We start from the raw sequence: 55,000 nt of genomic DNA, 5'->3' as shown, positions 1-55,000 counted from the left end.
CACACACACACACTCACACGTACGCGCTCTTACACACACACACACACACACACACACACACACTCAAAAACACACACACACACACAATGACACACACACACTCACACACACACACACTCACAAACACACACACACACACACACAGAAATACATTTTCTCTCACCCACTTTCTCTGTCTGTCTCACACACACCCACACACACACACACACACACACACACACTGTGACACACACACACACACACTATATATAATTCTCTCTCTCTCTCTCTCTCTCTCTCTCTCTCTCTTTCTCTCTCTCTTTAACGCCACTCACACACACATACCTCTTTGTATTTATAAAATTTAATGTTTTGTTGTTCAATATCGGAGTCATCCTTTAAAAAAACCCGGACGCTTCTGAAAGATTGAACGAAGGCTTGACAAACATCACCTGACTGCTAAAGTACATGGACAATAATGAAGGGATGAATGCAGATGATAATGACTGATTAGTCATTACAGCTGCTGAGTGACACTTATCATTGGGGAAGAAAAGCAAACATGGACAAATAATGACAGGCCGTGAAGAAAAACATGAAAACTAGCTAAGTATAAAGTTAGTTCAGCGTAGATTGACACGACGAGTGGTTATTATTAGAAAACATCCGCCTTAAGTAGCCTCAACACTGTCGGTGTGTGTGTGTGTGTGTGTGTGTGTGTGTGTGTGTGTGTGTTCGCTGAAGAAAAAAACCCCATACCTATCGTTCGAAATACAAGAAATAAGCAAACAAATCATCTATGACGGGCGGGGGACCGGCACGGTTGGCCTAGTGGTAAGGCGTCCGCCCCGTGATCGGGAGGTCGTGGGTTCGAACCCCGGCCGGGTCATACCTAAGATTTTAAAATTGGCAATCTAGTGGCTGCTCCGCCTGGCGTCTGGCATTATGGGGTTAGTGCTAGGACTGGTTGGTCCGGTGTCAGAATAATGTGACTGGGTGAGACATGAAGCCTGTCCTGCGACTTCTCTCTTGTGTGTGGCGCACGTTATATGTCAACTAGAGGAATACCCGGCTTAGCCGGGTGGATCGCGAGACAGAGTAGCGGTTCGCCGGCTTAGAGCACGTGTTGAAAATTTTCATCCACCAGTTTGTGCCCGGGGTCCACCTGAATATGCCCACCAAATTTGATGCAGAATATTTACGATATCACAAACAGAACTCTACAATCCACAGGTGTTGCCTTGCGAGCTATAAATAGCTCACAACTTCTAAGGCGAACAACTCTGCAGAGTCTGCTGTGAAGGGCGACGGTAGTCTCCCTGTCACACCCGCCCCCGTTTGAATGAACTTTGTCCCCAAAGTTCCGAACCATGGACCCGCCAAGCTTAGGTCCCTCCCAGATTCGTGGAATGGGAACAGCACGTAAATGATTCAGTGGCCATAATGCCATTTCTGAACATATCATGAGTCCCATCCCTGTCGACGACGCCGAATGTAACCGAGTGCCGAAACACCACAATCACCTTTGGAGGCGAAGTCCACTCAAACAGGATTGAGAAATTTAGAGCTTATCTCTAAGCCCTTTAAAAACTGTTATGGCTTCTCAAAGGAAGGCCAGAACATACAGACACACCAAAGCCGCCAGACCACATCACAAACAGAACTGTACAATCCACAGGTGTTGCCGACACACACACACACACACACACACACACACACATACACACACACACACACACACACACACACACACACACACAGAAGCCGTACATATATATATATATATATCTATATCTATAAATATATAGAGATAGATGACAGTGTATTTTTCGCGTGGCTATAAATTGATTCGACCTTTGCACTTTTACAGTGAGGACAACTTGGGTGCAAGGAAAGCGTTCTGGACAGTGCAGTGACCTTCTAAAAATAGTAACGGGAATATCTGAAGCTGCTTGTCATACCGTAGCGCGCCACACGAAGGAAGGGAGATAAACGCAAAACATTGGAGAAGATAAGGAAGAGTTACTGGGAATGGATGTACAGAAAAACCAAAATCGGTTCAGCGCTGCGCGCTGAGAGCACGTGTTGAAAATTCTCATCGACCAGGTTGTGTCCGGGGTCTACCTGAATATGCCCACCAAATTTGAAGCAGATCCATCGAGAACTTTGGCCGTGCATCGCGAACAGACAGACAGACAGACACAAGCCGTATATATATATAGATAGAAGCAGCACCGCCCTGATATGGCCCTTCGTGGTCGGCTGGGCGTTAAGCAAACAAACAAACACAAAATCTATGAAGGCTCCAATTAGATTTACTGTAAAGGTCATTTTGAAAATAAGCCGATAAAAACCTAGTATTGTATATATATTTTTAGAATTTAGCTAATGTTAATTTTATAAATCTGGCGACGTACCAACAGAAATGCCTACAACAAAATTAATAAACGTGAAAATAAATAGCTCAGTGCAACAGGACTAAGATCGCGACGAAGAAAAACAAATACGCCCACAACAGCACATGATGTCCAGAATATAGTTCTGGCGCACTGTGTTCACCTTTTGCTGTAGAAAGACACTGAACATTGAAAAACACGAGGCAGCGGTGAGGTGGGACTGTGCTCCCCCCCCTCCCTTACCTGCCATTCCCCCAGCCTCTTCTCCCTAAACGCTGTGTCAGTCTCTGTGTGTGTGTGTGTGTGTGTGTGTGTTTATTGTGCTTGTGCGTGTGCGTGGATGCGTGCGAGCGTGCGTGCGTGCGTTCGAACGCTCGTACACGTGCGCGCTAGTATGCCTGAATGTGTGTCATTGTTCGAATGTACGTATTGATTATGAAGCTGTCGAATGTCAACAATGAGAGTTGTTCGGTGTCAGATATCTGTGTCCCGGCCTTCAAGTTAATTCGAACACGTAAATAAGTTTTTGTACCCTTCAGAACTACAAAGATGCGTGCGCATATGTCGCCCCAGTGAAAGATAAACTGCTTGTTGCAACAACACATATACGTATTACGCACTTGGATAGATAATCACCTGCTCCTACACCCACGAAGTTAAAGAATGTGTGTGTGTGTGTGTGTGTGTGGTGTGAGTGTGTGTGTGTGTGTGTGTGTGTGTGTGTGGTATGAGTGTGTGTGTGTTTTATCCGGCTCGTGAGACAGAATAGTTCATAGACATACAAGTTAAAAAAAAAAAAAAAAAAAAAGGTGTCACAATCAGCTACAGATTCGAACCTCTGGCCTTCAAGAAGAAACGCGATAACAGCAGTCGGAATGTTGTCTACCAATAGCTAGGACATTATATCATCCGAAACTCGGACGAACAAAATGACCATTCAGATGTAAGTGTTCGTGCACCGAGGGGAGAGAGAGAGTGAGAGAAAGAGAGAGGGGAAGAGAGAGGGAGAGAGAGTGAGAGAAAGAGAGAGGGGAAGAGAGAGGGAGAGAGAGTGAGAGAAAGAGAGAGAGAGAGGGCAAGAGAGAGGGAGAGAGAGAGAGAGAGAGGGAGAGTCTCAGAGAGAAAGAGTGAGAGAGAGAGGGAGAGAGAGAGAGAGAGAAAGAGTGAGAGAGGGGAAGAGAGAGGGAGAGAGGAGAGAGAGAGGGAGAGAGAGGAGGAGAGAGAGAGAGAGAGAGAGAGAGAGAGAGAGAAAGAGAGAGGGGAAGAGAGAGGAGAGGGAGAGAGAGAGAGAGATGGGAGAGCGAGAGAGAGCGAGAGAGAGCGAGCGAGAGAGATATAGAGAGAGAGTTTTAAATCAAATCAAATCAAATTACATTTTATTTTTTGAGGGTTGTGGCATGAGCAATACAAATAAGCTTTCTTTCAACCAGCCCTCGCCCAGAGAGGTACTACTATACATATATACACGTAAATTCATTAAAAACAAGTCGCGTAAGGCGAAATTACTACATTTAGTCAAGCTGTGGAACTCACAGAATGAAACTGAACGTAGTCCGCCGCTAGTGCAAAAGGCAGTGAAAGTGACGAGCCTGTTTGGCACGGTAGCGATTGAGCTGTGCTTCATAGCACGCTTTACTGTACCTCTCTTTGTTTTAACTTTCTGAGCGTGTTTTTAATCCAAACATATCATATCTATATGTTTTTGGAATCAGGAACCGACAAGGAATAAGATGAAATTGTTTTTAAAACGATTTCGGAAATTTAATTTTGATCATAATTTTTATATTTTTAATTTTCAGAGCTTGTTTTTAATCCAAATATAACATATGTACATGTTTTTGGAATCAGAAAATGACGAAGAATAAGATGAAATTGTTTTTGGATCGTTTAATAAAAAAATAATTTTAATTACAAGTTTCCGATTTTTAATGACCAAACTCACTCATTAGTTTTTAAGCCACCAAGCTGAAATGCAATACCAAACCCCGGGCTTCGTCGAAGATTGCTTTGCCAAAATTTCAATCAATTTGATTGAAAAATGAGGGTGTGACAGTGCCGCCTCAACTTTTACAAAAAGCCGGATATGACGTCATCAAAGGTATTTATCGAAAAAATGAAAAAAACGTCCGGGGATATCATACCCAGGAACTCTCATGTCAAATTTCATAAAGATCGGCCCAGTAGTTTAGTCTGAATCGCTCTACACACACACACACACACACACACACACAGACAGACAGACAGACAGACAGACACACATACACCACGACCCTCGTCTCGATTCCCCCCTCTATGTTAAAACATTTAGTCAAAACTTGACTAAATGTAAAAATATAAAGAGAGAGAGAGAGAGAGAGAGAGAGAGAGAGAGAGAGAGAGAGAGAGAGAGAGAGAGAGAGAGAGAGAGAGAGAGAGAGAGAGAGAGAGAGAGAGGCAAACTGACGGACACAGACAGAGAAAGCAAGACAGATAGTCAGAGAGAGACATACAGAAAGAAAACAGTCAAGCAGCCAGCCAGCCAGTCAACACAGACAGGCAAACAGACAGACAGCCAACAGATGCTTGCGACCAATACCACACTGTTCCGACGCATTCTGATAATCATCGGTCCACGCTATCGCTCATGTCTCTCTGACAGGATGGATAATGACTACGCGGAGTAAAGGCCGAAATCTATAAAAATACAAAAAAATACAGTTATCTCCCATATGTTTTTCGCTAATGTTTCTGAGAATAGACGAAAGATGAAAGTGATAGCAGATTGGCCGACTTCGACAGTGATCTCCGTTATGTTCTTCACAGTTATGATAAAGACAGAGTTCTAAGGTGTACACTACATTGGGGTGTGCACGTTAAAGATCCCACGATTGGCAAAAGGGTCTTTCCTGGCAAAATTGTATAGGCATAGATAAAAAATGTCCACCAAAATACCCGTGTGACTTGGAATAATAGGCCGTGAAAAGTAGGATATGCGCCGAAATGGCTGCGATCTGCTGGTCGATGTGAATGCGTGATGTATTGTGTCACAAAATTCCATCTCACACAGCATAAATACACCCCTGCGCCTTCAGTCCGAGTCTGGAGATACGCGCGCGATATAAGACTTCATATAATAATATAATAAAACAAGTCGAAATTTTGAGACTGCTGTGGGAAGGAGACCGTGATAGTGTTGCATCACTCCCAACTGGTTACGGAAAAAGTATCGTCTGCTCCGTAGCCATTTTGGTATGATTACGTGACAAAGTTGATCATCACGTGACACTTTTGCCATATTTAGAGTTGTTTGCACAGTAAATACATCCGCGAAAGATAGCTCGCTTGAAACTGTCTTACAGAACAATTCCTTTGTAATTTAAAAACAAGTCGCGTAAGGCGAAAATACAACATTTAGTCAAGTAGCTGTCGAACTCACAGAATGAAACTGAACGCAATGCTATTTTTCAGCAAGACCGTATACTCGTAGCATCGTCAGTCCACCTCTCGTGGCAAAGGCAGTGAAATTGACAATCCAGAATAGTGCGGTAGTGGTTGCTCTGGGCAGGATAGCACACTTTTCTGTATCTCTATTCTTTTTAACTTTCTGAGCGTGTTTTTAATCCAAACATATCATATCTATATGTTTTTGGAATCAGGAAAGGACAAGAAATAAGATGAAATTGTTTTTAAATCGATTTCGGAAATTTAATTTTAATCATAATTTTTATATCTTTAATTTTAAGGACTTGGTTTTAATCCAAATATAACATATTTATATGTTTTTCAAATTTGGAATCAGACAATGATGACAAATAAGATGAAATAGTTTTTGGATCGTTTTATAAAAAAATAATTTTAAATACAATTTTCAGATTTTTAATGACCAAAGTCATTAATTAATTTTTAAGCCTCGAAGCTGAAATGCAATACCAAAGTCCGGCCTTCGTCAAAGATTGCTTGGCCAAAATTTCAATCAATTTGATTGAAAAATGAGGGTGTGACAGTGCCGCCTCAACTTTTACAAAAAGCCGGATATGACGTCATCAAAGACATTTATCGAAAAAATGAAAAAACCATCTGGGGATATCATACCCAGGAACTCTCATGTAAAATTTCATAAAGATCGGTCCAGTAGTTTACTCTGAATCGCTCTACACACACACACACACACACACACACACACACACACACACACACACACACATACACCACGACCCTCGTCTCGATTCCCCCTCTATGTTAAAACATTTAGTCATAACTTGACTAAATGTAATTACACAACACCATGAAAAATCATTATCGACGATCGCGAATCTGCTTATATCAATAACACACTACGAAAAGCTCTAAATATGTAAAAAAATCGATTTCCTCTCCAGAGAAGGAAAACAAAGGGATAAATGAGACCCGAAGGAAAGTAACTCATTTTGACCTGAGTTCAGGATGACACTGTTCCGTGCAGACGCACCAACGGTCTGAACCCACACACGATGTCCCAGTCACACCTCTGACATTCAAGGAACGCGAAAACATCAGTCAGCATGTTGGTTTTGTGTTATTTTGTTCTTATTTTTGTGTGTGTGTGTGTGTGTGTGTGTGTGGGTGTGTGTGTATGAACCCGTTTTTCTTCCTGTCTGTTCTGTCAAAAGCTAGGCCGAGGGCATGGCACCTCAAACACGGACACACAGAGTGAAATTGTTAAAATGTAAGTGTGCGTGCACCGAACAAAAATAGAACTTGACTCGACAAAAGTGACAAATATAGAGTGGTATTATTTTCTTCACGGTGAGATTGATAGTTGGTATTTTTCTAGTGAATAATTATTAACTGAGATTTGTTCTTATTGTCAAGGGTGTGTGTATGTGTGTTAGTGTGTTAGTGTGTGTGTGTGTGAGGTGTGTGTGTGTGTGTGTTTGTGTGCGTCCGTCTGCCTGTCTGTGTCTGTGCGTTTGAGTGTGTGGGGTGTGTATGTGCGTGCGTATGTGCGTGTGTACATGTGTGTGCGCGCAAGTATGTTTGTGTGTGTATGTTTGTGTGTATGTATGCGCGCATATGTGTGTGTGTTTCGGTCTTTCGGTATTTTTCCTGCGAGTCTGTAGGCTGTTCAAATACAGTTGATCGATGCAGAATCCTGGCTGTGCACGTGTCGACCTAGAAAAAGGACAGCTGAAAAGAGTCGTGCAGAGCCGGAGTGACGAAAAGCCGGAGTTCGTTGAACGGCTTTGTTAGGCCAAGTCTTCTTCTTCTTCTTCTTCTCCTTCTTCGTCCCGCCTGGGCTGAAATTATCGCGTACACTCGTGGGTTTTTTCCACGCGTGAGTTTTACGTGTATGACCGCTTTTACCCCGCCATTTAGGCAGCCATACGCCGCTTTCGGGGGAGGCACGCTGTGTATTTTCGACCAAGTCGACCTTGCACCTAATGTGTCCCTCGTTCAGCGCCTACCCTATTAACCGCTATTCCGACTGCCAGCGACAACACACACAGATTTTACACTGACACACACACACACACACAACCGCATGCACTCTCTCTCTCTCTCTCTCTCTCTCTCTCTCTTCAATATAAAAGTGTTCCTTGCTGATTTTTCACTAGAAAAGACCTACCAACAAACTGACCTGGAAGAAATACTAATCTTTATATTCCCCCCTCTGCTTCTTTACCTCTGTAAACTTGTAGAGCTAGTTATTTTTCGATAAACACCCAGCAACCAAACAAATAACGACCCAGCAACAGCCTGAATCCTCGATAGCGCAATGGGTTGAGAAGCTGTTCTGCGTCGGTACTACTTTTGCGACTGAAAAGTTCCGAACGCTCTAATGTACGAAGTATACATCTCTGGAGCAAACAATACAAACATACCGCATTTAAATTAACAACTACAGGCTTGAACACATGAATCTCCATATAAAATCCATGAGTTTGGTTGTTTTCTGAATCTAGATCTGCTGTGCACAAACGTTCATCACAAGCAAATTCCCAAGGCAAGTAACTCTCATACTTTGTCTAGCGACAAGAGTAGTTCCCCTTTCAAATTTCTTTTCACTCAGTTTCTTCGACAACAGACTGCAATCCGACGGTCAGTTTCCAACAATATTTCATTTAATAAACAGATCACACGCAACCAAATGCACACATCTCATCAATTTAAACAACATAAAGCGGTTTCATACACTATTTTCCCCAGAAAACTGAACTTCATACAGTTTTTAACGTTGGAACACGGGTGCAAAAGTTCGTCTGCTAGTCGCATTTGACGAAAGAACATTATCCTAAGCGATACCAAAACATATACAGAACACACAATATCTGCCTTTGCCGCCACAGCAGAATAACAGCATATTCTGTGTACTTGATTTTAGTCCAAAATAGGAAAACTGACAAGAAGTGTTAACAGAATGGAATGATTTGCACGGAACTATACAACCGCGCATTAATCGATCGCCTGCGCAGGTTGACTGGTTGAGTGAATAGGATTCGATCAAACTTTCGCAAAAAACCTCCTCTTTTCTTTGAATAACTGAAGAAAGGAGGAATAAAGAGGTTACACACCTCGTCTCAGTGATTATAAAAAAATAATGGTCTCAGTTCGCGGTCATGAAAAAGCTCGCTAAAGCTCGCATTTTTCATGATCCGCTAACTTCGACCATTATTTTTGATAATCACTGAGACTCGGCATGTAACCTCTACTTAAACACCCAGCAACCAAACAAATAACGACCCAGCAACAGCCTGAATCCTCGATAGCGCAATGGGTTGAGAAGCTGTTCTGCGTCGGTACTACTTTTGCGACTGAAAAGTTCCGAACGCTCTAATGTACGAAGTATACATCTCTGGAGCAAACAATACAAACATACCGCATTTAAATTAACAACTACAGGCTTGAACACATGAATCTCCATATAAAATCCATGAGTTTGGTTGTTTTCTGAATCTAGATCTGCTGTGCACAAACGTTCATCACAAGCAAATTCCCAAGGCAAGTAACTCTCATACTTTGTCTAGCGACAAGAGTAGTTCCCCTTTCAAATTTCTTTTCACTCAGTTTCTTCGACAACAGACTGCAATCCGACGGTCAGTTTTCAACAATATTTCATTTAATAAACAGATCACACGCAACCAAATGCACACATCTCATCAATTTAAACAACATAAAGCGGTTTCATACATTATTTTCCCCAGAAAACTGAACTTCAGTTTTTAACGTTGGAACACGGGTGCAAAAGTTCGTCTGCTTGTCCCATTTGACGAAAGAACATTATCCTAAGCGATACCAAAACATATACAGAACACACAATATCTGCCTTTGCTGCCACGGCAGAATAACAGCATATCTGTGTACTTGATTTTAGTCCAAAATAGGAAAACTGACAAGAAGTGTTAACAGAATGGAATGATTTGCACGGAACTATACAACCGCGCATTAATCGATCGCCTGCGCAGTGAATAGAATTCGATCAAACTTTCGCAAAAAAACTCCTCTTTTCTTTGAATAACTGAAGAAAGGAGGAATAAAGAGGTTACACACCTCGTCTCAGTGATTATTAAAAATAATGGTCGAAGTTAGCGGATCATGAAAAATGCGAGCTTTAGCGAGCTTTTTCATGACCGCGAACTGAGACCATTATTTTTAATAATCACTGAGACTCGGCATGTAACCTCTATATATTTGTCACTTTTTCACAAGTTCTATTTTCGTTCGGTGCACACTCACTTACATTTTAGAATGTCCCTCCATTTGTTCATGTTTGGGGTGACATGCCCTAGCAATTGAAACACACACAAAATAAGAACAAAACAACACAAAGCTAGACAGACACACAGACAGACAGGCCAGGGACTAAAACGAGATTGATGAACTGCTTCAAATCATAATTTTTTTCTAGGCCAAGTTGACCTTGCACCCAATATGCTGGTCTTCAGCGCCTACCCTATTAACTGCGATTCCGACTGACACACAAATCCATCCTAAACTCAGGTAAAAATGAGTTACTTCCCTTCGGGTCTCATTTATATGAGCGATAGCGTGAACCGATGATTATCAGAATGACACAAATCCTGTTATTGCTGTGACCTTCCATCCACATCTGTGCCAAGGCCGTCTGACTTTGTTGGGCTCTTGCGATGCACCTGAATGTGTGTCTCAGTTCATTGACTCCATTCCGTTGCCTCAAGGCAAAAGTAGGAGAACCCTTACAAAATGTGGTATGAGTTTAATTTGAAAGGTTGCAATAATGCAAGGTTTTCGCAAGGTTGATCTTCCTATGGGACAAATTTAGTATTGGGTGTGCATGTCAGTAATCACGCATATGAGATGGGTTGCGGAAAGACCGGGAATTGGGTCAGCATTTTTCTTTAAAGTGCAGGCTGACAACTTACCTGAATCATATGCACATATTCTTACATTTACGGCAACCCACTAAGACGAAGCAATTATGTGAAACTTTAAATCAAGATGCGAAGCTAAACCTTCAACTGTTGACAATAATGGGAGGTTCGCAAAACTATTCATGTTTAAGGGCTAGTACTCGGGTAAGAGGCTGTTTGAGACAGTGCGCAACTTTTCTTATTTTCGTCGACCGTTTTTTTTCTTCTTCTCCAATTAATTAGACATTCAGCCGTCTGTGTATACGCTGATTGCGCTGATAACAGGGACATCATTGGAGGTTTAGTATGTGGACGCACGTGGTTTTAATTTCCTTATTTTCTTATTATTGAATGGATATATCAGTCTCACCACAAGTGCATCATCTTACAAGTACCCACCACTCATCATTGTCTCTGTCGACGCCCGTTTTCAACCGGTTGCCCTTCCGCTTCTATATTAATAAAACGATAGGGCGTCATCGCACACAAAAACATTCAAAATCTCCGAACCAAAGGGAATTCTGGGAAGGGAAATCCTTTTTGTAAAATGACGTCAGTGCCTTTCGACGATTGGTCAATGCATTTTGGTGCTAGGAGTGTCAGCACTATGTCGATCACGCTTGATGTCAATGCTATTTGATTTTGCTTCTCGAACTGATACAAAGTGAACGGAAGAATAGGGACAGCTATCAAGTGAACGCACAGTGAACAGTGAGATCGATACAGCGTACAGCACACAAACACAAACGGAGCGACTCGGGTACCGACGAACTCAAGAGTAACTCTCAAATTACAATTTTACTTGTTTTACTGCAAAAGACAGTTAGCTCCGTTAGCGCTGTCGGTCTCGCTCCGGACCGTTAGTCCGGTTCGAATCCGTCGGCAATCCAAGAATTTGTGTGTGTTTTTTAATCTTTTATTTCTTCTTTTCTTTTTCTAAACGCTTACATTTATCACCCTACTGCTGTGACTAAAGGATTCATCTTAGATCTTAGAAGTTTTGCAATATGCAACAATATTTGAATGATTGTAGTAAGTTACTCCCCTTGAACAGTTTCCCATAATTCTCTATTCTATTTTAGGTAACATTGGCTCGTGGGAAAAGCCCATAGGGTGCATGTATCAGCGCGCATCAACTGCAGCCAATGATCAATATCTACTTGTAGATGATCAACTTGTGGTCTCACCGACTGCAGCCAATGATCAATATTTACTTGTAGATGATCAACTTGTGGTCTCACCGACTGCAGCCAATGATCAATATTTACTTTAGATGATGAACTTGTGGTCTCACCGACTGCAGCCAAAGATCAATATTTACTTGTAGATGATGAACTTGTGGTCTCACCGACTGCAGCCAATGATCAATATTTACTTGTAGATGATGAACTTGTTGTCTCATCGACTGCAGCCAATGATCAATATTTACTTGTAGATGATGAACTTGTGGTCTCATCGACTGCAGCCAATGATCAATAGTTACTTGCAGATGATCAACTTGTAGTCTCATCGACTGCAGCCAATGATCAATATTTACTTGTAGATGATGAACTTGTGGTCTCATCGACTGCAGCCAATGATCAATATTTACTTGTAGATGATGGACTTGTGGTCTCACCGACTGCAGCCAATGATCAATATTTACTTGTAGATGATGGACTTGTGGTCTCACCGACTGCAGCCAATGATCAATATTTACTTGTAGATGATGGACTTGTGGTCTCATCGACTGCAGCCAATGATCAATATTTACTTGTAGATGATGGACTTGTGGTCTCACCGACTGCAGCCAATGATCAATATTTACTTGTAGATGATGGACTTGTGGTCTCACCGACTGCAGCCAATGATCAATATTTACTTGTAGATGATGAACTTGTTGTCTCATCGACTGCAGCCAATGATCAATATTTACTTGTAGATGATGAACTTGTGGTCTCATCGACTGCAGCCAATGATCAATATTTACTTGTAGATGATGAACTTGTGGTCTCACCGACTGCAGCCAATGATCAATATTTACTTGTAGATGATGAACTTGTGGTCTCATCGACTGCAGCCAATGATCAATATTTACTTGTAGATGATGAACTTGTGGTCTCATTGACTGCAGCCAATGATCAATATTTACTTGTAGATGATGGACTTGTGGTCTCATCGACTGCAGCCAATGATCAATATTTACTTGTAGATGATGGACTTGTGGTCTCACCGACTGCAGCCAATGATCAATAGTTACTTGTAGATGATGGACTTGTGGTCTCATCGACTGCAACCAATGATCAATATTTACTTGTAGATGATGGACTTGTGGTCTCACCGACTGCAGCCAATGATCAATATTTACTTGTAGATGATGGACTTGTGGTCTCATCGACTGCAACCAATGATCAATATTTACTTGTAGATGATGGACTTGTGGTCTCATCGACTGCAACCAATGATCAATATTTACTTGTAGATGATGGACTTGTGGTCTCACCGACTGCAGCCAATGATCAATATTTACTTGTAGATGATGAACTTGTGGTCTCACCGACTGCAGCCAATGATCAATATTTACTTGTAGATGATGGACTTGTGGTCTCATCGACTGCAACCAATGATCAATATTTACTTGTAGATGATGGACTTGTGGTCTCACCGACTGCAGCCAATGATCAATATTTACTTGTAGATGATGAACTTGTGGTCTCATCGACTGCAGCCAATGATCAATATTTACTTGTAGATGATGAACTTGTGGTCTCATCGACTGCAACCAATGATCAATATTTACTTGTAGATGATGAACTTGTGGTCTCACCGACTGCAGCCAATGATCAATATTTACTTGTAGATGATGAACTTGTGGTCTCATTGACTGCAGCCAATGATCAATAGTTACTTGCAGATGATCAACTTGTAGTCTCATCGACTGCAGCCAATGATCAATATTTACTTGGTTTTTTTTTTTTTTTTTTTTTTTTTTTCTTTTTCTCATCTTTTTTTTTTTTCTTTTTTCTTTTTTTTTTCTTTTTTTTTTTGACCTCAGTTGCATGCAGGCTGCTTCAACCCTTCCTTGTTTTCTTTTCTCTTTTTTCTTTCCTTTTTTTTTTTTTCCTTTTTTTTTCTCTTTTTTTTCTGTCTTTTTTTCTTGTAAATAGGCGGTGAGCATCCTTCTTCATTGGTCTTTTTTCTTCTTTTTTTAACTCCAACATAGAGGTATATTACACTCACGAGACATGGAAATTTTTTCTCTACAATGGAAATATTCCTTATATTTACAAATCAAATTTTCTACTTAATATTTGAAACTCGAAAATTACGAACACTGATCCCTGACAAGTTGTCTTTCTAAAAATACTAATACACATTTTCCCAATTAATATTACGTGATTTACAAAATTTCTCATCTTTTTACAACAACTTGTGTCTTGATAGCCAAATATTATATCCTGCATCTTAAAATTAACCCTCAATCCAGCCTTTTCCTCTATCCAGTTTTCTATCTTCGTCCAAAACAACTTTACCGGTATGCACTCATAAAAGAAATGTTCAACAAAATCAACTTCCGTCCAACAAATACAACATCTGTTATTCTCCCTGACTTGCATTTTACATAATAAAATATTTGTTGGATATATGTTATGTAAGATTTTCCATTGCAATTCTCTTAACCTCACTTCTTTGGAAACATGGGCAAGTGTCCAAATTTCCTTATCTACTTGTACACCAAACTTCCTCAACCAAAAATTATATACACAAGGTTTTTCTACAGCAGTATCTACACTTTTCTTTTCTATCATTTTTCGTATTTGGCTTATTTTTATCATATACAGGCTACCATCAAACAATTGCTTATCAATCTGGACAATAATATGTTTATTTTCAATGCAATTAATCCATACTTTGGGTAATGCGTTTATTAATGCCCAATAATCCAATACAATATTTGCATTATTCTTTCCAATTTGTATATATACCTCTGCTGCTGACTTCAATCTCTTTTCTTCCACTATAAACAAATCACTTACTCGTTCAATCCCAGCATTTTTCCAATACAAATAAAACAACATTTTCCCTTTATACCGAATCAAATCATTGCTCCACAAAATCTGTTTATAAAAATTGTTTACATCAATCTTATCATGTTCCATCCTACGCTTGTAACTCAAGTGTGTCCACACTACCCTCTGCCAAAATGGGCTTCCAATCATTGTCAAATTCAATTCCTTACTCGGTTTAACATTCAAATCAAAACAACCATACCCTGAAACAACATGTCCCAGAAACCATAGTGGTATAAACGTCCAATTTGCTCCCTTCTCTTCATACAAACGTCCGACCCATTGTAAATAAAAAGACTCTTGCATCCTGTGCACATTTAGCATTTTCAACCCACCTTCACTTATTTCTTTCTCCATTACTTTTCTTTTCACTTTTTCAAATGCTTTTTTATTCGAACACTTTCTCTGCCAAATAAACTTATAAAACAATCTATTTAACTCTGTCAAAACCCGCTCTGGCAATCCAATCGTCTGCATCACAAATACTAGCTGTGAAATAAAAAAACATTTGATTATTACAATTTTACCGTGAATCCTTAAATCTCGTCTACTCCATATCTTAATCAACTTCTTAATCTTCTGAACTCTTAATACCCAATTCTGTTCAACAGTTATTGCTCTATCATTATTTACGAAATATATACCTAAAATCTTAATCTTCTCTGTGCACTCAAAGGGCAACTTTTGCTGACCACAATGCTGTCCAATTTTCATTATTTTGGTTTTATTAACATTCAGGGTCAGTCCTGAAAACTTTGCAAACTGTATTATTATATCTTTAACTTTAAAGACATCACCACTGTTCTGTAAAAATATTGTTGTATCGTCTGCTAACTGTTTAATTTTTAGGGCACTCTCCTCGCCCACCTTTGAGGGTAATTCAACACCCGTTATATCACTTTTCCTAATTTTAATGGCAAGTATTTCCACCGCCAATATAAAGGCCAGGGGTGAAAATGGACAACCTTGTCTTATACCACACTTCAAGGGAAACGGTTCTGAAATCCACCCTCCGTGATTAATACTACTAAAAGTGTCTGTCATTAAAAGCTTAACCCATTTTTGAAAATCTTCACCAAAACCATATGATCTAAATGCTTCTATCATAAATTCCTTATAAATGGAATCAAACGCTTTACGATAGTCAAGGGCCAATATAAACCCAGACTTATTCGTTCGATTTAAATACTCTATTACGTCATCTATTGTACGAATCACGGTTCCAATATTCCTTCCTTTTATGTAACCAACTTGATCTTCATTTACTAACTTACAAATAACCGAACTCAATCTCTGATTTAAAACCTTTGCCAAGATCTTATAATCTGTATTAAGTAGGGTAATTGGACGCCAATTATTAAGGTCTTCCCTGGGTAATTCTGTACTTTTTTGTAATAACTTAATTATTCCTTGTTTTTGCGTAAAAGACAAATTATTTTTACGAAAGGCTTCATTAAACGAGTCTGTAATCATGCTCTTTAATCTATTCCAAAACATTTTAATAAACTCTGTAGTGAGTCCGTCACTTCCAGGTGATGAACCATTTTTCATCATCTTTAATGCTGCTGCCACCTCTGCTTCCGTCAACATCCCTTCACATACATTACTATCTTCGTTCGTTAATTTAACCAATTCTTCTTCATCACAAAATTCCTTTGCTTCTGCCCTGATGCGTTCCTGACTTTCTGGACTTTTACCGTACAAACATTTATAATACTGCACTTGTTCATTCAACACAAGAAATTGATCATCAACAATATCACCATTACTTGCCCTCACATGTGTCATCACATTATTTTGGGCTTGTACTTTTTCCAAATTCAAAAAATATTTCGTATTTCTTTCTCCTTCTTCTACCCACTTAGCTCTTGATCGTACATGAGCTCCTCTTGCTTTATCCATGGTCATTATTTCCAATTTCGATTTAACATTAAAAATTTCTGCCTGCAATTTCTCATTATTAGGTTGTTCTGCACAATGTTTTTCCAACTGTTGCAACTTTGCTTGTAAATCTACAAATTCATTCTTCTGGCTTCTTGACCTTGATTTACCAAATTCTATACAAACCGATTTAATGTTTGATTTACATGTTTCCCATTGATCCTGAGCATTAGCACCCCTAGGCACATTATTACACATCTCCTCTATTAACGCATTCATTTTTTCAACAAATGCTTGATCTTTCAAATAGGAATTATTAAAGCGCCAGTAGCCTGGGCCCCGTACAAATTGGGAATCACACATTTCCACCAAAACCCCTCTGTGATCGGTATTTGCAACCGACACAATTTCACAACTTACACAGTTTGGAATAATGTCCTCTGTTACAAAGCAATAATCCAGTCGCCGTGCGATAAAAGGGTTACGTCTGCACCATGTATACTCTTTTTCCTCGCCATGCAACATTCTCCAAACATCACTCATATTCAGTCTAAATATTATATCTTTCAACAACTCAACTTCATTTTGTTTATGATTTTCACCAGCAATGATATCCAACTCATTTGACATAACTAAATTAAAGTCTCCCATTAACAACACCTTTTCTTCCGTATACTTTAGCAACACTGAGTTCAACTTATTATAAAATCTTACTTTTTCTTGGCTTACATTTGGAGCATACATATTAACTACAATATACTCTTTATCTTCTTTTATAACAGAAATTACTAATATTCTATCATAACTCTTCAATAAACTCACTTCCCCTACAAAATGCTTTGAAACAAGGATAAGTTCTCCCCTGCTATTATGCGTTCCTTCACTATAAAACATCTTTCCATCCCATTGTTTTTCCCAAATAGACACGTCTTGTTCTGTTATGTGTGTTTCCTGCAGGCAGGCTATATCAACCTTCTGCTGCTTTAAAAAGGTAAACATTGCGTTTCTTTTTAATTTATTTTTTAAACCTCTGGTATTTAACGAGATCATACGTAAACGCTCCATCCCGACAAAAGAGATTTACCAACTCAGTCTTCGACCAAATTCACAAATCCTAACTCAAAATCGTAGAAACAAAGCCAAGGCCGAACACCAAAAAGGATCTACTCAAGTTGACGCTCTGTCATCCCAAGACGTCACTGAACTCCTCGTTTTCGTCTTCGGATGCCGGTCCTCTTCCGTCCTCTTCCTGGTCCGGCTGACGTACTTGCTTTTCTGGCTGTGTTGGGGGTGTCGCTCCAACAGAGCGCCGTCGTTTCCTGGATCCCGAGCGTGCGGCTCCATCTGGTCTGAAGTTCAACCTCGACTGGCTCATTCCTCTACCTTTCGAGCGGCTCTGGGCTCTTTGAGGCTGGCGGCCTCTGCTTTCAGATCTGTTCCTGGGCTTCCTGGAATCTTCTCCCGATGCTTCTACTTGTTTGTTGTCTGTTCTGCTTGTTTCGTCCACTGTTTGCACCTCTGGTGTCAAGTTGCATGTGGGGTCTCCTGCTTTGTGTCCATCGCTGTAGCACTGACGACACTTGACCTCATTTGTGACCCTCCACCACGGAATGAGTCGCATGTCACCTTTGCATGATTTTCATATTTTTACATTTTCCTAAAGAGTTTTTTATGCTCTATCCAGTGGTGAAACCCGTTTTAGAAAAGCGCAGGAACTGTTTGAGTTATAAGCCTGTGACTAAGGTGACCCTCACACTGTTACCAGACACTCCCCGGACTTATATTAAGCCTAGCGCAGAACCGCACGAGGTGACATGCGACTCATTTCGTGGTGGAGGGTCACAATTGTGCACTCTTCAGATCTGTGACCTTTCTGAAGGCACTGTCCACAGTCCACAAATTGTTTTTGTACTTTTTGTTCCCGGTGGAATAGGGTTGCCTTGAAAGGACCTATCTGCAAGACTTTCTCCAAAGGAGTGGTAGGGACGTCGATGTAAAGAAAACGTCTACCGGTTTTCCACCTTGTGAGCTTGCCATTTGCCATTTGCGTCTCTGTCTCTCTCTGCAATGAGCTTTGATCTTATGTTGATCTTCAGAGATCTCATGCATTGTATGATCTCCTTGTCCGAAAAGGACAGAGGTACATTTCCAATAACCACCTTTGTTGCTGGTACCTCTCTATCCGATCCGTCGGGGGAGGAGATAAGGAACGGATTTTTGTCTTTCACCTCTACTCTGACTCCTCTCACCACGAACCTCTGTATCATAAGCGTCTGCCTAGCTCCTGCACTTCGCGGATAAATCCGCCACACTAGAGCCCCCAGGGATCCGTTGAGCCCCCTCTAAGCTTTCATACCCAGCCGTTTTTTCCGCAGCTGAGCATAGTTCGGCTGTGGTATAGAACTTTTTTTCAAAAGCTGGCAGCTGTGTGTTCAAAACAAACACGGGTGGAACACCCGGCAAACTCTCCGCCTCCGCCATGCCAAACACGAGCGAGCAGCACGAGAATTACGGCCAACACACAGCTTGAACTGGCCAGGCGGACAAAAGCCTAACGGAAGCCTTACGCAAGCGTGACTCGACACAGCACAACTGCAGCGTGGCACAAGCCGCACGGGGAGTACAAGTTCGGAATGGACACAATCGTAGCGAGAGCGGGACAAAAACGTGACTCTAGTGTGTCACAATGCTTTAGTTAGCCACTGACATGAAGAAGTCAAACGAATGCTTACCAGGAGAAGGGTTTAACAAATGTTTTTAGAAGAGAAAAAAAGAAGAGAAAAAAAAAACTTTTCAAAAGCACACCCACACAAAAAATGATGGACTTGTGGTCTCACCGACTGCAGCCAATGATCAATATTTACTTGTAGATGATGGACTTGTGGTCTCACCGACTGCAGCCAATGATCAATATTTACTTGTAGATGATGAACTTGTGGTCTCATCGACTGCAGCCAATGATCAATATTTACTTGTAGATGATGGACTTGTGGTCTCACCGACTGCAGCCAATGATCAATATTTACTTGTAGATGATGGACTTGTGGTCTCACCGACTGCAGCCAAAGATCAATATTTACTTGTAGATGATGGACTTGTGGTCTCACCGACTGCAGCCAATGATCAATATTTACTTGTAGATGATGAACTTGTGGTCTCATCGACTGCAGCCAATGATCAATATTTACTTGTAGATGATGAACTTGTGGTCTCACCGACTGCAGCCAATGATCAATATTTACTTGTAGATGATGAACTTGTTGTCTCATCGACTGCAACCAATGATCAATATTTACTTGTAGATGATGAACTTGTGGTCTCATTGACTGCAGCCAATGATCAATAGTTACTTGCAGATGATGGACTTGTGGTCTCACCGACTGCAGCCAATGATCAATAGTTACTTGTAGATGATGGACTTGTGGTCTCACCGACTGCAGCCAATGATCAATATTTACTTGTAGATGATGGACTTGTGGTCTCATCGACTGCAACCAATGATCAATATTTACTTGTAGATGATGGACTTGTGGTCTCACCGACTGCAGCCAATGATCAATATTTACTTGTAGATGATGAACTTGTGGTCTCATCGACTGCAACCAATGATCAATATTTACTTGTAGATGATGGACTTGTGGTCTCATCGACTGCAACCAATGATCAATATTTACTTGTAGATGATGGACTTGTGGTCTCACCGACTGCAGCCAATGATCAATATTTACTTGTAGATGATGAACTTGTGGTCTCATCGACTGCAGCCAATGATCAATATTTACTTGTAGATGATGGACTTGTGGTCTCATCGACTGCAGCCAATGATCAATATTTACTTGTAGATGATGGACTTGTGGTCTCATCGACTGCAACCAATGATCAATATTTACTTGTAGATGATGGACTTGTGGTCTCATCGACTGCAGCCAATGATCAATATTTACTTGTAGATGATGAACTTGTGGTCTCATCGACTGCAGCCAATGATCAATATTTACTTGTAGATGATGGACTTGTGGTCTCACCGACTGCAGCCAATGATCAATATTTACTTGTAGATGATGGACTTGTGGTCTCACCGACTGCAGCCAATGATCAATATTTACTTGTAGATGATGAACTTGTGGTCTCACCGACTGCAGCCAATGATCAATATTTACTTGTAGATGATGGACTTGTGGTCTCATCGACTGCAGCCAATGATCAATATTTACTTGTAGATGATGGACTTGTGGTCTCACCGAGTTCGACGTGTGTCTTATCATTTGTGTGACCTCCGTTGGTTGTTGTCGTCTCCAGCACTTTTACCCCTCTCCTCCCCTCTTCACGGCCCCCTCCCCTTCACCTCCCCCTCTCTACTTCTCGCACCACCCGTGCACTAATACTGTAATATTATTGTCTCCTTTTGTGCAGCTGTCATTGACTGCAACAAAATCTATTTCTGTCCCTAAAGCGCGTTTCACACGGCTTATTTTCAACGCCTACTATCCGGTATCTAAACCACCTTTCAGCTGCATTCATAGAAAACCTAGTTTTAAACCGCCTTTGAGTTTCGCGAGGAGGGGGTGAGTGTGAGACTAGGGGAGGGTGGGTGTAGCAGCATTTTCAAACTTGGGACTGCGTTGCTGTCAGGTTGATGTTTGTCACGCCTGTTTTGTTCTTTAATATCCACCTAGGCCTGTGTCATCGACCGCGTCCTCGTCAGCGTTAACAACGCCATCGTTACTGTTGTTGTCGTTGTCGTCAACGTAAAAACGTTTAATGAGTGTTCTTAATTATGCTGCCTAGACTTACGTGACCGTCTATGTCGTCTATGTCAAAAGGGTGCTACTGTCGTGTATGTTAACGCGTGCAAAAAGGAAATGCAAAAAAAACCAACCCCAGATATTCAGACAAGGACACACATCAATGAGAGAGAGAGAGAGAGAGAGAGAGAGAGAGAGAGAGAGAGAGAGAGAGAGAGAGAGAGAGAGAGAGAGAGAGAGAGAGAGAGAGAATTGAATTGAATTGAACTTTATTTTACAAGGATTAAGATTTAAGGCTATGCCTTTTCTTATAATCTGTCCTTGGGACGAACAGACAGACAATGATTAAATTAAAAAATTACAAATTAAAAAGTTGACAACAAAAAGAGGTGGGAAAAATTAAACACGTGATGATAATGATGACGATGATGATGATAATGAGAGAGAGAGAGAGAGAGAGAGAGAGAGAGAGAGAGAGAGAGAGAGAGAGAGAGAGAGAGAGAGAGAGAGAGAGAGAGAGAGAGAGAGAGAGAGAGAGAGAGAGAATTGAATTGAATTGAATTGAATTGAACTTTATTTAACAAGGATTAAGATTTAAGGCTACGCCTTTTCTTACAATCTGTCCTTGGGACGCACAGACACACAATGATAAAATTGAAAAATTAAAAAGTTAAAAAGTCAGAACACTTCAGCACGTGATGATAAAGATGACGATGATGATGATGATGATGATGATGATGATGATGATGATGATGATGATGATGATGATGATGATGATGATGATGCATGAAGAGCATACATATGTGGTTATTCATAAAATCAAATGCATACTATGCAAGTAATTATAAGTACAAGCTGGTAGCAATCGAACATGTAGCAATCTTTCTTTCTTTATTTGGTGTTTAACGTCGTTTTCAACCACGAAGGTTATATCACGACGGGGGAAGGGGGGAGATGGGATAGAGCCACTTGTCAATTGTTTCTTGTTCACAAAAGCACTAATCAAAAATTTGCTCCAGGGGCTTGCAACGTAGTACAATATATTACCTTACTGGGAGAATGCAAGTTTCCAGTACAAAGGACTTAACATTTCTTACATATAGTATACTGCATGACTAAAATCTTTACAAAAATTGACTATATTCTATACAAGAAACACTTAACAAGGGTAAAAGGAGAAACAGAATCCGTTAGTCGCCTCTTACGACATGCTGGGGAGCATCGGGTAAATTCTTTCTCGTCCCAACCAATATGGGACTCCCCCTAACCCAGGTATGCACACACAAACACACAAAACAACTCCAAAAAGTTCAGATCACTCAAGCCTGTGATGTATATACCCGAAGGTAGAAATCGAGACTGGATTTTTACCTTCATTCGTCGAGCGAAAGTTCCAGGTATGCATACACAAACGCACTAAGCAACTGTCAAAAGTTGAGATCACTCAAGCCTGTGATTGATATACCCCAAGGTAGAAATCGAGACTGTTCTTTTGCCTTCATTCGTCGAGCAAAATATAGGGCGGGGACGTAGCTCAGTTGGTAGCGCGCTGGCTTTGTAGCCAGTTGGTCGCTATCAGCGTGGGTTCGATCCCCACGTTCGGCGAGAGATTTATTTCTCGGAGTCAACTTTGTGCAGACTCTCTTCGGTGTCCGAACACCCCCGTGTGCACACATGCGCACGAAAAAGATCCCACGTTCACAGCGAAAGTCTCAGGGCTTGGAAAACACGAAGACACGCATGCATCATCTCTCGTCTCCGATTATCATGATCGTATTTCGATACTTTGACGAGACAAACCCAATGCTGGTGTGTCGAAGAAGACAGCCACAGCGGGGCTTGCTCGAATCAAAGTATCACATATCTTCAACGTATTACCAATACCTGTCCCAATATAGACCAGTTCAGAATATACAATGCACAGCATATCTTTGGCGTAATACTAAGTGTGGTAACTACTCAGACATTAAGTGTTTTTTGACACATTTTTACAAACTTTTTAATGACTTTAAGTGCTTAAGGGATGATGGAAGTGAATTCCAAACTGATGTACCCGAAAAAGCAAGACTGGTCTTATAAAGGTCAATTCGTGGAAGAGAGAGAGAGAGAGAGAGAGAGAGAGAGAGAGAGAGAGAGAGAGAGAGAGACACACACACCCACACACACATACACACACACACGCACGTTCGTACGCACACACACACACCGTCAGACAGGCGGACAGACTAACACCGACACAAACATGCACAGGCGTGTGTGTGTGTGTGTGTGTGTGTGTGTGTGTGTGTGTGTGTGTGTGCGTGTGTGTTGCGTGTGTGTGTGTGCGCGTGTGTGTGCGTGTGTGTGTGTGTATGTGTGTGTGTGCGTGTGTGTGTGTGTGCGCGTGTGTGTGCGTGTGTGTGTGTGTGCGTGTGTGTGCGTGTGTGTGTGCGCGTGTGTGTGTGTGTGTGCGTGTGTGTGCGTGTGCATGGGCTTGCACATACGTGCCTACGCTTTGTGTGTGCGTGTATCTGTCTATATGTCTGTTTGTGATTCTGCCTGTGAAGTAAATTCTAGCTCCACATTGCAATTTAACAAAGCTACTCTAAGAGCTAGCTGCTAGCGTTCGATATGCCCCAGTTTATTCCCAACACGCATATATATATAATTATATATTCATTGTGTGATGTGGTGCAGAGGAAAGGGAGTTCCTTGAATTTTGCATATATATACATATATATATTTATATATGTACAAACAAATATGGAAAAAATAACCAAAACAAGCCTTCACGTTTTCACCAATATTTCAGCCTCGTGGCCTTCGTCAGGGTGTTCTATAATTAACTCGCACGATGTTTACAAATATCCTTTGACGCAATGTCTGTCTATGTATATATATGTATATAAAACATCAGAAATATATATATATATATGTACAACCGCACACGTACACCCAACGGTCATTAGGTCAAAAGTACATGCGTGTACCTATTACTGTTGCTTACCTGTCACACTTACGCTCGACCCCTGCGACCCCGCCGGGGTAGTGCGGCTGTACGCCGAACGCTGTTTACCACAGCTCATGCATATGCATGATCTCGCGCTGTCGCGTGCAAGTCCGCGTGCTCGAGGGGTCAGTCAAGATATGTATTGCCGCAGCGTACTCGCTCAATGGGCACAGGTGGAAGAGGAAGATAGACCGAGGTGGAAGTACACTTGCACGGGAGGGAAGTAAATTGGTGACAGCACTGTGAGAGCGAGGAAGGTAAAAGAAAAGTCTCGATGTCTACCTTGGGGTGAAAATCACAGGCTTGACTGAGTGATCTCAACTTTTGACAGTTGTTTTGTGTGTTTGTACGTGCATACCTGGAACTTTCGAGTATTTTATTTTGCTCGACGAATGAAGGTAAAAGAACAGTCTCGATTTCTACCTTGGGGTATATCAATCACAGGCTTGAGTGATCTCAACTTTTGACAGTTGCTTAGTGCGTTTGTGTATGCATACTGGCCTGGAACTTTCGCTCGACGAATGAAGGTAAAAGGCAAGCGATTCACAGAGCGCGGCGCGCTGTGCAGCGCGGCGATTCCCAGAGCGCGGTGCGTTGTGCAGTGCAGCGATTCCCAGAGCGCGGCTATTGCTCTCACCAGCGCAGATTGTTGACGCGCTTTATTTTTGGACATGTATGAATGCATGATTATCAGCAACATTTTACACTCTTTCTTTGGACACTTAAAAGCAACTTCAGGGCTGCAAGACTACAAAATTGCACTTTCTGCAGACTGAATATACGCGTTCAAATCAACCGGGGAAAAAAACACTGAAAAAACGATCTGCGCATGCGCGAATTCCAAAATGGCTGCTGAAGTGTTAATTGGTGTGACACCGATTAACAGTTTCGCGGCACTGTACTCGGATAATTGTTTAAAAACGTCATCCCAGTTTAAAAACTCAGCTCCTTTTCGGCATATCATTAGTAGTTCTAAGCCATTGCAATGACATGTAGTGATATGACTGCCAAGTATTCAAGGCCGGTGTCACGAACTGAAAACTGACTCTGCCTGAACAATCCTTCTCGTTGCGGTCAATGCGCATGCGCTAACATGGGGAGATTAATCAGGTCGTGAACAACCTAACCCTTACCCTAACCCTTACCCTAATCCTAACCCTAACCCTAACCCATGGTTCGATCGGTCAAAGGGTCGCATTTTGTAAGTCCAAGATTGGCGCATGCGCATTGACCGCAATGAGAAGGATTGTTCAGCAGAGGTAGGCACGTTTTTACATCGGCGCAGCGATATATGGTAAATTCAGTTGAAAGAGTGAGAGAGAGAGAGAGAGAATCAGTGGAGCTCTGTTTTTCGTTTTATTGACAGTTTTATTTCTCAAATAGATCAGATAGATGTAGCTGTTGTAAACGTTGCGATTGTGAAGGAAATGTATCAGCAGAATACATTGCGCGTCGTGAATCGCAGTGCTCCTCGTATATAGCGGCGCCGCGCGTTGTAAATCGCAACGCTGCACAACGCGCCGCGCGCTGTGAATCCACTTCGAAGGTAAAAATCCAGTCTCGATTTCTACCTTCGGGTATATACATCACAGGCTTGAGTGATCTCAACTTTTCGGAGTTGTTTTGTGTGTTTGTGTGTGCATACCTGGAACTTTCGCTCGAAAAAAGTAGGTAAAAGAACAGTCGATTTCTACCTTGGGGAATATAAATCCCAGGCTTGAGTGATCAGAACTTTTGACAGTTGTTTTGTGGGTTTGTACGTGCATACCCGTGTGGTGTACGAAGATTCTGCGTTTTGCAGAAGTTTTTGATTCTGGAAAGGTTTGTTTGTGTACCTGTTTTTATTGCGAGTTTTGACATTAGTAATTATAGCTAACTGGCGATTGAACTATAACGAATCCATGTGTGCATGAGGAACATAATAGTTCATTTCTTGATCGCAGTCTTGTTTCGGTTTTTGGTGAGAGGGAAATATGACCTTTTTACAGTGCAAAAAAGACAAATGCCTGGGATCCATATTTTTGTAGGATACTCAATTGTTTGAAATCCGGCGCATTATTGACGCATTCAGGCGAGATTCCAAACCGTCTTCAATTAATCCTTTTTGCTGTCGTTAGTGTAAAGTTTTCTGCACTATGGAACGTTTTAATTCTTTTTCTTGTTTATGTCTTTTTTTTGTGGTAATAGGTATCGTTAGTTCTAAGCGTTCAAGCATGTCATGCTAATGCAAACCGGGGCCGAGGCTTTTTTGAAAGGGTGATTTTTATCAGCCGTATTGTTGAATTTAATATCGTGTTTATAGCTGGGGTTTTCCCGACTGAAATACTGAAGGTTAGTGTACTCATACGTCTTTCATAGTACTTACCATCTTAGGCCAGCTTTCTTGCTTCGACGTGTTTAGTTCCTTTGTCTTTGTCTCTTTTGTCTTGAAACTAACCTGGTTGTCTTATACTCATGTTTGATCGCCAGTGATTTTCGTGAAGAGCAAAATATTTATATATTCAACAACATTTTACCGTTTTTATTTTCGAAAACATGTGTGTGGGGGGGGGGTGAGAGAGAGAGAGCTAGTGTGTGTGTGTGTGTGTGTGTGTGTGTGTGTGTGTGTGTGTGTGTGTGTGTAACTTGGTGTGTGTGTGAGAAGGAGGGATGCCGATTTGTCCTTCGCTGAGGGTATGCAGGTATGATGGTTGATGACCGTGCCCAAGGCATTGCACTTTCACTTAATTTGTTGTTCGCTTTTACGAAAACGTAATCAGCCGTTTACGAAAAATGTGATACGAACAGAGGCCAACAATAGTAATTATCCGTATTGTAGTTCTTGAAGCGTTCATCGGGTGCGTTGTTGCTAAAACTCTAAAACCTACGTGTTTCTTAAACTGGAACGGGTATGGTGTATTTGTAAGGGTCAGGGGAATTCCCACAGTTTCCATTCTGACAAGAAGACGAAAGAACCTTTGGCCTTCAGGATCAACACAGTTGTTTTAAAGGAAGGAGGTAGTAGGAGAGGGGGGGGGGGGGGTGTTAGCATGCTTACATGTGTGTGTGTGTGTGTGTGTGTGTGTGTGTGTGTATGTGTGTGTGTGTGTGTATGTGTGTGTGTGTTTGTGTGTGTGTGTGTATTTGTCTGTGTGTGTTGTACTTCTATCGGCGCTCATAATGCATAAAATCCGCCGAGAGAGAGAGAGAGAGAGAGAGAGAGAGAGAGAGAGAGAGAGAGAGAGAGAGAGAGAGAGAGAGAGAGAGAGAGAGAGAGAGAGAGAGAGAGGCGTATGAAAGAGGGCAAGGTCATTTATAATTTTCAAACATACGGATATGAAAATAGTTGACCTGGATCGAGAGTGGGACAGAAAGGGAGGCAAAGAGTTCGTTAGCCGAGGGAACGGTATATTAAATAAAAATGTCTGTAGTTCGATTGAACATGGGCATGGTGAGAGGGGGGGGGGGAGGCGGGGAGGGAGGGTGGGTAGGGGGGGGGGGGGGGGGCAATCGAGGTTAAATAAAACAGATCGGGAGTGATTGCAAAAATAGATACATATATATATACACCAAGTTCAAAAATTTAAGGATATAGTTTCCCCCGCTTAAAAAAAGGTAAATCATACTGTCAAAACAATAAAACAAAATAACTGACTCTTTGGGGGTGTAGATGTGGTCAAGGACCTGTGACGTCACACCCAAGCATTTCTGAAACCCAATTAGCTCTAATTCTAGCAGAAGAAAGGAAGATCCACCACTTTTTGTGCTAAGTGTACAATAATGCCAAAAGTACATCGATGGGGGGGGGGGGGGGGGGGTGTTTGAGGCGTGGGAATGTGGATCTTGTGTGTGCAGCGTCAAGGTCACACGTGCACGTGTCTTACCTAGTTATAGGACAAGGAGTCTGCCATTTGTTTGTTTGTTTGTTTGCTTGCTTAACGCCCACGAAGGGCCATAATTATCAGGGCGGTGCTGCTTTGACATATAACGTGCGCCACACACAAGACAGAAGTCGCAGCACAGGCTTCGTGTCTCACCCAGTCACATTATTCTGACACCGGACCAACCAGTCCTAGCACTAACCCCATAATGCCAGACGCCAGGCGGAGAAGCCACTAGATTGCCAATTTTAAAGTCTTAGGTATGACCCGGCCGGGGTTCGAACCCACGACCTCCCGATCACGGGGCGGACGCCTTACCACTAGGCCATATGGAGTCTGCCATGTTTCGCGTTAACTCGAAAACAGGTTCGTAAAAAAAAAAATATTGAAATAAAAAGTTAACAAATAATGACGTGCAGTTTAAGTGCAAGCGAACACATACATCCGGAAACTAGTGCAAACAGGTGAGTGACTGACTGATTTCAGGTGGTTAGGCCGGGGTTGAAGGACGAATTGAGACGAGGGAGTAAACACAAAAAAAGAAGAAAAAGCAAGTCGCGTAAGGCGAAATTACTACATTTAGTCAAGCTGTGGAACTCACAGAATGAAACTGAACGCACTGCATTTTTTCACAATGACCGTAGTCCGCCGCTCATGCAAAACGCAGTGAAATTAACGAGCCTGTTTAGCGCGGTAGTGGTTGCGCTGTGCTGCACATAGCACGCTTTTCTGTACCTCTCTTCGTTTTAACTTTCTGAGCGTGTTTTTAATCCAAACATATCATATCTATATGTTTTTGGAATCAGGAACCGACAAGGAATAAGATGAAATTGTTTTTAAATCGATTTCGGAAATTTTATTTTAATCATAATTTTTATATTTTTAATTTTCAGAGCTTGTTTTTAATCCGAATATAAAAAATTTATATGGTTTTGGAATTAGAAAATGATGAAGAATAAGATGAACGTAATTTTGGATCATTTTATAAACAAATAATTTTAATTACAATTTTCAGATTTTTAATGACCAAAGCCTCCAAGCTGAAATGCAATACCAAAGTGCGGCCTTCGTCGAAGATTGCTTTGCCAACATTTCAGTCATTTTGATTTAAAAAAATGAGGGTGTGACAGTGCCGCTTCCACTTTTACAAAAAGACGGATACGACGTCATCAAAGACATTGATCCAAAAAATGAAAAAAACAGTCTGGGGATATCATACCCAGGAACTCTCTTGTAAAATTTCATAAAGATCGGTCCAGTAGTTTACTCTGAATCGCTCTACACACACACACGCACAGACACACACACACATACACCACGACCGCTCCCATGGGGTCGCCTTCACGCGGCGGGAGTGTTTCCACAGAGCTACCCCACCCCTTTACTTCTCTTCTTTTGTCTTATTTCTGCCTTACCAGTCCTTTCACCTATATTTCCTTCCAAGAAAACTCTCCCTACTATTCCCTGCAGTTTTCCAATTCTTTTCTTGTTGTCTTATTTCTACCTGACTGGATCCATCACCTTTATTTCACTTACCAAAAGTCTTCTTTTCCACATCCTTATTTCTCTGCCCCCCGCATGTCGTAAGAGGCGACTAACGGATTCTGTTTCTCCTTTTACCCTTGTTGAGTGGTTCTTGTATAGAATATAGTCAATGTTTGTAAAGATTTTAGTAAAGCAGTATGTAAGAAATGTTTAGTCCTTTGTACTGGAAACTTGCATTCTCCCAGTAAGGTCATATATTGTACTACGTTGCAAGCCCCTGGAGCAATTTTTTGATTAGTGCTTTTGTGAACAAGAAACACTTAACAAGTGGCTCTATCCCATCTCCCCCCTTTCCCCTATCCCATCTCCCCCCTTTCCCTCGTCGCGATATAACCTTCGTGGTTGAAAACGACGTTAAACACCAAATAAAGAAAACACCACGACCCTCGTCTCGATTCCGATCCCCCTCTATGTTAAAACATTTAGTAAAAACTTGACTAAATGTAAAAAGAGGATAGAAATGGGGGTACAGCGGTTGAACTGTGGTGCATTTAAAAGAAATGGAATAGATCGGCGTGCAAGAATGAACTTTTCTTTTGGTTTGTGAGTCGTAAAGTGTGTTCTGTTGTCTGTCTTCTTTTCTCTCTCTGATGATTGTGCCTGAGGAAGACCCTAGTAGTCGAAACGTACCCCCCGCGGGTTAGGGGGAAGAAATTACCCGATGCTCCCCAGCATGTCGTAAGAGGCGACTAACGGATTCTGTTTCTCCTTTTACCCTTGTTAAGTGTTTCTTGTATAGAATATAGTCAATTTTTGTAAAGATTTTAGTCAAGCAGTATGTAAGAAATGTTAAGTCCTTTGTACTGGAAACTTGCATTCTCCCAGTAAGGTAATAATTATATTGTACTACGTTGCAAGCCCCTGGAGCAAATTTTTGATTAGTGCTTTTGTGAACAAGAAACAATTGACAAGTGGCGATATAACCTTCGTGGTTGAAAACGACGTTAAACACCAAATAAAGAAAGAAAGTCGAAACGTCGTGCTTTGATGTCGTATTGTCTTCGTTAAACACGTGAGTACAGTAGTTGTTGGTCTTTTTGTTTGTCAGATATGTCTATTCTAAAGATTGCCGTGTCTGACTGAGTTTCTTGAATGTGTGAAATCGAGCGAGCACTAATTTGAGGGAACCAGTCGGCGCGAGTGTGTGTGTGTGTGTGTGTGAGTGTGTGTGTGTGTGTGTGTTTGTGGGTGTGTGTGTTTGTGGGTGTGTGTGTGTGTTTGTGTGTGTGTGTGGTAGTGTGTGTATGTAGGTGTGTGTGTAGTTCTCTGTGCGTGCGTACGTGCGTGTTTGTTTAAACTGAAGTACGAGAGAGTAAAAACATCAGTGCTGTCAGTAAATAAATGGGCTGATCGACATGAGTCAGCTAATAGCTGCCATGTCCGGCCACACTTGTTACAGGCATACGAGGGTTGGTACAGATATGTATACTAAGTAGTCCGTGACCAGCTTTCCAGTCAGTGAACTGAGCAGGGCTGTTTCAAAAACAACACTCGCCAAGTGCACGAGCTCTTGACTAGTGATCCTTTTGTCGCGGGTGCACGAGCTCTTGACTAGTGATCCTTTTGTCGCGGGTGCACGAGCTCTTGACTAGTGATCCTTTTGTCGCGGGTTTGACTCCATACAGGGAGGGACGGACACGGGTCAACTATATGTGCAGACTAAGAGTTGGTATCCATGTTCCACCCCCGTGTCAGCACAGTGGCACGTAAAAGACCTCAGTCATTCTGCCATATTAAGCGCAAGTTGCTGATTACACCAAAACACGCACACACCTGGGTAGCGCGACTCATGTTTCTGCTGGCTTTCCACTGGGAGGAAGCGACTCGAATTTCCCAGCAATGGGATAATAAAGTATAGTAAAGTGAAGTAAAATAAAGTAAATGAAATTAATCGTTCGTTTTTTTTCAGGTCGCGAACCGTACACAGTGCGCTCCTGTCCTTATCATGCATTAGTATTGAAGTTGAGGGCAACACGACCGAATACTCAGTACGAAACCGAGACAAAGACGAGGTTATGTTTCTCGTCTCAAACTGCCGGCGTTACCCCCGAGATGCCCCCCACGTAACAGTCTTTGGGGTCTATGACATATAGAGGTTGTCACCAAATAAGATCTTCGGTGGTTTACCTTTCAAACTCTGTTAATCATTGACTCTTCTGCGTCATTGGTTGGCATGACAACAGCGAATGTCTTTGTACATTTAATCTATTGGTGGCGATCAGGTCCTGAAAACGAGTGGCTTTTTTTCTTTCCAATTTGACTTTTCTCCTCCCTTTCCCTCTTTATATTCAAATAAAGTTTTTTTGAGGATGTGATGACTGAGATGGTAAGAGAGGCACTGTGCAGGGATGTTTCTATGATTTATTTTTGGGGCCAATATTGCCAAAATGGCTGTAGATGTTTCGCTAATTTTCGGAAGTTTTCAGCAGTCCCCGGTAGGACCTTTCCGCACCGTAAAACGTTTGTGGCACGTCTGCCGAAACGACGGCAAGGTTTTCGGCGAATAGACGAACTCCGCAAATAAGTGAGGCAAGCTTTCAACACGTGCTCTGTGTCCTCGTGTTTCAGACACTTCGCTAGTGACTGGCCTATAGTGTCACGTGGAAAAGTTTGACTCACTAAAAGCAAGAGTATTTCATCTTTCACAACCCATATAAACCCAAATGATTATTTCCGAACATCGTATCTCGAATAGCAATATCAGATGAAGCGACGATAAAAAAATATTAACCAACCAACCATTCCAACATCGGCTGTTGAATTGATTTGTTGTGTTTTGCCGACTGCCGCCTCCGGTCAGTGAACAATTTCACGCTTGTTGTTGTTTTGACCGAAACAAAATAATATCGTAAAGTCATGTGCAATAGGTTTCTTTAAGGTTTTGCGAGGTCTTATCTAAAAGCGGTAGATTGTTGTTATCTCAGGGTTGCTGGGTACACATCCGGGTGTATTCTCGAAACAGGATCAAGAGAAACGTTGACGCACCCTGTAAAGATCCCACCTTTTAAATTTAATAATCATTTCTATTCAGTTCAAACTGTTCACTTCAAGTGAACCAGTCATTTTTTTCATGAACTAGTATAGAATATGGAGATTTGCCTTCATAGACACGCGCAGCAATCACCTGATGTGAATAAAAACCCTGTGATGTGTGGAATGCACCTTTGACTAATTTATTGGTGGCGGGCTGTGACAACTCTCAGTCGCGAAGTTCTCTTCTTGTTCTTGTTCTTGTTCTTGTACTTGTACTTCTTCTTCTTCTTGTTCTTTCTTTCTTCTTCTTCTCCTCCTCCTCCTCCTCCTTCTTCTTCTTCTTTCCTGGGATGAAACCACAGAGGTATAGAATATTTTATATCTCTGTGGCTGAAACTCCCACCTTCACTCATGTTTTTGCACGAGTCGGTTTTTACGCGTATGCCCGATTTTACCCCGCCATTCAGGCACCCATACGCCGCATTCGGGGGAAGCATGGTGGGTATTTTCGTTTTCTATAACCCACCGAACTCTGAAATGGATTACAGGATCTTTTCCGTGCGCACTTGGTCTTGTGCTTGCGTTTACACACGAAGGGGGATACATCACTAGCTGGTCTGCACATCAGTTGACCTGGGAGATCGAAAAAATCTCCACCCTTAACCCACCATGCAGCCGCGGCCGGGATTTGAACTAACGACCTTCTGACAGTCGCGAACATGTTCAAAGTGAACTGAAAAACAATTTCACGCTTTTTTTTAATGCAATGCATTTTGGCACGTTTTGCTTGCACTAAATAATGACTTTATCCCCGAGTACGCTAGTACTTGGGCTCAACAGACTCTAATCGTGTGTGTGTGTGTGTGTGTGTGTGTGTGTGTGTGTGTGTGTGTGTGTGTGCGTGTGTGTGCGTGTGTGTGTGTGTGTGTGTGTGTGTGTGTGTGTGTGTGTCTTTCTCCACTTAACAGCTTGGGCGCAGTTCGTTCAAAAGTTGATACACTAACTTGATAATAGGTCCGATTGATCGTATTAAAACTTCATAATGTTACCTGGGACCTAAATGCGAAATAAACCACAAAAACGACTTGGCGGTTGGACGAATTCAGACGGAGCAACAGCCAGCCATTGAGCTGATAGAACAGCCGAACGCGTCACACAGTGACGAGAAATATAGCGTCGTAAAAAGCATGCGTATCGCATGCGAGACGATTTGCCAGGCTTTGCGCGTTGTGTGTTTGAATAATTTGATTTTTTGTGTACCCCATTTTCTACCAAGCGTTGGTTGCTCGGTCGCGACTGCGGTGGTTTAGAGGTCGCGATTTTGTGTTTTTTCTTATGGTTTCCTTTGTTTACATATGTTTCAGTCTTTTACCTTCACTTAACATTAAAGAATTTGGTAAAACTACCTGGGGCGTGATAAATGCAAGAATCCGCGAGCCAGGACAGTAAAAGAACTTCGTGGGCCACCTGTTCACCAGTTATGAAGAGGGTCGGCAGTTGGTAGCGCGCTGGATTTGTATTCAGTTGGCCGCTGTCAGCGTGAGTTCGATCCCAGGTTCGGCGGAAATTTATTTCAGAGTCAACTTTGTGTGCAGACTCTCTTCGGTGTCCGAACCCTCCCCCCGTGTACACTACATTGGGTGTGCACGTTAAAGATCCCACGATTGACAAAAGGGTCTTTCCTGGCAAAATTGCTTAGGCACAGTTAATAATTGTCTACCTATACCCGTGTGACTTGGAATAATAGGCCGTGAAAGGTAAATATGCGCCGAAATGGCTGCAATCTACTGGCCGTATAAAATTTCATCTCACACGGCATCACTGCAGAGCGCCTAGAACTGTACCCACGGAATATGCGCGATATAAGCGTCATTGATTGATTGATTGATTGATATTTTTTCATTGTGATCAAATAAAAGAGAAAGGCCAGTCACCACGCACATCCTCGACTCGCATGCAATGTAGTTATATAGCAAAGGGAATGCCTGTAATTCACACAGAGCAATCACTTGGTCTTAAACGTGCACAAGACAAAAACTTTTATACTGGCGGAGCGAGCCAGTCTGAAGAGTACTCGGGTCCAGCGCGAGCGTTTTTTATTCGGGCAACTGATCTTCTTGGGATGAAGGAAGATTAAAAAGTGACGACATAACCTAATCTAAACGTATAATTGCATGTGTGAATCTGTCAATGTCCGCGCTGGTTGTGATTAGTAATGGTTTTCTTCGGGCAATCTCTTTGTGGCGGAAAAAGGCCGCAGATTGAAGTTAACGACATAACCTAATTTAAACGTCACATTATTATTCTATGGTAAATCTGTCAGTGTTCGCGTAGGATGTGGTTAGTAATGATTTTGTCTGGCGATCTCTTTGTGAAGAAAGAATGCAGATGGAAGGCAACGACAGAACATAATCTAAAGGCATAATTACTTTACCTGGGAGAATCTGTCAGTGATGACGTGGGTGGTTTTTAATTTTTTAATTTTTTTTATATATTTAGTAAACTCAGAAAGGTAAGAAGAACAATTTTCACATACGCCGGACGCATACGCACGATGGCCTGTCAAACCCAGGTGTAATAGCGTAGTACATGTAATAGCAGAGACTGTAGAGTACTCTGGCAATAACATCGTGTGATCGTCCTTTCGTTTAACACCAGATCTGTTACCCAAGATTGTCGTCAATACAGATTCAATAACGATTTTAACCTGTCCCTTATTTTATTATTGATTATTTTATTTTATTATTTTGTTTCAGGTCACTCTACAACGCCCCAACACTGTACATCACCATTAGAACTCCCACGGGAAAACCGACAGAATGAGCCGCACGGTGCTAGAAAAACTGTGTCACGAAATCCTGCGGGCACGCGCGTCACAACAGTTGTCTGTCGTCGGAACGCGTCACAAGGCCAGCAGCGTCACAGCCGTCAAGGAAGCGTCTGTGACGGAAGCCTGGAACAATGACGTCACAGCGAACAAGGACACGTCAGCATGTCCAATGACGTCATCGCATCAGGCTGCTCCTCGTCACAACAGCAGACCTACTACGGTTTCGCGTTCGCACAGCGTTCCCAGACGATCGGCTCACTTCAGGTAAAAATAATTCTTTTTAAAACCAAAAACAAAGAGACTGCCAACGTTTCAAATTTCAGACTACAAAAACAAGAAAGGTTGATTGTTGGAACGTTTGTTACTGACAAAACAATACGTTACAGTTACTTGTTTTTAAAAAAATTAATTCTTTTTTAAGTTTTCATTCCTTATTCATTTTTGCTTGATTTAAAAAAAAATTCTTAGTATCAAATGTTTCTTAAATATTTCCGCTATCGTGTTTAATTCTGCTTTGTGTAAACTGTTAACGATCCGTAAATATAAGAGTATACTTGAGTACGGATCCAAACATCATATGTTTGAATATGTCACAATATTGCAACTGACCGAAAGAGTTGTTAAAAAACAGTACAACTTATTGATTTGTTTCGTGAAACCATTTTCAGTGTGGTCGAGAGCACAGCCACAGCAGAGCAGCATGTCCCCATCACAGTATCATCAGACAAAACGTCCTCCGACACAGAATCCGCACAGTTTCAAACCACTGCACCACCTCACCTCGCTTTCGACACCGCAAAGCCATTTGTGGACATGCCCGCTCCCTTCAGTTTGCCCATCATCGGCACAATGTGGATGCACTTACCAGGTGGTAAGTAAATAATTAAAGAATAACAATCCTGGCATCCCCAGTCTGTCCCTGTTTCTTGCGGCTCTAAGTTCCCTTTTTAGTGCCGGAGACATTGAAATCTATTTAACTAAATTCAATTAAGTAATTGAAAGCTACCAACGCCTTCAGTTTTCATTGTGGGTAACACTAAATGTATTCATGTTATTCACTTCATTTCTGTCTTTCTTAGTTTTGTTGTTATTGTTTAGTTAGTAAGATAGTTAGCTAGTTAGCTAGTTAGGTAGGGGGGTAGTTGTTTAGTTAGTTATCTATTAATGAACCGGTAAAATAAAGAAGAGGTAGGGGGTAGTTGTTTAGTTAGTTATCTATTAATGAACAGGTAAAATAAAGAAACTCTTCTTCATCATCGGCACAATGTGCTGTGGGTAAGTAGTTTTCAGAGATTATTGTCCCAACAGGATATCCCCGACGAGGCACCGCCGCCGGTATGGGTGCCCTACTGGTATTGTCCTCAAAGAGCCTTCAATTGTCAGGTCCTCGTATTGCTTGGTGGCATTTCTGCATATTCTGGACATTTGTAGTATCGTATGAACTTACAATTTCAGTGTCAATAGCAAACGATGGTTTGTACGTAGTGCCAATAGCAAACGATGGTTTGTACGTAGTGCCAATGTTTTTTGAAGTGGTGCAACTCTCCCACACCCCCGAATAACCCTTAGAGAGTTGTTTCCTGAAGGCGTTTACATTCTGACGTCGGCGTTTTAATGTCAGTATAATTCGATCAGCGATCATTTCACGCTTTCACCCTTTTAAGAAAAGATTCATTTCAGGCTATCGTAATGTTATAGTCGGTTTGGTAGATTGTCCTCTACGTTTTTGTTTTATCTTTTCCTCGCATATTTATTTTTGGATTCAGTGCTTTTGTTTGGGGATTTTTGTTTACAATCCTTTCTCTAAATGTTGTCTTGAAGAAGCCTCAATAGGCGACATTTTTTATATTTAATTTGGGGTGTCTTTGTCTCAGTGAATAAATACAGTCGAACACCCCAAAGATCCAAGACAAGCTTTTCTTCTATATAATACACCTTTCCACAGCGAGGACCTGTCTATAACGACTTTTCGTCGGTCCCTTGGGTGGTCGTTATATACAGGTTTTATAGTATCTCTTTTTACATTTAGTCAAGTTTTTTTATTTTTTTAATTTTTTTTAACATTGTTGTGATTTTTTCATGCATTACAGGACCTCTGCACGGTCTTTCCTTCGAGGGCAAGACCACGCGCCTGCAGGAGCTGTACGGACCAATCGTCAGAGAGCACGTCATGCTGGGGTTCAAGATGGTGCACCTGTACAGACCACGTGACATGGAGACGGTGTATCGCGCGGAAGGCACGCGACCCAGACGCGACGCTTTCCGTACACTCAAAAAATACAACGAAGACTTCAGCAACGGTGTCCAGGGCATTCTTACCAGGTCAGGAACCCTTTCCGTCATTTTCATCTTCTTCTTTTTCTGCGTTCCCAGCCATGCTGAAACTTTAATCCGGTCTGTAGGGCGAAGTCCACAGTCCGCCGCCGCAGCGACGTTGCCGGACTGACCCCAGAGCTTCTCGTGGGCCTTCAATGGACTGGTCCATGTTTTCCGTCATCTAAAACATTGGGCTAATTCTTCAGACATTGTTATATAGGCCAGGGGCGGATCAGTTGCTTTGTAAGGGGGGGGTGCACTTTGAATCGAAAGTGAATGTGATGGGCGCAAAGCGCCCGAATTTGCTTGGGGGGTCCGGGGGCATGCCCCCCCGGAACAAATTTGGGCTCAAAGAAGCAAAATGGTGCCATCTGGTGCCATTTGAACTTATAAATGGTCATAGAATCAGCTTTCCAATTTAAAAAATTTTTTTTTTGCTGGAGGGGGGGTGCACGTGCACCCTGTGCACCCCCCTCGTCCGCCCCTGTAGGCTTATGAATATTGTATATCAATCTATTACGCATATTCCTGACTTTGACGATTGAAGTTATTCAAGAGTGTAGGCCTAAATAGATGAAGATACCGAAGTTTTTTAGAATCTCTTTCATTTTAAGAATGACCTTCTAAACTCTCCCAACCATTCAGATGTGCGGGAACCCTATCATTAATTAAAAAAAGGAAGAACTATATAAAATCACTGAGAACAAAAATGTATTTTTCTATATAGCATAACGGACAAATACAGATGGCTTGTATGCTGCTGTTTGCCAAAATAAATCGTTTTAGTATCTTCATCTACTTACACACTTACTTCAATAATTATGTTACACTATTCCGGTCCATATCCTATGTAATAACTTCTGAAGCCCAATGTCAGTCAATTCCTTTGATTTCCTTGTCAAATTCGTATTTCAATAGCCGGGAAGAGGCGTGGTACAGACTATGTTCCAAAACCAAGGGGAAGATAATGTTCAAAGCCCAGAATGCAAATCTGCTTAAGATCTTCACAAAACCAACTTCTCATTCATTGTTTCATTTATTCGTCTTTATTTTCATTCTGCAACCGAGGAAACGCCTGGTACATGTTCGTGTCAAAGCCCAATTAAAGAAAATTCAACCTCTATCCACGTCAGCGGCTTCCCAAAGTCCAACTTGACATTCACCTTTACATCTTTGCACAGCGAGGGTGCATGCGTAGCATAGGCTTCGTTCCAAAGCCTCGGTAAGAATAGTGAAGCCCAAAATACGCGTCAGTGTCTGCCTAAATCCAGGTATTTAATTCTCTTGTTTTTATTTCTTTATCTGTTTTTATCAAACATCCTTCCAGTTGGGGTTGTCCAGTCTTCCTAATTCCCAAATGGTTAATCGCCTAAAACAGGGGCGGATCAGTTGCTTTGTAAGGGGGGGGGCACTTTGAATCGAAAGTGAATGTGATGGGCGCGAAGCGTCCGAATTTGCTAGGGGGGTCCGGGGGCATGCCCCCCCGGAAAAAATTTTGCCCAAAGAAGCAAAATGGTGCCATCTGGTGCCATTTGAACTTAGAAATGGTCATAGAATCAGCATAGAAAAATCTTTTTTTTTCTTCTTCTTTTTTTTCTTTTTTTTTCGGGGGGGGGGGGGGCACGTGCCCCCTGTGCCCCCCCCCCCTCGTCCACCCCTGTAAAATCCTCATGTCTTTGTCTCCTTTATTCCACAGCCAGGGGGATGCATGGCACAGGCTTCGTTCAAAAGCCCAGGTGAAGATGATGAAGCCCAAATCGGCCTCTGCCTACCTAGACCTGCACAGCAAGATCTCCGACGACTTTGTGGCCGCCATTGACCGAGCGAGAGACGAGGATGGTGTGGTTCAGGATCTGCTGCCTGATCTATATAAGTTTGCCATGGAAGGTGGGATATACTATATATGTTTATACTGTTCCGGCGGTTGGGATTTTAGTCTCGTTTTGACTAAATGTTTTTAGATAGACTGGGAATCGAGACGAGGTCAATGTGTGTGTGTGTGTGTGTGTGTGTGTGTGTAACAAATCCAGATTATATTGTGCACAATAAACGCGGACGTTTTCGTTTTTGGCCGCTCGAATAACGGGACAGAACTCGTACAGAACAGGGACTTTCTATGAAAAACTTAATTGTCTCCCCTGCACTCGTAAAAAGATTTAATACTTTGATTTTTTTTACACTTGCACAGGAATGGACACACGTCGCAATTTGCTTTTTGTCAATGAGCCATTCCCGTGTCACCGCTGTGTGGCACATAATAGACCTCGGTCAATGAGCCATTCCCGTGTGACCGCCGTGGCACATAATAGACCTCGGTCATGCTGCCAGCAGTGCAGGTGTCCGATTACACCTTAACACGCACGTACACACCTGAGTAGGAAATTCGGAATAGCAAAAACGGCCATCAGATCACTTCAAAAGCCATACAATAAGATTCTGGGAAACAAATAATGTTACCACGCAGGAGAACTATAACTTCCCTGGCAAACCCGAGTGTTTGAAAATATGAATGAAATGTCCTAAATTAAATAGGCAAAGAAAGAGCACTCTTTGCAAAATGGATTTGCCTCCTATGGAAGTACCGTAAAATCCCTAGCAAACGCCCCCCCCCCCTCCGCACAGATTTCGGGTAAAAGTAGGGGGTGGGCGTTTGCTAGGTATCCACCCCTTTGCAAGATAACGTGTCATCACATTTTCACGAGAGAAATAAAGTGGCACAACTTTTGGCCAAAAGTGGGGGGTGGGCGTTTGCTGGGGATTTTACGGTACAGAAAAGATAAGTCTTCTTTTTCTTCATCCATGGGCTGAAAATCCCACGTACACTCGTGGTTTATGGTTCGTTTATTTTATTTTTATTTTTTTGCACGTGTATATGACCGTTTTTACCCCGCCTTTTAGACAGCCTTCTGATGATATCTTTCTACCTAAGTCTTTCTAAGTCCACTGTGTCCCATTCAGGAATTGGCGGTGTCTGTTTCAACCGCCGCCTGGGGGCGATGGAGGAGAACATCCCTGCCGACAGCGACACCTTCCGGTTCATCGAGGCGGTCAGTGACGTCATGGAGGTGACGCACAGCGAAATGAACAAAATCTTCCTCTCCAAAAACTCCCCAGAATTCAAGAAAATGGTCCGCGCTCAGACCTTCATCAGAAAGTGAGTGTTTGGTTGTGTGTGTGTGTGTGTGTGTGAGTGTGTGTGAGTGTGTGTGTGAGTGTGTGTGTGAGTGTGTGCGTGTGCGTGTGCGTGCGTGTGTGTGTGTGTGTGTGTGTTTCTTCTGACATGTCATTGAAGGCGACAAGAGCCGCCTTCTTCCTGTAGTCTTTTAAGTCCTAGTTTATCTGTCGCGGGGCATTTACTGCGTTACAGTTGTCAAAGGTTTCTCTTTACAAATATTGCAAGCATGGTTCAAGTTACTGAATACAAATTCACGACATTCATTGAGCCGGAAGTCGACTTCGCGGCCCAAAATTCAGTGCCAGATCTTCGTGCAGCCAGCTTCGCGAGGCAGACTTCGCCCAATTAACTTGAGGCTTGATGATGATGTTGATGACGACAGCAAAGACAACAACAACATAAAACATAAAGACAAACGATAATTCATTGTCCATACAATGGATGGACAAGTGCGGTTCGACTGCTCTCTGCTCAACAATGATAATGACAACGACAAGTCGAATCTTCCCTGCCATACCTCCCCCTGCCCTCTCCCCCCCCCCCACCCCAATCATGCTGTCTATCCAAGAGGCCGAGCGGACGCTGGAGATGTTCTCGCAGAACGTGTAGGACGTTGAGGGTGAGGGTCTAACATTGGATTGGGGTTTGTTTGAACATGGACAGAACAATGTGGTTCGTCTGCTCAACTATGATGATAACAAAACCGCCTTTTTCCCTCATACAGTATCATAATGATAACGACACCGCCATTTCCCCCATACAGGCTGTCCATCCAAAAGGCGGAGCGGACGCTGGAGATGTTCTCGCAGGACGAACAGGACATTGAGGATGAGGGTACAATGTAGTTCATCTGCTCAACTATGATGATAACGAAACCACCTTTTCACCCCATACAGGCTGTCTATCCAAGAGGCCGAGCGGACGCTGGAGATGTTCTCGCAGAACGAACAGGACGTGGACGGGGAGAGCGGAGACCTCATCCCTTACCTCATGACCAAGACCAGCCTGACGGAGGAAGAGGTCATGACCCTCATCAGCGAGTTCTTCTTCGCTGGCGTCGACACGGTGAGGGTCTAACATTGGAGGAGGTTTATGAATGGGTTCTTGGGCTGCAAAAATGTGTCACTCGTTTGGTCTGCAGGGTTGCGTCTATGCCGGGGGGTGGGGGTGGGGGGAGGGGGGGGGGGTTTGGGGGGTTCCTGGGTTCCGAAATCCCGTCTTATACCGTCTCTCTACAGACATTCCATGGTCAAAATATTCTTTTCACACATGTACCGTCAAACAGAAAATGCAATCATGTCATATTGTCTCGCCACAGACAAGCCACTTGCTGGGGTTCGCTCTGTATGCTATGGCCGTCAACCCTGAAGCTCAGGAAAAACTGATTGAAGAGATTAACAGCATTGTTGACGGAAGTGACGTCATCACGGCTAGTACGCTCGGGCGCATGTCCTACCTCAAGGCCTTCACCAAGGAAACGTTCAGGTAAGGTCATTTCAAGGTCGCTGTTTCATTGGTTTGGAGACATCGATATCGATTAAAAACACCAAGACGTCTCTATTTGACCCTCTCTTTCGAATAACCAAAGGGAAGTAATCGCTCTTTATGCATTCGACACGTGTAATGGAGTAAGCGAGAGAGTAAGAAAGTGAGGATGAAAGTCGCTTGTTCATTTCAATGTTTGTTATTCAGGTGCCAGGAGAAAGGTTTCGTATAACTCTCGCTTACTCCGTTACACATGACGTATGCATAAAGAGCGATTACTTCCCTTTGTTATTTGATATCCTAAGTTAACAACGCTCTGCCTCATTCTGTTTAAGATTCCTCTCTTTCAAAGTTAAAAATTCTCACTTCAAAAGCCAAAGTTCGAAAAGACGTTATAACATGAAAAATGGTGTCACCTAAAATTCCCTTAAAAGGATTTCCAGAACGAAGTTTGTGCCGGTGACTTTTACAAATCAGCAGTAGATAATTAATTGTAAGGTCACCGCCAGGCGGAGCATGTGTCAGTACCTGCTATTCAGACTTGGTCGTGTGACAGACGTTTTCTTCCACACGAGATTACGTTGATTGTCTAACGAAGCCGTCAGGCTGAGTTAGACATCAGCTAATCGAGTGTGGAAGAAAACTCTGTCACACGACCAAGTCGGAATAGCATTTATGTCTCACAGCTTCAACAGAGGAGAGAACAAACACGTTTTGCGTACTCAAGCTTGACAAACCTAAACACACGAGCAGCCATTTTCGAGAGATCTACTTTTTGACGGAAGTGACCGAACAACTATGAATGACGTCTCAGTATATGTGAATGACGTCACAGTCATCGTCACAGTCTGTATCTTTTGAAGTATCGCATTCTTCATGACGTCTTTCTGTGTCTGCATCCGCGAAATGTTTGTTCTTTTCGGGATCTTTGTCATCTATGTTCAGAACTCTGTCCTTATAGTTTCAGACTAACAGGCCTCCTGAGCGAGCCACTTTCCAAGGGCAGCTACATTCGCGTATGGAAACAGTACTGTCGTCTGGAATGCCGTTTTCAGTATTCTCAGCGTTGAAGAATTTGTAAAGAGAAGAAACGATAACAGCAGGAGAAATAAAAGTCGTGTGTGCATTTGGGGGCTTTTGGAGGGACGATTTCGAGTTTGAATCCGTTCTTGCACATGCTCCAAAGCGTGTAACATACAATCTTGCACACGTTTGCTTTCGTAGTGGCAAAGAAGGAAAGCGTGTGACATTATCGTATATCATTCAAATCATTGCTTAATTTAAAGACTACGCGGCCAGTGTGTGGGTGATGGTGTAAAGAAAAAGACAAACAATAAGAAATATATGTAATAATAAAAACATGAATTAGTCAATGGTATTTGTGTGTTGCAGAATGACCCCAATCACCCCTGGCAACGGACGGACACTGGACACAGACATCGTACTGTCGGGTTTCCATATACCTGCGGGGGTTAGTCCCATTTCTCTGCCTTCCTGTGTGTGTCTGTCCGTCTCTATGTGTCGTCTGAATGGTTCATCAATTCATTAAAAATGTATGTGCATGTTAAACAAAATGTAATAGAATTCAGATCTAAATTAAGTTATGTTAAAAATTGAGACTTTTTATCATTGTCATTTTTACTTAAAATGCAGTAAGACAATTATTTTCAAATTTGTATCTGTATATATAAGGGAGAGTTACTGGTTCTGTACCACTTAAAAAAAAAACTCATCTGCGTCACAAGCATGATATCCCAGAGCCCTGCTATTTGCACCTTGTATAGTGCCAATATTATGTATTAAGTTTGCTGTGATAGTTCTTTGATTATACTGTTTTCTGTTCCTGTTGACCCTATCTGAGGGCGAGGGCTGAATGTAAACAAGCATATATTCTTGCTTATAGATCTACTACCCTCGATTATAAAGATTTTGTCTTGTCTTGTCTTGTCTTCTCTCTCTCTCTCTCTCAAATCAAATCAAATCAAATCAAAATTTTACTTTTCGAGGGTTGTGGCATAAGCAATACAACGAGCTTTTTTTCAACCAGCCCTCGCCCAGAGAGGGGACTAATCTAATCACATATTTACACGGATAGAGAGAGAGAGAGAGAGAGAGAGAGAGAGAGAGAGAGAGAGAGAGAGAGAGAGAGAGAGAGAGAGAGAGAGAGCAATATGTCGATATCGCAACACTAAAACTGTTTTATCATGCCCACATCTTATCCCATATTAAAGGCACAGTACGCCTCCCGTAAACCATCACAGATACTATCAGGCTTTTACACACAGTACAAACACCCTTCCATTTGAACACTCATCGAACGGGAACATCCTAGGTGCCCAACGTAAAGAGCGAGCAATTTTCAAAGAATTAATTTTTCGGATTGAGACCATCTCAATCGGACCCATCCTGAACTCAGGTCAAAAATGAATTACTTCAATTGGCGATAGCCGTCGAGCGATGATTGTGCGTTTTGGCGCTAGACCTAACTTTTAAAATTTAAATAATATAATGACAGCTTGTTACACACACATTCTTAAATCATAAAAGAATTATTTTTTTCATCAAGACAAGATCAGTACAATTCGAAGTTTTGAAAGTTTGAAAAAAGAAAAGCCCGGAAGCAGGGTCACGCAAGGTCGTGGTTTTTGTAGCAGACGACGGTTTATCGGCAGTCAAAAGCCATCGCTCGAGTTCTATGAACCACATTCGTTTGTTTCGTGAAAAGTCAGAGGTACATTGCAGATGAGCTCACATTCAAATTACAAACTGACGATTACATTGTGAAAAAGGGAAACTGGACCACACGGGTTCACGATGGCTCAGGGGTAAGATAAACCACGCAAAAATAAATTCTTTGAAAATTGCTCGCTCTTTACGTAGGGCACCTGGGATGTTCCCGTTTGGTGAGCGTTCAAATGGAAGGGTGTTTGTACTGTGTGTAAAAGCCTGACAGTATCTGTGATGGTTTACGGGAGGCTTACTGTGGCTTTAATTACGCATCAACTCTTTGGGATGGCGTCTCTGATATTCACATGAAAAAGTTAAACTCTCTGCATCGTCGGGCAGCTAAAATCATGTTAAATGGTCCACAATTATCAGCTGATTGGGAAGTTAAAGAATTTAAACTACCTGCCGCTAGTTAAACAGTTACAGTTTAATAAGACTGTAATGATGTATAAAGTATATCATGGCGAAGTGCCCAACTATATTCAGGACCTATTTCACAGTCACCCCTTCTTACACGTAGCAAAGAGTAAATTGGTAAATTTTTCTGATTTATGGTGTGTAGAAAAGTAGAATTCTAGGATAAATTCTAAATTCTAAATACAACCAACGACAATGGCAATGCACTTACCCCGCCTTGTGTCCATTAATGGCAATACACTGACCCCGCCTTGTGTCCATCAATGGCAATACACTGACCCCGCCTTGTGTCCATCAATGGCAATACACTGACCCCGCCTTGTGTCCATCAATGGCAATACACTGACCCCGTCTTGTGTCCATCAATGGCAATACACTTACCCCGTCTTGTGTCCATCAACGGCAATGCTCTGACCCCGCCTTGTGTCCATCAATGGCAATACACTGACCCCGCCGTGTGTCCATCAATGGCAATACACTGACCCCACCTTGTGTCCATCAATGGCAATACACTGACCCCGCCTTGTGTCCAACAATGGCAATAAAATGACCCCGCCTTGTGTCCATCAATGGCAATACACTTACCCCGTCTTGTGTCCATCAATGGCAATACACTTACCCCGTCTTGTGTCCATCAATGGCAATACACTTACCCCGTCTTGTGTCCATCAATGGCAATACACTGACCCCGTCTTGTGTCCATCAATGGCAATACACTTACCCCGCCTTGTGTCCATCAATGGCAATACACTGTGTCCATCAATGGCAATACACTTACCCCGTCTTGTGTCCATCAATGGCAATACACTTACCCCGTCTTGTGTCCATCAATGGCAATACACTTACCCCGCCTTGTGTCCATCAATGGCAATACACTGTGTCCATCAATGGCAATACACTTACCCCGCCTTGTGTCCATCAATGGCAATACACTTACCCCGTCTTGTGTCCATCAATGGCAATACACTTACCCCGCCTTGTGTCCATCAATGGCAATACACTTACCCCGTCTTGTGTCCATCAATGGCAATACACTTACCCCGCCTTGTGTCCATCAATGGCAAGACACTGACCCCGCCTTGTGTCCATCAATGGCAATACACTTACCCTGTCTTGTGTCCATCAATGGCAATACACTTACCCCGCCTTGTGTCCATCAATGGCAAAACACTTACCCCGTCTTGTGTCCATCAATGGCAATACACTTACCCCGCCTTGTGTCCATCAATGGCAATACACTGTGTCCATCAATGGAAATACACTTACCCCGTCTTGTGTCCATCAATGGCAATACACTGTGTCCATCAATGGCAATACACTTACCCCGCCTTGTGTCCATCAATGGCAATACACTGTGTCCATCAATGGCAATACACTTACCCCGCCTTGTGTCCATCAATGGCAATACACTGTGTCCATCAATGGCAATACACTTACCCCGTCTTGTGTCCATCAATGGCAATACACTGACCCCGCCTTGTGTCCATCAATGGCAATACACTGACCCCGCCTTGTGTCCATCAATGGCAATACACTTACCCCGTCTTGTGTCCATCAATGGCAATACACTGACCCCGCCTTGTGTCCATCAATGGCAATACACTGACCCCGTCTTGTGTCCATCAATGGCAATACACTGACACCGTCTTGTGTTCATCAATGGCAATACACTGACCCCGTCTTGTGTCCATCAATGGCAATACACTGACCCTGCCTTGTGTCCATCAATGGCAATACACTTACCTTGTCTTGTGTCCATCAATGGCAATACACTGACCCCGCCTTGTGTCCATCAATGGCAATACACTGACCCTGTCTTGTGTCCATCAATGGCAATACACTGACCCCGCCTTGTGTCCATCAATGGCAATACACTTACCTTGTCTTGTGTCCATCAATGGCAATACACTGACCCTGCCTTGTGTCCATCAATGGCAATACACTTACCTTGTCTTGTGTCCATCAATGGCAATACACTGACCCTGTCTTGTGTCCATCAATGGCAAGACACTGACCCTGTCTTGTGTCCATCAATGGCAATACACTTACCCCGTCTTGTGTCCATCAACGGCAATGCTCTGACCCCGCCTTGTGTCCATCAATGGCAATACACTGACCCCGCCTTGTGTCCATCAATGGCAATACACTGACCCCGCCTTGTGTCCATCAATGGCAATACACTGACCCCGCCTTGTGTCCATCAATGGCAATGCACTGACCCCGCCTTGTGTCCCCTTTAATTAATTGATGTCGTAGATTCGTTTCAAAGATACCTGTGTTTGGCGTGCTTGGCTGGAATGAATCTATCTTAACCGCATTATCAAGGCAAATTCCAAACCCTGGGCAATGAGATATTCGGTATTCTGTTTTCCGTGTCTGCAGGTCATGCTAGCGCTTCACCATGACTGGGCCGGCAAATCGCCCCTCCATGTCAAAGACCCGGATGTCTTTATGCCGGAACGCTGGCTAAGGGGAAACAAATCTGCTGAGGCTGACATTCATCCCTTCATCCTCATGCCATTCGGCTTCGGGCCCCGATCATGCGTCGGCAGGCGCTTCGCGGAGCAAGAGTATTCGGTCGGTTTGATCAAGGTGAGCTGTCTTGTGTGTGTGTGTGTCAGTGTGTGTGTGTGTGGGGGTGATACAAGTGTGTGTGTTTGTGTGTGTGTGTGTGTGGGTGGTGATACAAGTGTGTGTGTGTATGTGTGTGTGTGTGGGTAGTGATACAAGTGTGTGTGGGTGGGGGGGTGATACAAGTGTGTGTGGGTGGGGGGTGGGGGTGATACAAGTGCGCGCGTGTGTGTGTGTGTGTGTGTGTGCGTGCGTGTGCGCTCTGTGTGTCTGTCTGTATATTTGTCCTATTTTGTATCTGACCGTCTGCCGTTCAGTCTTCACTAGCAGCGAATTAATCTAAGAAAATTAGGCGAAGGAAGAGCTCTGGTGCAAACTAATGCCTTTCGGCAACATCTGTGCGGTCTACCAATATCGGAGAGCGGGAACAGTTTTTCATAATTTTTTAATTTTTTTAATGATATTTACTATATTAGCATATATCATGATTGTATTGATTGTTCAAAATGCCCCCATGGGTTATGAACTAATAAAACTTGAACTTGAACTTGGGATTTTATGAAATTGCTGTCATAATATACCATAAATGTGGCATATTGGAAACAACGGATGGAACTGTTATACACGCTACTTACCTCTTCTGGTAAGAGAAATCGATGTGTTTGTATATTTGCAAGTTCATTTCAACAAAAACGTGAAATAAGCTCGTATATTATACATTAACAAGGGACAAACCAAGGGGGACATTAACGACCGTCATTTTTGAGTTTCAAATATTAAGTAGAAAAATTGAATTGTAAATATAAGGTGTATTTCCATTGTAAATAGAAAATGTCCTCTTTTTTTTTTTTTTTAGGTGTATTATACCTCTATGTTTGGAGTTGACAAAAAAAAAAGAAGAAAAAAGACCAATGAAGAAGGATGCTCACCGCCTTGTTACAAAAAGCTAAAAAAAAAGTAAAGAAAAAAGAAGAAGGAAACTGTTAAAGGAGGGTTTGAAGCAGCCTGCATGCAACTGAGGTCAAAACAAAACAAGTCGCGTAAGGCGAAATTACTACATTTAGTCAAGCTGTGGAACTCACAGAATGAAACTGAACGCACTGCATTTTTTCACAATGACCGTAGTCCGCCGCTCGTGCAAAACGCAGTGAAACTGACGAGCCTGTTAATGTTTAGCGCGGTAGTGGTTTCGCTGTGCTGCATAGCACGCTTTTCTGTACTTCTCTTCGTTTTAACTTTCTGAGCGTGTTTTTAATCCAAACATATCATATCTATATGTTTTTGGAATCAGGAACCGACAAGGAATAAGATGAAATTGTTTTTAAATCGATTTCGGAAATTTGATTTCAATCATAATTTTTATATATTTAATTTTCAGAGCTTGTTTTTAATCCAAATAATCTAAATTTGGATCGATTTATATAAAAAAAAATTTAATTACACTTTTCATATTTTTAATGACCAAAGTCATTAATTAAAGGACCCCAACAGGCTATTTTTGGTGTAAAAAACGCGTTTATATGCGTTTTGGCGTGACTTAGGCCAGACATATGCATGCCGTAGGAAATTGTTTTCTCACCTTCCCATACAGAGTTTAGTTTATTTCGGAATCGTTTAGGCCATAATCCGACGATCTGGCGGCCATTGTATCTCGAACGTCCGCGAGAGTACGGAAGTGGTGAATACTGGGTAAAATTTTCGATGACGTCAGAAGCCGTATTCATAGAAGCAACTTTAGCTGCTGAACCTAACAGTTTTGAGCCTGGGAGTTAAAATCAAGGGTCTGCGCGCCCCGTGATTTGTAATCATTTTTTTTACAAATCACGTTAATGTTCCCAATATCTTCTTGTCATCCCAAAAGTCAAGGCACAAAAACAAAATCCCTTGACTTTTGGGGTAGCGCGACTCCGTTGATTTTGTTTTCTTTCTCCCTATGTAACTATATGTAACTAGATTGTCCCGTCGCTGGGAAATTCGGATCACTTCCTCCCAGTGGAAACGGTTAGCAGCAACAGAGTCGCGATACCCCAAAGTCAAGGGAGATCTATGGGATTTTTCTTCCTTTTTACATTTAGTCAAGTTTTGACTAAATGTTTTAACATAGAGGGGGGAATCGAAACGAGGGTCGTGGTGTGTGTGTGTGTGTGTGTGTGTGTGTGTGTGTGTGTGTGTGTGTGTGTGTGTGTGTGTGTAGAGCGATTGAGAGTAAACTACTGGACCGATCTTTATGAAATTTGACATGAGAGTTCCTGGGTATGATATCCCCGGACGTTTTTTTCATTTTTTCGATAAATATCTTTGATGACGTCATATCCGGCTTTTTGTAAAAGTTGAGGCGGCACTGTCACACCCTCATTTTTCAATCAAATTGATTGAAATTTTGGCCAAGCAATCTTCGACGAACGCCTTACGCGACTTGTCTTTATTGTCCCATCGCTGGGAAATTTGGGTCGCTTCCTTCGAGTGAAAAGCTAGAAACAACAGAGTCGCGCTACCCGAAAGTCAGTGAATCTATTAGATTTTTTTTCTCCATTTCTTTATTGTCCCATCACATTCCACAACTTGGACACATACCAAAACTTGGACACATGACGATATTACCACGTCTTTGACACATACCACAACTTGGTCACATACCACAACTTGGACACATACCACATCTTGGACACATACCACAACTTGGACACAGACCACATCTTATACGCATACCACAACTTGGACACATACCATAACTTGGACACATACCACATCTTGGACACATACCACAACTTGGACACATACCACTACTTGGACACATTCCACATCTTGGACACATACCACATCTTGAACACATACCACATCTTGAACACATACCACAACTTGGACACATACCACAACTTGGACACATACCATAACTTGGACACATCACTGGGAGGAAGCGATCCGAATTTCCCAGCGATGGGACAATAAGCTGAATAGTTTATTTTTTTTTATTTTTTTTAACAAATCGCGGGTTTAGGTTCGACGTAATTTGTACAATATTTTTACATTTTTACAAACCACGGGTTAACAGCTCAGTTGGAGGTTTAATTGGTGCCAGTGTGTATACGTACAGGCTTGGGGAGTGGCTTTGGAGCGAGCAGATAGCTATCGTTATCAGCGTCTGTTACTGGAGATCGTTCTTACAGCGGCGTCCGAGTTGAGACGGAAGTGTCCCACCTATTTGGGTTGATAATCGGGGATTAATGTAGAATTGTATCCTCTTAGTCAGGTTTGAGGCACAAAGTGTACGAGGAAAAAACATTCTCTCTCAAGGGTGGAAGTAAAATGTCTGCCAGACTCAACAAATAGATTAGGCAGCCCATGATCACTGTTGTGATTGTAGTTGAAGTTCTATCGGATATGTTGTGGGCTATGTTGTTGAAGACGTATAATTATGTTCTCGAATTTAAGTTGATGTTGTTGTCGTCGTCGTAGATGAAATTAAGGTTGTAACGTGTCAAATCAATCGTGTTCCACCTACAGTTTATCAGTGTAAAGCTGTTGTTGTTGACATTGTAGTTGTTCTTGGTTTTCGAGTTGTTGTCAGTGTTATTGTCGTCGTTGTAGTTGTTACCCAGTCGGATAGAAACAAATACAAACTCAAGCCTGAGTCTTTTTTTGCAACTCCGAACATTCGGCAGCAGCACACTCTCTCGGCATGATGTCGGGAGCACGCGCGCATCCACAGCTGCAGCAAAGACGCACACCGAGCGTTGCTACTTTCGCTTCTGGCTCCCCCTTGTGACGTCACAGCCAAGGGCTTGCCGCCGCGGGGAATTTGAAGTCTCGCGTAGCAGACGAATTTGGTCGCTTTTTGAGCATGCATTTTGTGTAAAATTAGACTGATGCAACACAAAACCTGAGATTTACTGATCGGTTTTTGCATCTGTAGATGCTTACCTATGTCATTAAATCAACCCCAACTGCTTTATCTGACCTTAAAAAGAGCCTGTTTTGGTCCTTTCATTTTTAAGTCACCAAGCTGAAATGCAATACCAAAGTCCGGCCTTCGTCGAAGATTGCTTTACAAAAATTTCAATCAATTTGATTGAAAAATGAGGGTGTGACAGTGCCGCCTCAACTTTGACAAAAAGCCGGATATGACGTCATCAAAGACATTATCCATAAAATGAAAAAAACGTCTGGGGATTTCATACCCAGGAACTCTCATGTAAAATTTCATAAAGATCGGTCCAGTAGTTTACTCTGAATCGCTCTACACACACACACACACACACACACACACACACAGACACACACACACACACACACACACACATACACCACGACCCTCGTCTCGATTCCCCCTCTATGTAAAAACGAAAAAGAAAAAGGAAACAGAAAAAAGAAAGAAAAAAAACCGACCGTCGACGTTATGCGTATTTCTTTTGAGGACTAATGTTTACTCCAACTTCTAACTTTATTAGATTTCATTTCTCAAACCTTCGCTATCAGAGAAGGAAAGCTGTTCCTGGATTATTCTGTCAAAGAAAACGAGACGAAGAAAGTGATCCGGTGCAAACTAATTCCTTTGTAAGAGGTATACATTGTATAAGTTCTACAACACCTGCGCCGTCATGAAATCAAGTCTTCCAAAATCGGACGGCGGGGTTTCGTGTAACATGACCGTTATTATGAGTTAAAGTGGAGCCCCTTTTTGAGAATTTTAAGACCCTTTTCTCTCAGATTTTTTGTTAAACCTGCAAAAATTACCCTGGCCAATTTTTAGACTCGCTCCTTTTTAAGATTGATTTCTCAGATTTTTTTTATTATTGATTTTTTGAATTCTTAAAATAGAGATTCTACTGTACTGGAGTTTGAACCCTTCCGCGACTACCGACACAATCGAGCTTTTGTACCTAATATTTATACATCGGTCATTTTAGAAGTTTCTACGTTGAACGTCAAGACCACCAAGAGAAAGTCATTTTTTATTGTATATTTAAAAGTCATATTTTGACGTTTCAAAAAGCAGCAACCAACAAAAACGTTAAATATACACTTGGATCAAATGTTGACAGGGACAGACCCTGGGGTAATTTAACGCCCCTCGGCGTTATCGTATTTGATTTTAAACGAAGTTTTACACCATTTTTCAGTAGACGTTATTGGATGTCGTTAATCAAATGCAAACTTTCGCCATCAGAGACAGAAGCTTAGAAAGGAATTGCTTTGCACTGGTTTCCCCCCTTCGCCTGGCTTAAATCTGTACCTGACAATCTGCCTTGCCCCACCCCCCTAGTGGCTTTTACGAAATTCATTCATACAAAATATTGCCACAGTTCACACAGAGCACTTTGGTTGTTAATTTTTGGTATGTGACCAAGTGGAGGAATAATCTTATCCCATGTAAACATTTCAGATTTGAGACGGTGTGCCCTTAAGATAACCCAGAATGAATTTGGCCAGTTGACAGCTTATATCCTTCCCGGTCCCGGGTATTATCAGAACCGATTTTTTAAAAAATATCTCAGCATGATCTCTTCTTCTTCTTCTTGGCGTTCGCAGAGGTTACACAATCAGTCCAGCACTGGTGATAAATGTTGTCGTTTTCTCCAACTCCTGTCGACTGCCGTATAGTTTGGTCTGCAAGGGAGTTGGTGACGGCCACACTTCTTTTCGTTCCTCATCTAGTAAGGGACATCGCTGTAAGATGTGTTCCGCTGTTTGGTCCTCTTGACCGCAGGCACAGGTTGGTGATGGCGCCAGCTTGAACTTTCGGTTCATGTGAGCATTGAGCCTGTTGTGGCCAGTACGCAGCCTGATGAGGTTGACTTGCTGCTCTCTGGACATTGTGTGGTAGTCATCTCTGTTTGTCCTTGGCCTCATCAATGCCTTGATGATTGTCTTCTGCTCACTAAAGCTGACACTGTTTTCAGGTTGGTCTTCCACGGCTCCTTCTTTTGCCAGCTCATCTGCCCTTTCATTTCCTGGTATCCCACAGTGTGCTGGTATCCACTGGAGGACAACTCTTCTGGTTTGTCTGACCATCTGTAATGCTTTGGCCAGCTGTGGGAGTTTGTCGTTCTCTAGGGCCTGAAGGACTGAAAGGGCGTCCGAGAGGAAGACAACTTGGTAGCAAGGGTCTGCGGAGTCCTGAACGAAGGAGGCGGCCTGCATGAGAGCTTCTGCTTCTGCTTTATAGTTTGTGCAGTGTTTGCCAGTGGCAACGCTGGATGTAGCTGTATGTCCCCCAGGGAACTGGATGAGAATGCCTGCACCTCCATTAAGCACGGCGTTAGTTGCTGATCCATCGGTGTATACATGGATCCACGCCTCTTTTGGGTACTGTTCGTCGATCAGGGCTAAGGTGAGTGCCTGTCGAGCTGTGTCAATCTGATCTTCTCCTGAGGTAACATGTGGAACACTGGTGCAGATCTGGATGCCTGGTTTCTCTGTTGCCTTGGGGGTTTCCTCTTCTTCTTGAGTCAGAGGTAGAGTGTTCTGTGGAAGGACTTCCCTGTACTGTCGAGAAAGTCTCTTGCTCTCGTGTACAAAACTGCTCCGTTTAAGCCGGTTCTTGGTGAGGTTGCTCAGTCTGTGCTTCATGGGGTGGTCGGGTAGGCACTTGAGCTTCTCGGCCTGTACCATAGTCTTGGCTTCTCTTCTCTGACAGAGGGGTTGGATGGTGGTAAGCTTCTCCATTTCCTTGATGGGCGTGGATTTCATTGCACCGGTGATGAGTCGGAGGGCCTG

At 42.4% G+C, this 55,000-nt stretch overlaps 1 protein-coding gene across 2 annotated transcripts; it reads left to right on the top strand.

Annotated features, from left to right (window-relative positions):
• Positions 1 to 24,465: 24,465 nt before the first annotated feature.
• On the top strand, positions 24,466 to 48,304 carry LOC138966439 (probable cytochrome P450 12a5, mitochondrial; the record flags this gene model as incomplete). 2 transcript variants are annotated; one of them, XM_070338681.1, is given in 10 exon segments in its annotated part: positions 24,466 to 24,641; positions 35,519 to 35,856; positions 36,261 to 36,463; positions 37,683 to 37,914; positions 39,605 to 39,795; positions 40,867 to 41,062; positions 41,980 to 42,148; positions 42,402 to 42,568; positions 43,961 to 44,039; positions 48,095 to 48,304. In XM_070338681.1, coding segments are annotated over 9 exon segments (1,722 nt in total), but the record flags the coding sequence as incomplete, so codon positions are not given.
• Between the last annotated feature and the right edge of the window lie 6,696 nt (positions 48,305 to 55,000).

This window comes from Littorina saxatilis, linkage group LG5 (assembly GCF_037325665.1).
Source record: "Littorina saxatilis isolate snail1 linkage group LG5, US_GU_Lsax_2.0, whole genome shotgun sequence".
NCBI lineage: Eukaryota > Metazoa > Mollusca > Gastropoda > Littorinimorpha > Littorinidae > Littorina > Littorina saxatilis.
The sequence above is the reverse complement of the archived record's forward strand: the minus strand, read 5'-3'. Positions and strand labels throughout refer to the sequence as shown.